We start from the raw sequence: 72,089 nt of genomic DNA, 5'->3' as shown, positions 1-72,089 counted from the left end.
GAGTATGAAGCATCTCCTTGAGGTTGGGGAGCTGACAAGATCCTATTCAGGCTGGGCAAGGGCTTTTGGGACCAAGTCTCAGCAGTCGCTACAGGAAGGGGGCTTCTTTCTTGTCCTTCAATGCTTATGTCAAATGTTACATCTTTTTAGAGGTTTTTCATGGCCCCTTATGTAAATTTTGAACCTCCTATTTTTCAGATCACTCATTGTAGTTCATAATTATTTATTCATTTTCATCTCTCTTTCAATCTCTCCCTTTCTCTGTGTACATGTTGCGTTGTCTGACTTTCCCACTAGATTGTAAGCTCCAGGAGGGCAGGAACCATGTCTCCCTTATTCGTGCTCTGTGTCAGCCTCTGGTGCATGCGAGGTGCTCACTAAACATTTTAGAATGAAGACAGGCTGACGCCTGAGGTCTGGGGAGCTAATACTGTGACTGCCTCCTGGCTGTCTTGGAGCAGGTGGCAAGTGCCACTGGTTTGACTGGGTCTGCTCCGCTGAGCTCCCACTGGCTGTCATGGAAGAAGGGACCCAAGCTGCAGAGAGGATGGTGGGGTGGAAGAACGGAGGCATCAGAAAGAAACTGACCAGGGAGAGCAGACACTCCACAGGTGGAACATGGCAGCAGGCTGAGTGTTCAATAACGTTTATGGGGCGCTTTGCGTGCTCAGACTTCTTGCTGGACACTCGTATATGATTTCACTTAATCCTCAGGATAACGTGGCAGGACAGGAATTGCCATTCTTAATGACAGCTGAGACTCGGCTTGGAGAAGTTAGTGACTTTTCTAGGGTCACAGTCAGTTACGTTGGAGCCAAGCTGAGAGTCACTCATCTAGTCTAGGTATATTTGTCTTTAAATCCCATGTGATTTATACCAAACCAGGGTGCCTGCTGAGTTGTCAATGTCCTTTTTTAAAATGTGGTGACTAAATTAGCCCTAACCTGGAAATAACCCAAATGTCATAACATGGAGCCCTGGTGGTATAGTGGTTAACCCTTCAGCTTCTAGCCAAAATGTCAGCAGTTCCAATCTACCAGCCGATCTTTGGAAACTCTATGGGACAGAGTTGGAAACTCTACTGTGTCCTATAAAAAAAAAAAATAGGATCACTAAATGAGTCAGAATGAACTCACAGCAATGGGTTTGGTTTTTTGTGTTTGTCATCAAGAGGTGAATGGATAGACAACCTGTGGTTATTCTTGTATTTTATTCGTGCATATTTTTCGCAAACAGTGAGTCCATATAAATAATATCCACACACATAACTGTCAGGAAAGACAGAATTATGTAAAAAAGTTCTGGCATAGCACAGCTATGCATACGTGGCACATGTCTCATGACATTTTCTGAAGTGAATTTTGGCCTCATTCACCCTCATTTAATTGTCTGAAAATGTTACTTTTGATCATATTTGTATAACAAAGGTATAACCCATAGAAGTCATGGATCCTGTTTTAGTATCCTGGTAACTGGAAAATAAACAATTGACTAAAGCATTTGCTCTGGAGCCTTCCAGGCAGGGCCTGGTAGCGGTGGTGTTCCTTGCAGCTGATTTGCGCCCAGGTACCAGGCGCCAGAGATGGGGGAGGGTCGGGTGAGGGCTGTGAGCTGGGCTGCCACAGGCCCAGGACCCTCAGGTCCCTGGGCGGGAGGGTGGGGAGGTTGCCACCGCGCCCGGCCGGAGGTGCTGGCCCCACGTGAAGCCAGAACTGTGTGGGTGCTGGCAACCACTGCCCTGGCCTGGCGTTCCCAGGGAAGCCAGTATTCTTTGTACAGGAAAGGCCAAAAAGATATTTTATTCTTTCCCTTTTTTACAAGTTTTCAAATAGAGGTGAATTCAGGCGGTCTCCTTGCATTTTCAAAGATAAGCAAGGTGACCTTTTGATTGATCTCATGACCAACCTCGTGATATCAACCTTGTAATGCCAAGCTTGCGCTATCAACCTCATGATCTCACCCAACGTCAGGGGAGAGTGGCTGGAGTTTGCATTACATAATGTTGTTGTCATGTGCTGTCGAGGGCCATGGAGGATGTGGGAGACCCTCGACGAGATGGATTGGCACAATAGCCACAACAGGGGACTCAAACAGGCTGGCGATTGTGAGGATGATGTAAGACTGGGCAACATTTCATTCTGTTGTACATAAGGTCATCATGAGTTTGGAGTCAAATGGACAAAAGTTAACAGCAACAATTAAAAAAAAATATATGAAGACTTCTTATACCACGAATGTTTATACTCTGGCATTTCTTCAATATTTTAATATCTATGTCAACTCAAAAAATAAAGGTGACCAGAGTTCTTTTGTTTTTATCTTTTTAATTATGGGTGTTATACACACACATACAGAAAAGTGCACAAATAGTAAGTATATTACTATACACACACATACAGAAAAGTGCACAAATAGTAAGTATATAGCTCAAAGAATTAACACAAACTTAACACCCATGTAACTACATCACAGATAGAGAAACAGTCTAGTACTAGCATCCCAGAATCCTGACCCCATGGCCCGCCAATCACTACTCTGTTCCTTCGACCCCAAAGCCACTAGTGCCCTAACCTAAAACTGTTTTTTTTTTGTATTTGATAAAACACAATCATAGAATATGTATTCTTTTGCAACTGGCTTCTTTCACTCAACATTTTGTTTGAGACATTAATCTATGTTGTTGTGTATAGCTGTAGCGTGGTATGAATTGTACAAATAAGATTTCTTTGTTCATTCTACCCTTCATGGACATTTGGTTGTTGCCAGTTTGGGTTTATTATGAGCAGAGCTGTTTTTCACATTATTGTACACATGTTTTGGTACACGTGTGCACACATTTCTGTTGAGTATATACCTGGGAGTGGAATTGCTGGGTCATAGGGCATGTGTACTTTTGCCTCAACAGATACTGTCAGACAGTTTCTAAAGTGGTTGTACTAATTTAATCACCCACCAACAGTATACAAGAATTCCTGTAATTCCATATTCTTGCCTACACTTGGATTTTTTAGTTATTTTCATTTTAGCCATTCTGATGGATGTCGTTTTAATCTGCATCTCCCTGATGACTACAGAGGTTGATCTCTATTTTATGTTTATTGGCCATTTGAGTCTCTTCCTTTATGAAGCGCCTGTCATTTTCTCTTGTCCATTTTTCTAACGGACTATTTGTATTTTTTCTTATTTACAGATTCAGTTTGTGGATGTTATTTATGTAATTTGCATGTGAGCCCTTTGTAGATTAGGGATTCCTGCCTGGTTCAAGGTAAGAGTTTGACACTGAAGCTGGGGATGGGAATGGAGAGAGGATGAATGGACATGCTGTGTCAGGATTACATATCGCTGTGCTCTGTGAGCTGCCTCCTAGGAATCTTCTCCTGTGCCCACCCCCCTCCACCTTGGTCAGATGGGCGAGTTTGGTGGAAGGAGATGGGAATGGGGATAAGGTGAATCCACATTCTTTCAGCCTTAAGGTTCATCAGAGAATCAAACTCTGGGTAAAATTTTGCCTCAATCAACAGGACAGTTTCCAAGCATTAGGAGCCTCAAATCCCCTCATCCCATGTAGACTTTTCTTCCCCAGTCTAGCCTTGGTTTTTCTGGACTGGTGACAAGGAAGGAGATTAGGAGAGGGAAGTGCTGAGCAATAATGTATTTTCCCAGTAAGGAGGCACCTGGGCTGATGGGTGGGTGCTGGTTGTGGGTGTTATACACCTGAGTAGGTTGTTGTTGGTTCCTGGAAAAAGCAGACTCACAGCTCAAAGAATTAACTCCATTCTTCTCCCCTCCATTTCTTATGAAGGACCCCTAGGCTTTCTTTTACCTCAGAGGAGCAGCGTTACTTGCCCTCATTTAAAAATGGCCTCTGGAGAAAGAATGAAGGTCAGGGAAAGTCCCTGATAGTTGAAGGAGGGCAGAGCCGAGGAAGCCAAATCTTTAGGGGAAGGAAACCTGACAACCAGTGAGAAAGTGAGCCCACCTGCACCTGGGACAGCACCAGGTCCGCAGGTATGTCTCAGCAAGCTTAAAAGTTTGTGTGTGGAAATAATATCAATGCAATTCAACTGTTCCCCTTCTGTTCCTGACACCACTGCCCACGCCACACTTCTTCCTCTGACACTAACCACCTGGAGCTAGGTCGGACCTCACAAGTTAAATGGCTCAGTCCTCCAGATGCCAACATGGAGTGAGCTTTCGTGTCCCAAAAAGTTGTTTCACCCTCTCCAATATCAATGTCTTTTGTCAACCAAGAAGCCCATGGAGATTCAGTGTCCACAGCTTTTATTGGGGCTCTCATACTTTGGACATGTTATCAGGAGGGATCAGTCCCTGGAGAAGGGCATCATGCTTGGTAAAGTAGAGGATCAGTGAAAGAGATGAAAACCCTCAATGAGATGGATTGACACATTAGCTGCGACAATGGGCTTAAGCATAGCAATGATTGTGAGAATGGCGCAGGACCTGGCAATGTTTTGTTGTATTGTAATAGGGTTGCTATGAGTCAGAACTGACTCAACAGCACCTGACAACAACATTATGTAATGCAAACTCCAGCCACTCTCCCCTGACGTTGGGTGAGATCATAAGGTTGATAGCACAAGCTTGATATCACAAGGTTGATATCAGGAGGCTGGTCATGAGATCAATCAAAGGGTCACCTTGATTATCTTTGAAAATGTAAAGAGACCACTTGAATTCACCTTTATTTGAAAACTTGTAAAAAAGGGAAAGAATAAAACATCTTTTAGGCCTTTCCTACACAACGTATACAATTGAATAACCAAATCATACAGCAATTTCACCTAATAAATAAGTGGAAAAGGAGTGGTAGAATTGGAATATCACCACTTTCAAACCCCTAATGAGTTAAAGAATTCAGGCATAGAGTGTCAATAACTGTTACCATCACACACAAATCTCCCCATAGATTAAAGCTCTACAGGCTCAGGAGACATGCCTGTCTTCTTCACCACTGTCTATCTACCTCCTAGTATATAGTGGTTGCTCACTGAATACAGGTTAAATGAATGATTGTTCAATCCCAAGAGTCCAGGGAACATACTGCTTGATGTCTGATTTTTTTTTTTTTAAGCAGACCCAATATGTGGCTGGTTTGCCTGGATCTTTCTCTCTAAAATCATACCGGTTCATCACAGGAGTTAGTGCTGGGCTGGGGAGGGGCATGGGTGGGAGGATGGAAAAGTCAAAAGGAAACAAATCTTGGATTAAACCTAATTAGAGCTGATCCACATAACCAACATCCCATCTACTTATGAGTCCTTTCTGTGTGCACATGGTCTACGAGGGTTCACGAGTCTTTATGACAATTCTGTGGAATAGTTATTATCATTTCTATTTGACAGCTGAGTATACTGAGGCTCAGGGAATTTACTAAATGTGTCTAATGTCATACAACTAATGAGTGTCTGTGCCACGATGGGACTCCCACCTAGGTATACCAGACTTCAAATCTTTTGGAATTATACTATGGTATGTTCTCTCCAAATTTTAAATTCATTTCTAAATGTGATCAGAAGTGAACACAATCTAAGGGCCCCTGACTCAGACTCAGGCAGAGCTCAGTGGAGCCTTTATGCCTCTTGGTTTAACAGTGTACATTACTTATGGGAGGTCCCTGGTGGTGCAAATGGTCTGTGCCTGACTACTAACCTAAAGGTTGGTGATTCGATCCCATCCAGCAGTACCACAGAAGATAGGTCTGGTGATTGCTTCTGTTAAGATTACAGCCAAGAAAACCCTATGGTGCAGTTCTACTTTGTAACAGAGGGAGTCAGCATGAGTTGGGAGCAACTAACAACAATGACATTGCCTATATATGGTGATAAATGTGAAAATCCTAAATGTAGCATGTGAATGGTGTAGCTCTCAATTTTGACAGCTACTTTTTCCCAGTCACTCTCATTGGTCTAGCAGACAGGGCAAACTATTAGATATTCTCAAAAAAAAGTAAGTTCTATAAATTCATATATTAACCATTCTGTCTTACCATGCCCATTTTTTTTTTTTTTTTTTTTTGACAAAAAGTGTTCCCTTCCAATTTGACCGGATTTAGTTTCATCTCATTAGTGGTTTATAAAATGCAGTCTTGAAATATCTCAAAATCTTGATTTTACCATCTGCTTTGAGTTCACTGTTCACTCACTGCTTTGAGTCACCTGACAGTATGATACCTTCTGTGCCTTATTTATGAGCATTCCCCAGGCAAGGAATGCCGACCACACTTATTAGGTGATGTGTTCTAAGAACTTCTGCATTACTGCCCCAGTTAACCATCATAAGGACCCAGTGGAATGGGTGCCATAATATCTATTTTGCAGATGAAGACACTGAGAGGTGCCCAAGACTTAGCCTGGTGGTCACAGAGAGACTGGCTGTGATCCAGGCCCCTGACTCTAGGTTCAGTGCCAGTTTTCCTTCATCGTGGCTTCCTTGTGTGATTTCACCAGTGCCCTCCTCCAGGGCAACCTGCTTCATTATCTACACATCTTTTTTATTTATTGTATTAGTGACAAACTTAATAACATGCTTTATCATGTAGATCATTTGATTTTATGAAGCTGCAGAGAGGGAATAATGATGGAACCTCCCTTTGAGTGTGTGTGTGTGTCTGTGTGTATGTGTACTGGCACTAGATTCCAACATTTTTAATCAGTACAGTCACCCCTCAGTAGCCTTGGGGGATTGGTTCCAGGAACACCCATGGATACCAAAATCCAAGGATCCTAAATTCCCTTGTATAAAATGGTGTAGTATTTGCATATAACCTACACACATCCTCCTGTATACTTTGAATCATCCCTAGATTACCTAATAGAATGCAAATAGTTGTTATGCTATTTTGTTTATGGAATAATGACAAGAAAAAAAAAAATCCTGTACAGGTTCAGTACAGATGCAACCATTGCAGGCCTAACTGCATAGTACATGTCAGCAACAATGTAACTTTTTTTTCTCAAATATTTTCCATCCGCGGCTGGTTGAATCTGCGGATTCAGAATAGTCACCCCTATTTTCTGCTAAGAGGCGCATGCTCCCCTTAATGCTATCATTTATCTTCCTTCTTCCTATTTCTGTTTAAGTACAAAAGTGGGGTGTTAGTTCACATTTCAAGTGTGAAGTTTTTGATATTTGGTGATCATCGATCAGAACCTGACCTATCAGGCCTCATTTTAATATCAGACCCTGGGCAGTTCTTACTCCTCATGTGATCACTTTACCATTACCTTTATGACACATGTGACGTGTGTAAAGGATGTTGCTGGTGATGAGTGACTTGGGATGGGAGGACAGAGGTCTGTGATCTATGGGCCGTTCAAAGTGTGTCTGTCACTGCAAAAAATGTTGGGCAACTTGGGTTAGATTCTAGTTCCAGTGAGGCCAAATTTATTGTTGATAATAATAAAATACCTGGGTGCTGCATAGTTAAGAAGGGAGGAACAGCTTGTTCTATCATTGCAAATGAGAACTTAGAACGTTGCAAATAAGAACTTAGAAATGAGCTGAAAAATAAAATAAGCAAATAGGCCAAAGAATAAAATGTCAAAATTTCTTTAAATTTGTTTTAATATAAAGGCAAACTTCCTACTTTCATCTCGTTGTTGTCAAGTCAATCGATTCTGACTCATAATGAACCTATAGGACAGAGTAGAACTGCCGTAAAGGGTTTCCAAGGCGTGCCTGGTGGATTTGAACTGCTGACCTTTTGGTTAGCAGCTGAGCTCTTAACAACTACACCACCAGGGTTTCCTCTTACTTTCATGTAGGTAAATAATTCAATTGTCACCTATAGATGCTGTGGAATGAGGAGAGAGAGGGAACCTGGCAGGGAACTGAAATGTGATTCACCCAAACTCCTCCCCTCTCCATGAGGACAGACCCAGGCTTAGGGGATGGACCAGGAGGTGGTCTGAGTTCTAAGAGTCACAAACTCTGAGCCTCAGGATCTTTTCGCATGCTGTTCATTCTTCTCCCTACTCCTTGGGCAAACTGTATTTATACTTTAGGCTCAATTCAAAGGTCACTTCCTCAGAAACTTGCCCAGCACTCTGCCCTTTTCCTTCAGGGTACCTACACTGCTTGAAACAATATCCTTATGGTTATTTGTTTCATGTCTCTTTTCCCTAAAACCAAAACCACACCAGTTGCCTCAAGTTGACTCTGATTCATGGTGACCCCACGTTTGTCAGAGTAGGACTGTGCTTCACAGGGTTTTCAATGGCTGATTTTTGGGAAGCAGATCACCAGGCCTTTCTTCTGAGGCAGTTCTGGGTGGACTTGAACCTCCAACTTTTAGGTTAGCAGTCAAGCATGTTAACTGCTTGCACCACTTCTCAGAGGGGGTAATATTTGAAATAGACTCCAAAATTTACAAATATTTTATTGAGCAACTACCTTGTGCCTGGAAACGGCTAGGTGCTTGAAATACAGAGATGAATGAGATGGAGTAGCCTCCCTCAAAGAGCTCACAGTCGAAAGGGGAGGCTAAATGAGTAAACCAACAATTACTATAGAGAGTAGAGATTGTAGCCTCACTGATTGGACACAGCTTTTGTTTGGTTTGTACATTAGTTGTAGTTTTAAATTTCAGCTAAGCCAGTCACTATCATTAAAAAGAGCTCTGGTGGCACAGTGGTTAACGTCAGCAGTTTGAATCCACCAGCTGCTCCTTTTTATTCTGTAGGGTCGCTATGAGTCAGAATTGACTTGAAGGCAACAGGTTTTTTTTTTTTTATAGGGTTGTTATAAGTTGGAATCGACTCCATGGTAATGGGGTTTCTTTTTTTTTTTTTGGTTTAACATTTAAAAGATAGAGATTTAAAATAAAAAAAATTGAGATGCAGTAGAATATCCTGTGCCCTACCCCACCCCTGAACTATCATCCTTGACAGGAGACCCCTTGGGGTTCCCTTAACTCTTGTACATTTTTCTTTTAGGTCAGGCAATGACTAGCACCTAGCACCATGATTTACAATTGTTGACATCTCTGTGTCTCTCCCAGATTATGGCCTTCTTGGTCAGGGTCTTATTTATGCTTTTACCCTCAGTGCTTAGCACAATGCTGGGCAGTGCCCAGCCCACAGTTTGTGCTGAATGAACACATGGTGAATAAATAAAGGCATGAACTAGTGAATGAATAAATGAGTGAGCACTGGGTCTGTTCACCTTTGTGCTGTGATTTTGCTCGGAGCCACTGACAGTGATGTTGCATAATTACATTATATATATTATTACATATAATCACATTATATATATTGTTACACATTATTGACTTTATCTGTAATGTGATTCTGGTGGAAAATAAAATGGGGGGAAGCGAAGAAAGGGAAGAAAGATCAAGGATTTGGCAGAGAAGAGATGAGCCAACAGCCAGGAATTCTGTATTTACTGTGGGAGGTCCACAGAGGGGTCCTCATCATGGAATCCTACTTTGTCAGTGGATCCCTCATCTCCAAGACCACAGAAGCCATATGACTATTCCAATCTCTGCAGAGCTGAGGAGCTTAAAGTCCCAACCCTTAGCTTGATCCACAAGAGTCCCCACCCTGCCTCCTTACTGTAACCAAGGCCAGCAGTTAGATTGAGGGGACATAGGGATAGGTTTCTGTCTTCAGGGGTCTTAGTGTTAATAAAGGAGCATGGAGACAACTGCCCTGTGTTGTCAGTCTGGGAGGTGGCCATTGCTGTTTCTTCAGATGGGTTATTTAATACCAAGCAAAACCAGAGGTTTTTACACACGCAGATCAAGCCAGCACCCCTTTTCCTATCCCCAGGACAGAGAGTGAGTCTGTGTCTCTTTTCTTCTCTCCATCCTGTGGATGCCTTTTGGAGATTTATGTAATCAATGGCCATTGCAACTTGGCTTCATTCCCCCAGTCACTGGGGTGTGGTAGAGTGCTGCTTCATCAGATACATAGAGTGACAATCCCCAAGTTCTCTTCATTTGGCTCTGCAGGATCAGAGCCAAGGGTCCTGGCTAAAAGTGTCCACTGGATCGTGGGGGCTTTGCCTGGCTTGCTCTGTGGCTTTGAGAAAGTCTTTCCTTTTCTAGGTTTTGATATTCTTTTAATTTTTTTTTTTTAAATGAGGGGTTTGGGCCATTTCAGATTATGTATTATCATGAGCCTCAAGGCTCCAGGGCCCTCTTCTGAATCCAGGTTTACCTGCTGCCCCACCAGCAGAAGAGGACAAACTTCCTTCTCCCTACACTGCTGTCCTATCTGTGTACTGTCACACCCCCTTCCCAGAGGGATCTGAGGTGGACCTTGAACCTAGCCTTTCAAGGATAGATTCCAACCCACTAGCCTCCTTATCCCCTCCCTCCATCCCAGCCCCCTTCCAAGGTGCTTCTTGTAACCCTAATATTATCTGGCACTATTGTTTGCAAACTTGCTGGCAGTTTCTAATGCATTCACTGTTCACCAACTTGCCCTGTGTCTCAGCGTTCTCCTCATGGCCAAAAGATAGACCACAGTTCTGCTTCTTTGTTCTCAGTCCAGACCAAGACTTGATCACCCCTTTTTATCCTTGTGGCTTTTGGTCTCTAGGCAGCTTCAGCACCCAGATTGAGAACACTTGCATTATCTTGGTTCCTAGTTCTTCAACCTTCCCAACTCCAAATGCTTTCCCCTTCCTCCATCTCAATTGTCCTTAGTCACAGCTCATTATCTCTGGAACTACATCACCTCCCAAACTGAGAACTCAGAGAATCTCCTCTATATTCCTTCTAACACTTTCACCTCTCTCACTAACTCATTCCAAAGCCGAGCACAACAGTTAAGCCACTGGATTATAAGCTAATAGCCCATTTAATAGCCTAAATTTCTCCCTTAATAGTCCTTTCCTGGCCTCCCCATGTAATCCCTTTTACTTATATATCACTTTACAGAGGAAACACTGGTGGCATAGTGGTTAAATGCTACAGCTGCTAACCAAATGGTCGGCAGTTCAAATCTACCAGAAGCCCCTTGGAAAGTCTACGGGGCAGTTCTTCTCTGTCCTATAGGGTCGCTATGAGTGGGAATCAACTTTACAGAAGTGATATCCATATTTCACCTCATCGTCATTAAATTACTGTGTCTGTGTCCACGTTACATTATCGACTCCTTAAAAGTGAGTTAATTCTTGTGTTATTTATCCTTGGATGAGCTTCACATAGAATAAACCCCGGATAATTGTGTTCAGAATAATTTAATGAACAAGATAATTTTGAAATGAGGAATGTAGAGAATGAGAAGGGTTGAAGCAGCTGTGAGATCTGAGAAATTTCTAGTGATGGAAGTGTGGACTCATGAAAGAATCTATACTGTCACCCCCTGGCCTAATCCAATCAGGATAGTCTATAGTTTTTTGGGATGATTCATCACCTGAAGACTTTATTCATATACTCCTTTTTCTTTCAAAATGTTTTTTTGTACTTTAGATGAAGATTTACAGAACAAACTCGCTTCTCATTAAATAGTTAGTACACATATTGTTTTATGACATTGTTTAACAACCCCACAGCATTCTCAAAATATTTTCATAGTGTGCTTTTCCAGACAAGGTGATAAGCCCTGTGATACAAAGTCAATGAGAAATTGGTGATCCTCATGGAGTTTAACATCTCCAATCTGGAAGACAGACATGAAGTAAACTACCAGAAAAATTATGAGATGATATACTTCTGTCCCTGGATGGTACAACTAGATAATATGCTCAGCTGTAACCCAATGGTTGGTGGTTTGAGTCCACCCAGAGGTGCTATGGAAGAAAGGGTTGGAGATCTACTTCTCAAACATCAGCCATCGAAATCCTACAGAGCACATTTCTACTCTGACACACATGTGGTGGCCATGATTTGGAATCTACTTGACGGCAACTTGGCTTTTTTTTTTTTTTTACTGGATATGATTATATTGGAAATACTTGGGAGGTCTCTCTAAGAGAGGTTTTAGCAGTGATTTTAGGGCGAGTAGAATTTGTCCAGGTGAAGAATGAAAAGTTCATAGATCAAAGAAAAGATCATGATGGAAATTAGAAAATATTTTGAACTGAATGATAATAAAAATATTCCATAAAAACCTTGTGGGATGCACCTGAAACAGTACTTATAGGAAATTATAGCTTTAAACTTAAGCAAATGTTGGAAAAGAGGAAGCTAAAATTAATAAGCTAAGCTTTCATCACAAGAAGTTAGAAAACACCAGTATAAATCCAAGGAAAGTGGAAGAAAGGAAAAAACAAAAATTGATGAATCAATGAAAGAGAAAGCAAAACCAAAAGTTGTTCTTCAAACAGATTGATTGATAAATCCCCAATGAGTCTAATGAGGAGAGAGAAAGGGTGAGGGAGAAGGAGAGAGAGAGACAGAGAGAAAAGACAAATGACAATTTACTAAGGTCAGAAATTAATGAGGAGAACATTACTGCAGATCATTAAAGAGATAGTAAGTGGATAATTTCAATAGCATTATCCAATAAATTAAAAAAAGTATATTAAGTAGACCAATTCCTAAAAAAATGCACCTTACCAAAGTTGACACAAGAAGTGAAAAATCTGAATAGTCCTATAACTATTAGAGAAATGGCATCTGTAATTAAAACCCTTCTTACAATAACAAAACAAAATAACAGTAACAGTAAAAGGCTTCAGGCAGAGGTAGCTTTAATAGTGAATTCTACAAAACATGAAGTTAGGAATGTCAACTCTAAACAATCTTTTTACATAGTAGGAAAAGAGGGAGTACAGCCCAACTTGTTTTATGAGGCAATATAATTAAAAAATAATACCCTTTCTATTATGGAAAATTTCAAATTTATAAGAACATAGAAACCAAACCAAACAAAACAAAAACCAAACTCACTGCCTTCGAGTCAATTCTGACTCATAGCAACCCTATAGGACAGAGTAGAACCACCCCATAGAGTTTCCAATGAGTGGCTGGTGGATTTGAACTGCTGACCTTTTGGTTAACAGCCGTAGCACTTAACCACTGCACCATAGAAAGACCAGTGTAATTAACTCATATATACCCATCACATATGTACCCATTGTTAGAATTAGCATCCAAATAAAGTCCGTATATATTGTAAGTGGTTGTTACAGCTTTTAAGACTAAAAATCTACAGGCTCTGGCCACTCTCTTTTATTCCTTGCAATTTATTTTTAGAAACTAAGTTTTGCTATAGCTTCCCACAACATGCATGTTGCTGGTTGCACACCTATGATGCATTTTAACACATTTATCCTCCTCAGTATTTCTTGTTTGGTAGATTTAGAGGCTAGATCAAATTTTGGTTCAACTTTTTTTGGGGGGTGGTAAGACTATTTTATAGATGGGGTTATGTACTTCCATCAAGAGGTACATGATGCCTGAATGCCTGCTTGACTATTTTGTTTAATGTTAGCAGCCACTGATAATCAAGTCCATTAATTCAACAGGGATGATAAAATGCTGATATCTGAATTCAATCATTCCAGCATCATTTATTAGGTGGAATACTTCTATAAAGAGAAACTTTCCCTCATCAACCATTTGGCGACCATGAGAGAGTTGATATAGGAAAACAAAACAAAACAAAAACAAACAGGGTAGAATTTTGATTCTTTAAAATAACAGATTTGCTTCCCAGCATAGCACAAAACTCAGCAAAATATAATAAGCTTTCATTCTCACACTCATGGGTGTGCAGGTCAAGTGTGAGTCAGCTTATTTAGGTTGGTTTGGGTAGTTCTGCTTTAAGCTGTGGCTCTGCCTGAGTTTGGCTCCTTGTTCCGGATTAGGCACAGTTCTGTACCACCTATTTTTATTCCAACTGCATCTGTGCATTAAAAACCTTTGCTTCTCACCTTTACACACACACACACATATATATGTTTACATATATGTATAGATATATACAGAGATATACATGAAGCCCTGGTGGTGCAGTGGTTAAGTGCTTGGCTGCTAACTGAAAGGTTGGCAGTTCGAATCCACCAGCTGCTCTGCAGGAGAAAGATGTAGCAGCCTATTTCTGTAAAGATTACAGGTTGGAAACTCTATGGGACAGTTCTTCTCTGTCCCATAGGGTCACTATGAGTTGGAATCGACTCGATGGCAATGGATTTTTTAGTGGTCTGCAGTAATGTTCTCCTCATTAATTTCTAACCGTAGGAAATTGTCATTTGTCTTCTCTCTGTCTCTCCTTCTCCCTCACCCTCTCTTTCTCTTGATTCGACTTATTGGGGTTTATCAATTAATCTTTTCTAAGAACAGCTTTTGGCTTCGCTTTCTATTTCATTGATTCATCTATTTTTGTTGTTTCCTTTCTTCCACTTTCCTTGGATTTGTACTGCTGTTTTCTAACTTCTTGTGATGAAAGTTTAGCTTGTTAGTTTTAGCTTCCTTTTTTCCAACATTTGCTTAAGTTTAAGGCTACAATTTCCTATAAGTACTGTTTTTGGTGCACCCTAGAAGCTTTTTGTGGAATGTTTTTATTATCATTAGTTCACAACAGTTTCTAATTTCCATCATGATCTTTTCTTTGATCCATGAACTTTTCACTCTTCACCTGGACAACTCCTACTTGTCCTAAAATCACGGCTAAAACATCACTTTCTTAGAGAGGCCTCCCAGGTATTTCCAATACAATCATATTCAGTGAATAAAAAATTAGCATCAGGAGTTTTGCTTCCAAGAGTGTAAAGTGTGCAAATAAATAACAAATTATTGTATCTCAGTGACTCTTATTACCTAATCACTGTGATTAAAAATTCAAAATGCCATTTTGTTAAATAATTCAATTTACATAATTTATAGAGTGACTTTGTGCTTATCATAATTGTTTTTATTGAGAAATAAACATATTAATTAATTAACATATTAACCAAAATTATTAACTTTGTAAGGAGCATCTTTTCTAATTCTCACTAAAATACCATGTGGGCTTGCAATGGCCCTGCATCAGCTAATCCTCAGGTGTCCTCTAGTCTCTAGTTAGGGACCACAGGGCTCTATCTATTTTTTTTTTTTTTCTTTTCTGGGCTTCCACTACTCCTTTTATTAATTGGATTTCCTCTCTCCAAAGTCTGGACTTCAGAGTGAGACACAGTCTTCTCAACTCTCCCTAAATTGCTCAAAAACCATTTTCATTTTAAGGGTTTACTACTAATCACAATGGGAAAATACCCAGAGTCATAAAAACAAAAATTTTACAGATAAGGAAATTACCAAGGTCTAGGAAAACCCATAAGGTTGTTTTTTGTCACTGTCACCAGCTATAGTTCCTGACCCCTGGCTAGATGCCTCGCTCTGAGGCCTTCACCCAGTATCTCCCACTCCCATGGAAGATGGTGTTCACAAAATATGTTTCCTTCAGATGACAATATCTCAGGCAACTTTGGCAGAAAATTACTGGAAAGTCTTAAATAAAAACCTCTTCAGAGAAGGTACAAGATTTCTAGGAGACCAGAGCTGAAGACTGGGCCACTGTCAGGAGCTGGTGAGGAGGTGGAGAGCTTTTGTTTGTAGAATGCTTAAGGCATTTGTTTCAGGGAAACACTTTGATGTTGAGGTGGAGTGGCTGACTAATGGACCGGATCCAAATAAGTTCTATTTATGATGCATCGTGAGCTGCCTCCTGGAAATTTGCCTTTCTATTTCTCTCTCTCCATTCTATTTCTGCTGGTGACCTAGGTGAAAGGGGGCTCAGAGATGCTGGTGAGTGATCTCAATCCACAGTCTTCAAACTCCTGAAAATACCCAGATGTCAGGAACACAACCCCTAGGTCCCACAGATATCCCCAGGTTGGCCTGGTTTATTGAGAGGTGGGATGAGGAAGGAGCTCCAGAATGTTGGGCAATCTCGCCCTTTCCCAGGTAGGCGGTGCCTGGGCTTATTCACAGGGTGGGTCAGCAGTGCTCTCAGCCAAGGTTGGTCTCACCTGAGTTCCTTTCGGTGCTCTGGAAGGAGCCGGCTCAGGGCTCTGCCCCCTCCACCTCTCTGTCTTTTACTTGGGGTCCTGGCTTTCCTCTTCTCTGGGAAACCAGAGCTTGAGTGCTCCCATTCCAGGAGGGAGTGCCCTCTAGTGTGAGGAGGACGAAGGTCTAAGGAGGCAGCAGTAAGGGAAGGAGGGCAGGGCCAAGAGGCTAAGTCTGAAAGGGAAGGAGCTGCCAGCCAATGAGGGGTAGGCGGCCTGCACCCTGACCTGCTGGGGCTGGGACAGCACAGGAGCCACAGGTATTTCTGAATGAGAATGAGAGCGTGTTTCTTCTTGAGAAGTCCTCTCCCATCTATAGGACTGGACTCTGTCTGGTTAGAATATTAACATGGTGGGGAAATCTCCCCTGATCTCCCTCCTGAACCCTTCTTCCAAATAAGAAAACTTTTTCTACTTTAAATTCTTCTCAAATAAGTTTGGTTCTGCTACTACTAGATATTTCTTAGCAAGGCTGTGTGGGTTCTGGGATTACCTCTACCCACTTTCTCCCATTCCTGCCTACCCTGAATTTCTTCCTATTATGTTTCGCTTGTCTCCTGTTCCTATGTTTTGTCTTTTGTTTTAAGTATATAGGCTGCACAGTGATGTGAACCAAGGTAGCAGAGCCTTGGCTCCAGCCCTATCCTTCCAGCTGTGTTCATGGTTGGGGATGAGGGTGGGAGACACTACCAGTCCCTTCCCTGGCATGATCGGAGTCTGAGCCCAAAAGCCTTGTAATTTCAACTGTATGACACGCCAAGCTTGGGGCAGGATTTGCCACATTAGCCTTCCTGGTGGGAGAAGCACCATGATCAGGTGATCAGGGTCCAAAACTTTGTAGTTGACCAAGATGGTTGCTGGTTTCCAGCTATCTTTGCAGGAGGACAGCTCCTTTTTTGGGAGGACAGCCTACAGGGTTTGAGCCTTGGACAAGTTAATCTTTACCTCTCATTTGGCCAACAAGTGACACAGAGCATTTTTCCCACATGTTTCTTAGGTGCCCACCCTCATTTGTGATTGGCTGATTTAGTTTTTAGTGCACAGTTGTCCTGAATGGATAGAATCTTGAGTGTTATTCAACAAGGCGTTGCTTGTCTTGATGCATGAAGATTGTATCTGCCCAAGGCTTAAGCTTGTGGTTCTAAACATTTTCCATTTGTGGGACAACTGCTTGTAACATAAACCCTCCTGGAAGTGTATGACTTACCCAATTTTATCTCTAGCCTTCCTCTATAGTTTCTTAGTAGGAGAGTTGAGGGGGAAATTTGATGCTTTGGTTGACAACTCAGTGATTTGATTTTTTATATTGATTAAGCATGAATGAGCAATTTATTTCTACCTGAAGAGCAGCAAAGATTCCTGAAGCTGAAAGAGATCTCTTGCAGATATCCTTGAGTTTAACCTCTTGGGTCCACATTGAGAAGCTCCATCATCAGACATTCAAGCAGGTTGTGAAGTAATTTTGGGCAGAGGCTCTGGAGTCAGATACACCTGGGTATGAATCTTGCTCCACTCCTCATTGGGTAACTTTGGGAAAATGACTTAAGTTCTATGAGACCTGTTTCCTGATGATAACTATGGACCTTGTAGATCATTGTGAAGACACTGAAATATCTGTGGTGTCCTCAGCAAATACCTGGAACATAGAAAGTGAACAATAAGTGGGAACTGTTGTAGCTATTATTACCCTTACTCAAGAAGAGGTTAGTTGAGCTCCCATCAGGCATCTCTGCAGGGGATTTCTACATAGGGTGGGCGATTGGACCAGATGACTCTACATACCTCTGACTCTCAGATAGTTCTGAGGATAAAGCTGCTTGATAAAAATGAGGTTAAGAATATTTATCTTATAAGAATTTTGTAAGGATTAAATATGAAGTTGCAGCACTAAACCAAAAAAACCAAACCCATTGCTGTTGAGTTGATTCCAACTCATAGAATACCTATAGAGCTGACCCGTATGGTTTCCAAGGAGTGGCTGGTAGATTTGAACTGCCAACGTTTCTGTTAGCAGCCAAACTCTTAACCACTGCACCACCAGAGAAAATATCTACACGGGGTTTGTTTACAATAGCTACTCAAAGATTTTAGAAAATGTTATCTACCCAGGAAGGCCTAAGAGTAGAAGCCAGGCTCCTCCGAGGGACCAGGAGCTCCCCTGGGTAGTAGGTATGCTGGTGGTGGGGTGCTCCAACTAGAGAGTGAGCACAGCCATGTTAATTGTCCACGTCTCTCCCAGGGCTGCAGTCCACACTCTTCTTGTCTGTGTCCCGGGGCCACATGAGGATGCTGCCATGGCTTCTTGTCTTCTCAGTTCTGGGCCTTGTGGCTGGGGGTGAGTTTTCTTGCATTACATCAGAAGTGCTTTTGGTGAGCAACAGGTGACTGTCCTCAAGTTATCCTCCCAGTGCCCTCCCTTGGCTAGAGGGTAGTATAACTTCTCAATTTGAAGTACTGTCCTGGAGTTTACACATCTGAGTTCAAGTTCTAGTCCTGCCATTTGCTATGATCCTCAATAAGTTATTCAATTTATTTAAGTCTCATTTGCTTGATATGGTGATAGTATTGCTCATTTCCTAGAGTTGTTCTTGAGGATTAAATTAGATAGTAAATGTGAGGAATTTTGCATGATGCCTGGATAGTAAGTGCTAGGTAAATTGTAGTTATTATTTAATTGTCATCATCATTATTAGTATAGCAATCATAGTTAAACCCAGTACTTGGGCCTGCATTTGTACATAAGAGCAAAATCCTTGAGAGCAGGATTGCCCTTTTTCTACATCATGTATATATGTTATGCAAAAAAAGTTCCATACATAGAATTAGGCAGGTACCAAATGCTCAATAAAGAATTGCTGCTGAATTGACTTTCTTTATATGAAAGTGGGTTTTGGGATTCTTAGATACTGGACATGTTTTCAAGCATCTCCCATGCATACATCTGTGCTGAGGTCATACTCTAATACAGCCTTCTCTCTGCCCTGTGGTTCTTAGCTAATTCCATGGGAATATAGAGTTGGTGTTGAAGTGAAGGTCCCTGGGTGGTACAAATGGTTTGCACTTGACTACCAACCTAAAGGTTGGCAGTTTGAACCTACCCAGCAGTACCATGGAAGAAAGTCCTGGCAATCTGCTTCTGTAAAGATTGTAGCCAGGAAAACCTTGTGGAGCTCAATTCTACTCAGTAACACATGGGATCGCCATGAGTTGGAATATACTTGATAACAAAGTGTTTGGTTTGGGTTTTTTTGGTTGATGTTGGAGAAACTCACAGACCAGGGAACATGTAATTCAGACTTTCATTTTATGAATGGGGAAACTGAGGCCTTTACAAGTGAAGTGATTTACCCAAGGCTGGCAGAGGGCTATTTTCTTGACCATCATGCTGGTCTCTTGGGTTCTGCCCTGCACCTGACCTCAGCCCATTCTGCGTTGTCTCTGGCCTGCCCCTCAGTCTGATGGCTGGTCTTTCACCCTGAGAGTCCCAGGGATTTCATTTGGAAATCACCCTCTCCAATCTCATCTCTCCTCCCTAGTCTTATTTGTCCCCTTCATAGCCTAGCTCAGAAGCTCCTTCCCCTGCTGAGATGGGATCCAGCCCTCAGCCCACTTTCTGGCCTACCCAGCACACCTCGGCCTCAATGTCATGGTCATGTATTTGTACCTGATTATTCCATGTGAAGGACAGTGGGGATCCTTAATGACCTTGTTTTATAGACAAAGAAACAGGCCACGTTGTGTCAGTGACTTGCCCAAGGTCATCTGACAACTTTTAGGAAGCCACAGAGAATAGTAGTTACGAGCACAGGCTCTAGGGTCATACAGTCTGGGTTGGAATCAAGCTCTGCTTCTTAAAACCTGTGATTCTCCTCTGGTCAGTTTAGTGTTGCACCCTAGAGGAAGTTAGGGGACTTGAGGAGGCAGAGAGCCTGTGGGCTGTGGGGTCGGATGTCTAGTGGTGCTTCTGATGATGTTGGTACAGGCACTCTCCAAGACCACCACTCAGACACTTGTCAGACAGGCTTCTGAACCTGTTTTCCAGCATCTCACAGCTCATTCAAAAGGGTTGCAATTGTGAGGAGGTTTAGTGATTAGCTGGGTTTCCATACCCATTGCCATGGAGTCAATTCTGATTCATAGTGACCCTATAGTAAAGAGTAGAACTGCCCCATAGTGTTTCCAAGGAGAGACTAGTCAATTTGAACTGCTGACCTTTTGGTTAGCAGCTGAGCTCTTAACTATAGGTTGCCAGAAATGCTTCTCAGGACTTCATTATGGTTGGGCTGTGAGTGATAGGGGTGGAATCCCCAGAGGTGCACCGGCCAACTACTCCCATGAGTTGTCCTGAGTTATTAGGTAAAGGTGGGCCCTAGGAAGGGAAAAAGAAAAAAATCTAGAAGGAAAATACATGTATCCTATTTCTCAGTTCCCAGTGTGAGGGTAGAGACATTCTCCCTCCCCTCAGGGAGTCTGTAGTGCTGTGTGGAATCTCACAGCCCTGCCTCTAGTGAGTTCCATCTGGAAGAGAGAAACTGTGTTCATGGAACTTCATGTGGGCTCTGGACCTTGGGACCCCCTAGATGAGGAGGGCCAAAGGGCTGCTTCCCTCAGAGAGTCACCATTCTGAGGGAAGGGCAAGACAAAGGACATGGTCAGAGATGCAGGAACAAATGCCAGTGAGGAACATGCATATGTGCTAAGGAGCTTCAAGAGAAGGCAACTCAGAACACCCTGGGATGGCTGCGGGTGTCAGCTGGGGATGCTTTCTGAAGGAGGGGAGCAGGAAGCAGGGCAGAGTGAGGCAGGGTGGGGTTTATCTTCCAGGGAAATGTAGAGAATTTGTTTGGAGAATAAGGCTACTTGACTCCTCTGGCTGAATGCAGAGTGCATGTGGGGAGTTGTTTAGCCAAAATGAGTATAAGGAGGTAGGAGGGGAAGAGGTGAACAGTGAAGGCCTCCTTGGGGTCTCTCCACCACAGTGGGACAGACAGTGCCCAGGAGAGAGAGGACTCAGGGCAGTGTGGGCAGTCTGTTGGGGAGGAAATGGTAGGACCTGTTGCATGCCATCCTGTGTTTTCCCCAGCAGATGCTCCTGCCATTGTCTCCCGCAATGAGTGGGGGTCGAGAATGTTTGCCTGCAGTGCCCCGTTGACCCATCCTGTGGCCTACGTCATCACAGATGAGCTCAGGGGGATGGAATGCCAGGAGCAGAACATTTGCAGCTGGAAGCTGCGGGGCCTGCAGTCCCATTCTGTCTACACCAAAGGCTGGTGCGACGTGCCATACAAGTAAGACTCTGGTCTGTCGAAGCACACATTCAAAGTCATCCATTTAGGGTGATTATCCATGAGCCTTCACTGATAATGCTCAGAGCAGATACTCAGACTCAACTATACCACGCAAGGCTCTCCGCCTTCCACTTTTCCTTCTCTGCTTCTACCATTTTTCTGGATTTTACTTATACTGCTTTTATAATGAATACAAAATATTATAAACAAGCAAATAAGTAAATAACAACAGAAAGAAAGAAAAGGAAGAAAGAGAGTGTAAGTCCTCCAGAGGTCATTCGGAAGGATGGCTCTGAACCATTTATTCAGATGTAGCCTTGGACCCTGGGAGCTCCCAAAAAGAAGGAAGGAAGCTCATGTAATAACTGCAGTCATCTCCTTGATTCTCTCAGCCCATCACAGTTCACAAAGATCTTCACAAACTCCCAGCTCCCCCGAGGAACTGGTAGAAGAAATGTCACTAGCCCTATTTCACAGGCGAGAAAGGCAAGGTCTAGGGAAGTTAATGAATTTGCTCAAAGTCACACAGCTAGGAAGCTGTGGGCCCAGAATGATGCCAAGACTGCCTGTTAGTCCAGCAATTATTATACTCTTGATAGAGACAGAGCTTTTACCCGGTGAAGCGGTTTCCCTCCTGTTAGCCGGAAGGGTCACCTGACAGTGAGACTAGGGATCACACGCAAGTGGACCCTGGGACGGGAGCGAGGAGAGCCCCATGTTTAACAGCATGAGGTCTGAGAAGGTCCTTTCATCCAGGTGGTGAGTTTGAGTATATAAGTACTCTGAGAATTACCAGTGGAGGCCCAGAGACATTTCCCTTTTTCCTTCAAGAACAAGGATATCTATCTGTTTGTGTCTATCTTTTTTTTTTTTTTATCTATCTATCTGTCTTTATCTATCTAGATACAATGATATATATCCATATATATATATATATGGATATCTATGGAACCCTGGTGGCATAGTGGTTAAAAGCCCAGCTGCTGATCAAAAAGTCTGCACTTTGAATCTTCCAGCCACTCCTTTGAAACCCAATAGGGCAGTTCTACTCTGTCCTATAGGGTTTCTATGAGTCAGAATTGATTTGATGGCATTTTTTTTTTTTTAAATATATATATACCAAAACTGAACGAGAGAGCGAGAGAATGGGGCTTTTCCCTCCTTAATTCTAAAGACAAATATGATTTCTGAATTATTCATTTTGGAGAGGATAATCTGTTTCTTTTTAAAAATTTGTTTATTTTTAAACACAGATAAATTAGAACAGCTGGAGCTTCTCATTGTAACCATCAGTACTCCTGGGTGTGTGTATATATGCTTCTGTGTCTTCCAGGTCCATCCTCTGTGTATTAACTGCCTCGGCTGCTGTCCCCGCCACCAATACCTCTGCCCACCACTGTTGTCACTACTGAGTTGCTTACTTCAGCCACAACATTTCTAAGGCATTTCAGCCACTTAGATGTATCTCTAAGTAAAGTTTCTGCAGTGATAGTTTAACGATCTCCAGTTTTCACAGTGTGGCTGACTGTAGCCATGAGGATCTATTCACACAGGACCAGCCAAAGGCTGCCCTAAATGTGACAGAGGAACCTGCTGAGACAGCTGGCAGCAGAGCCAGGGAAGTGGTAGACATACTGAAGCTCCCCTGTGGGCTGCTCAGGCCCATGTCAAGGAAGGGTGGAAAGTTGCACTCACTCAACTCAGGGCCTTGGCGTGACCTTAGCCAAGTGTCACTCTGTCTTCAATTTGCTGTGGAAACTCACCATTTATTTGCTATGGAAACTCACTGAATACGGCAAGAGTTGTAAAAATATCAGTTCTGAAGACTATGATCGGAAAGTGGAGGAAGAGAAAGTTATGAGGAGGCACAAATAAAGGGGGAGGTAAAATAAAAGAATAGATAAATTTGAATTGAAAGACAAACTGAAGAAAAGGAAGATTCTAAACAAATTTCTATGATAAAGGAGAGCTTAGTGAATTCCTAAGAAGTGAAGAAAAGTCAATACTAAAGGAATTTCAGAATTCTGGTTGATTGTTTTAAAGAATGTTCAAGCGTTTAGTCCTATAAGTGAAAAACATGATGAATTAATTTTAACGCCTTTGAAAAATTTTGAACTAATGGTCTTGGGGCCTTGAGAGTCACACATTCAAATTCTACTTTGAACCCAATGAATATTTTTAAAGTGAGGTGCTGAAAACATATCTAAGCTAAGCTGCAACCAGATTTAAAGTAAATTCCTACATCTCTTGAAGGCAGTGGTTTCAGTGGTAGAATCCTTTCATATCATGCGCAAGACCCAGGTTTGATTCTCAGCCAATGCACGTCATGTGCAGCCACCACCCGTCTGTCAGTTGTGGCTTGTGTGTTGCTATGATGCTGAAGAGGTTTCAGTGGAACTTCTAGACTAGGACAGACAAGGAAGAAAGGCCTGGTGATCTACTTCTGAAAATCAGCCAATGAAAACCCTATGAACCACAATGGTACAATCTGTAACCCATCCTGGCGATGGTGCAGTACTGGGCACTGTTTCATTCCATTGTGCATGGGGTCACCATGAGTCTGAGGCTAACTCAACAACAGCTAACAACAACACCTCTTAAAAAAAAAAAAAAACCTCTTAGAGGTCTAAAATTGGTTATTTTTTCTCTCATTGAAGTGTTATTGAAACATACTACTTACTTAAAAGCCTCTAGGACACTTCTCCCTTCTGAGGATTGTGAGAAGAATTAGCCATTAAGCCCACATTTTCTTGCTTGGCAGCTTCCTGGTTGGGGATGATGGCAGGGTGTATGAAGGTGTTGGCTGGAAAATCCAAGGCTTGCATACCCAAGGATACAACAACATCTCTCTGGGCCTCGCCTTTTTTGGCAATAAAATGGGTAATGGTCATCCCCCTGCTGGCCCTTTGCCAGAGAATTGTCTACATTCTCTTTCTCTGCTCTCTCACCTCAACACTCTTGCCTTTTAAGTCTATACCATACATGTCTCCTCCCTTGGCTTCTATTACATGCCATTCTTTCTATCCTTTTTCTCTTCTCTGGTCTGCACTCTTGTGATGTTGCTGAAACCACTCCTGATGCTGCTTGTGCTCACAGTTGTTGCCGTCACTTCTGGAGTTAACAGTTTTCTGATACTGTTGCTGCAGCAGTCAGAAGCAGGAAAGCATGGCTTCTCTTTTCCTCCAGAGTTTCCCTTCGGTAGAACCCAACCAGAAGCCAAGGGGCAAGGGAGTCTGAGAAATGTAGTTTTCAGGCTTCTACCAAAAAAAAAAAAAAAAATCCAAACCCACTGCCATGGAGTCGATTCCAACTCATAGTGACTCCATAGGACAGAGTAGAACTGCCCCATAGAGTTTCCAAGGAGTGTCTGATGGATTCAAACTGCCAACCTTTTGGTTAGCAGCCATAGCACTTAACCACTGTACTACAAGGGTTTCCAAACACCTTGCAAAACAGAGGAGAGCACAGAAGTAGGAATGGAGTTGAGAGATAACAGATAAATAACGGGTGCACTCAGTATCCTCATCTGCCAATTGGGGCTGGTAATAGCATTTACCACAGAGGTTTTCTATGAGAATGAAATGAGTCGATAGACATAAAGAACTTGCCTCATGCCTGATTATGAGAACTTCTTAGTAAATGCTAGTGGGTCTATCTGACTTGGTCTCGTGAGCCTCCCTCTGCATGTAGCTTTTACTGCTTCCCATCCCTTCCAGATGAAGTGGATAAAGACTTAGTTTGAGATGAAGTGGATAAATAAGGCCTTATTTTGGCACTTGGAAGATGGCACTTAGTTTGAGATGAAGTAAATAAATAAAGCCTTAGTTTGGCACTTGGGAGAGATCTCCAACCTTGGCTGCTGAGAGATCTGTCCAAGTAGTTCTTTGCCTCTTAGGCCCTCTGTCCTGGCTATTGGACCAGTTTCCTCTCTTCCCATCCATCAGCTATTCAGGGTCATGTGGTCATCTTATCCTACCTCCTGGTGTCTAGAACAGGCTGGAGTTTCTTACTGATAGTTCTGTGTTCCATGTCATCCTCTTTCAGGTAGCAGTCCCAGCCCTGCTGCCTTATCAGCTGCAGGGGGCCTGATCTCCTATGCCATCCAGAAGGGTTACCTGTCACCCAGGTACATTCAGCCACTTATCCTGCAAAGTGAGACCTGCCTGGTCCCTCAACAGCCAGCGAGGTCCAGGAAAGGTAGGACCCTCAATTCCACCTCACCCTCCTCCCCGTTACAACTCCAGCCATATTTGGAAGTACTCTTACCTATTGGCTTTCATTGGCTTCTTGGACTGAGAACATGTCTCATGTCTATCATAACTTTGAAGATCTGGAAAAATTTGAGGGGATACCTTCCTGGCCTATTCTCTATCCCACTAGAATAACACAGCCATGGAATTATTCTTAACATAAATATATATGTGCACATTTTCACTCAATCAATAAATATTTACTGAATACCAGACTTTATTCTAAGCACTGGGGATACAGCTGAGAACAAAACACACAAATTCTCTGCCTTCATGAAGCTTACATTTTGGTAAAGAGACAGGAAATGAACAAATCAGCAAGTAAAATATATATGATGTCAGATTGTATAAAAGCTATGGAGAAAAATAGAACACGAAAAAGGAGAAGGGTGCACATTTATACAGACTTAAGTACAATATGTGAGTAAATACAGACACATATTCAAACACACACACACACCCCTTTCTAATGCAAAAACTAGCCAACCTACAACATGGCCACGGTGCTGAGAAAAACTAGAGTTCACCTGTTACATTGATGTCAGAGTGAATATTCCAAGAAGTTGGGTAATAAAAATTATGCACTATTTTGGAGTGAACAAGCAGCAATTTAAAACCAGTAAAATTAATAAGCACTGCCAGTGACTTAACTCTCTGCTAGAATGAGCCTTTTCCTGCAGTCAATGATATATTTTTAAAGTTGTTGTTAGGTGCCATTGAGTCAATTCCTACTCGTCGTCACCTTATGTACTGCAGAATGAAACACCACCTGGTCATGCGCCATTCTCACAATCATTGTTATTCTTCAGGCCATTGTTGCAGCCACTGTGTCAATCCATCTCGTTGAGGGTTTTCCTCTTTTTTGCTGATCCTTTACTTTGCCAAGCATGGCATCCTTCTCCAGGGACTGATCCCTCCTGATAACATGTCCAAAGTATGTGAGATGTAGTCTCTCCATCCTTGCTTCTAAGGAGCATTCTTGCTGTATTTCTTCCAAGACAGATTTGTTCATTCATCTGGCAGTCCATGGTATACTCAATATTCTTCATCAACATCACAATTCAAAGGCTTCAATTCTTTGGTCCTCCTTATTTACTGCCCAAATTTTCCATGCATATGAGGTGATTGAAAACACCATGGCTTGGGTCAGGCGCACACTTTATTCTTCAAGGTGGCGTCTTTGCTTGTTAACACTTTAAGAAGGTCTTTTGTAGCAGATTTGCCCAAAGCAATGTATCTTTTGATTTCATGACTGCTGCTTCCATGGGTGTGGATTGTGGATCCAAGTAAAATGAAATCCGTAACGACTTCAATCTTTTCTCCATTTACCAAAATGTTGCTTATTGGTCCAGTTGTGAGGATTTTGTTTTCTTTATGTTCAGGTATAATCCATACTGAAGGCTGTGGTCTTTGATCTTAATCAGTAAGTGCTTCAAGTCCTCTTCACTTTCAGGAAGGAAGTTTGTGTGATCTGCGTATGGCAATTTGTTAATGAGTCTTCCTTCAATCCTGATGCCCCTTTCTTCTTCATATAGTCCAACTTCTCGGATTATTTGCTCAGCATACAGTTTGAATAAGTATGGTGAAAGGATACAACCCTGATACATACCTTTCCTGACTTCAAACCATGCAATATCCCCTTGTTCTTTTCAAACGACTGCCTCTTGATCTATGTACAGGTTCCTCATAAGCACAATTAAGTGTTCTGGAATTCCCATTGTTTGCAATGTTATCTGTAATTTGTTATGATCCATGCAGTTGAATACCTTTGCATAGTCAATAAAACACAAGTAAACATCTTTCTGGTATTCTCTGCTTTCAGCCAGGATCTACCTGACATCAGCAATGATATCCCTGGTTTCACAACCTCTTTTGAATCCAGCTTGAATTCCTGGCAGTTCTCTGTTAACATACTGCTGCAGCCACTTTTGAATGATCTTCAGTAAAATTTTACTTGTGTGTGATACTAATGATGTTGTTCAATAATTTCCAAATTCAGTTGGATCACCCTTCTTGGGAATAGACAAAAATATGATCTCTTCCAGTCAGTTGGCCAGGTAGCTGTCCTCCAAATTTCTTGGCATAGGCTAGTGAGCGCTTCCAGTGCTGCATTCGTTTGTTGAAACATCTCAATTGGTATTCTGTCAATCCCTGGAGCCTTGTTTTTTGCCAACACCTTGAGTGAAGCTTGGACTTCTTCTTTCGGTACCATCGGTTCCTGATCATATGCTACCTCCTGAAATGGTTGAACTTTGACCAATTCTTTTTGGTATAGTGACTCTGTGCATGCCTTCCATTTTCTTTTGATGCTTTCTGTGTTGTTTAATATTTTCCCTGTAGGATCCTTTACTATTGCAACTAGAGGCTTGAATTTTTTTTCCAGTTCTTTCAGCTTGAGAAATGCCAAGTGTGCTCTTCCCTTTTGGTTTTCTATTTCCAGGTCTTAGCACATGTCATTATACTTTACTTTGTCTTCTTGAGCTGCCCTTTGAAATCTTCTGTTCAGCTCTTTTACTTCAACATTTCTTCCTTTCACTTTAGCTATTTGATGTTAGAGAGCAAGTTTCAGAATCTCTTCTGCCATTCAGTTTGGTCTTTTCTGTCTTTCCTTTAAAGTAACTTTCTAAAAATGATAAATGGTAAGTAAAGTTTTTCTTGCTTTCAGATGGATACTGTCTTCCATAATGATAGTTCCTTAACATTTGAAGAGTTCTTTATGTATTGCAAATTGTTTTCACATACATGTCATCAGATCACAGAATCAGCTGATTTTTTATCCTGTTACATGAGTACATGCACCTGCATATATTTGCTATGAATATTCACATATGTAGATATGGTTTGTCCTTTGAATAAAATGAGCATGCCCCTGTATAACCGACAGTCCCTTCCCTTCTACTCACACGATGTTTTCTATAGTTGTTATCATAACTTGTAGAGTTTTGTCCTTGTCTGTTGCTTAGTTACCTGACTGAGACACACTCCCCATCTGGTTTTTCCCAGAATCCCACAGCTCATGTTGCGATATACCAGTGGCTGCTGGAGTTGGGGAGAGATCGAGGAGTAACTCAGCCTGTAGTTGTGAGATTGCCCACTTGCGGGCAAAGGCAATTTCCTGTTTTCTTTTTTTAAATTTATACTGTTGTTGTTGAGAATATACACAGCAAAAACACATCAATTCAACAGTTTCTACATGTACAATTCAGTGACATTGATTACATTCTCACTCTCCTTTACCAAGTTGTTCTTCCACCATTAACATAAATTCAACTGCCGCCTAAGATTCCTATCTAATCTTTCGAGTTGCTGTTGTCACTTTCATCCCATGTAGATAAAAAAGTTCTTAAAAAAGCATGATGCTCAAGGCAGACTTTTTTTTTTTTTTGCTAGTTTACCTATTATTGTTTGGCTTTAAGAAGACTTCGGGGGATTTTTTGGTGTGAGGCTTAAAGATTATCTCAGGGCAATAGTTTCAGGAGTTCATCCAGTCCCCTTGGCACTAGAAAGTCTGGAGTCCATGAGAATTTAAAATTGCATTTTGCATTTTTCCCCTTTTGATCAGGATTCTTCTATAGAATCTTTGATCAAAACGTTTGGGAAGGGTAGCCGGGCACCATCCAGTTCTGCTTCTGGCAAAGGAGGCAGTTGTTCATGGAGGCAATTAGCCACCCATAAAAAAAAATTCCATATCCCCCTCTTATTCTTGACTTTTCTCCTTCCTCTGTTGCTCCAGTGAATAGAGACCAGTTGTCACGCTTTGGATGGTTGCTTACAGGCTTTTAAGAGCCCAGGCACTATGCAACTAACTAGAAGGCAGAACAGGAGCACTAAAGACATTATTAAGCTAATTAACTGGGATGTCCCATGAAACCATGACCCTAAAACCTCCACACTAGGAAACCAAATTCCATGAGGTTTTTGGTTATACATATGCAGTCTCAGCAGCTACTGTTTTTTTTTTTTTTTTTGTCATTGTTATAAAATTCCCATTTTCTTCACTTTTTACCTTACCACAGCTTGCCCCAACGTCATCACACGGCCTGCTTGGGGAGCCAGAGAGACACTTTGCTCTAAAATGGACCTCCCAGTCAAGTATGTCATTATCATCCACACCGCTGAGACAAGCTGCAATGTGTCTGTCGACTGCCAGATTCGTGTCCGAGACATACAGTCTTTTCACATTGATGATAAGAACTTCTGTGACATTGGCTATCAGTAAGTGGGATTGGTGGAAACATGACCCTCTCGTTCTTCAGGGCAGACACCAGCCTGTAGAGAGGAAAGGTGAGGGTGGAAACTGATATTTACCAAGCTCTTCGTTTGTGCCAGGTGCTTTTCCTAAGGCCCCATGTTTTAGCCTCTGCAAGACTCTGGACTGAGTATCATTCAGAGCATAAAAGGGTTAATTATCTTTTCTGGACATTTTCTGCACAAGTGCTTGGGAGGACTCTCAAAAGAAGGCACTGGAAGTAGTAGTGATAAAGCAAGACTTGGAAACCCTTAGGGAAGGTAATCAAAAAGTTGTCCATTTTTAATGCAATCCTTTCCAACCAAAGATGCAGGCCCTGCCCAGCCCCTACCTTGGTCTGGCCCAAATCCAAACTTGCTTTCTTTGCTGTTAGAATCCTGTTTTCTCCTCTGGTTTTATTTACTCCCTTTTATAGATGGGAGGACTTTTAAACTTTCTGGGCCCCAATTGCCTGGTTTCTAAAATGGGGTCAACAATATCTTATCTGTTTGAAGGGAGGGAATGAGATAAGAATATCCTCTTTTGATCTCTTTAATACAAGGTCTGTAATAAAGATATGCATTGAACTAATAAAATAGTGGAAGCTACTTAGAAGATGCCTTTGAAATTTCATAAAAGGGATTCAGTGCTAGAGTGTGATAAATTTTATTTATTCATCTGTGACTTGATCTCACAAATTTTTGTTTCTGGTAGCTTTGCCTTTGCATGTATATCCTTCTGGATTGGCTGCCTCTCTCCTCTTTACACCTATTTTAAAGCTGTTTTTTGCAAACTGGAGAATATTGTTGCTGTACTTTGCTGGATTTTCCACATCACTGCTATAGTTATTTCGCATATATAATGGAGAATTAGCTGCAAATTTGGAAATTCCAAATGGAAATTCTAGAAGGTAAGGGATTGTTTATTGTCTTTTATCATTCAGTCTTCAGGGGCTCAATTCATATTCCTTGACCATTGAAACATGTGGTGGTATCCCCCTCTACTTCTAGCTCCATGATATGTCATCTCTAACCTTGCTATAGCCTGTAATGAGGACAAAACACCCTCTCACACATCAATTTTAAACCATTTAACCAATATATGATGTTGTTAGGTGCCATCGAGTAGGTTCCAATCCATAGTGATCCTATGTACAACAGAATGAAATGCTGCTCAGTCCCGTGCCATCCTCACAATCAGTTATGCTTGAGCCCGTTGTTGAAGCCACTGTGTCACACCATCTCATTGAGAGTCTTCCTCTTTTTCGTTGACCCTCTACTTTACCAAGCACAATGTCCTTCTCTAGGGACTGATCCCTCCTGATAACGTGTCCAAAGTATGTACGATGTATCCTCCCTTCTTTGCTTCTAAGGAGCATTCTTGTATTTCTCCCAAGACAGATTTGTTTATTCTTTTGGCAGCCCAAGGTATATTCATTATCCTTCTCCAGCACCACAATTCAAAGGCATCAATTCTTTGGTCTTCCATATTCACCATTCAGCTTTTCCATGCATATGAGGTGATTGAAAATGTCATGGCTTGGGCAGGCACACCTTATTCTTCAAGGTGACATCTTTGCTTTTCAACACTTTGAAAAAGGTCTTTTGTAGCAGATTTGCCCAATGCAATACATCTTTTGATTTCTGGACTACTGATTCCACGGGTGTTGATTGTTGACCCAAGTAAAATGAAATCCTTGACAATTTCAATCTTTTCTCCATTTATCATGATGCTGCTTATTGGTCCAGTTGTGAGGATTTTTTTTTGATTTTTTATTGTACTTCAGGTGAAGGTTTACAGAGCAAACTAGTTTCTCATTAAACAATTCATACATAGTTTTGTGACATTGGTTGCCAACTGCACAACAGGTCAACATTCTCCCCTTCTATTTTTTTTTTTTTTTCTTATGGCTATCCTTTATTTTTCTGGAGATATTTCCATTCCATTATTAATTTAACCAGACTCCTAAAGCAAATAATTAGATTGTTCCCACATTTTTGCCATAAACTTACTTGTCATACTTCTTCAAGAACAATTATACTATTGTTGTTATTTCACTAACTAAAAACTGAGTTTTTTTAATCTCTTCTCTTTTCCTCTCATCCCAACTTCTCCTGCCTGAAGGTAATCAATTTAACATTCTGAACATTATAATACCTGTCTTCCATGCCTTTTCTCTCCCCATGCTCATGCCATATCTATAATATATTCATCTAAATGGGCTTTTGTGGAGAATTTTTATCAATGATAAGATCATATGCATTTTCATGCAATTTCTTTTTCTTAACTGACAGTAAAACATGTAAATGAATGGAGCTGACTCATTTTTTTTAATAGCTGCAAAACATTCCAAACTGCAGTTTTGCTACTGTTTATTCATCGTTCAAGTTCTTTTCAGGGTTTTTGGTTTTTGATTGTTTTTTGACCCTACAGACAATATTATAATTACCATTCTTGTGTATCTGTCTTCTTATTGTGCCTTTGTTTCTACTGGATGCATTTCAAGGTGGATAAAAGGCTTTGCATATTTTAAATTGTAATAGATATTTCAGATATTGCCAAAAAAGCTGTAGTTTTCAATTATCATAGCCTTGTTAGGAACTGATGTTATCACTGTTCTCAATTTTTACCAACCTGAAAGATGAAATGTAGGTCTACTATTGGTATTTAAATTTGCATTTATTTGATGAGTCCAAAGGATGAACATCTTTTTATACATTTATTGAACCACTTGGAGTTCCTCTTTTGTAAATTGCCTGCTCACATTCTTTTTTTTAATTGTGGTAAATTTGTATGTAACAAAGCATTTGCCATTTCAACAATCTTTACATGTAGGTAGTTTAGTGGTATTCGTTTTGTTCACCGTGTTGTTCAACCATAACTGGACACTTACCCATATCCAAATTTTTCTATCACCCTTAATAGAATTTCAGAGTCACCTAAGTATTGAGTCCTCCCCCTCCCCAACCACAAATAAACTTCCATCTCTAAACACTTTTCTATTCTAGATATTTCATATAAGTGGGATCATACAATATATTCATCTTTTTGATGTAAACTGCCTGCTAGAATTCTTTGCCAGATTTTTAGAGGATTTGACTTTCTTTTTTTTTTTTTATTGTACTTTAAGTGAAAGTTTACAAACCAAATCAGTCTCTCATACAAAAACTTATACACACCTTGCTATATACTCCTAGTTCCTCTCCCACTAATGAGACAGCACACTCCTTCCTTCCACTCCCTGTTTTCGTGTCCATTCGGCCAGCTTCTGACCCCCTCTGCCCTCTCATCTCCCATCAAGACAGGAGCTTCCCACACGGTCTCATGTGTCTACTTGATCCCACATGCTCACTCTTCACCAGTATCGTTTTCTATCCAATAGTCCAGTCCAATCCCTATCTAAAGAGTTGGCTTTGGGAGTGCTTCCTGTCTTGGGCTAAAAGAAAGCCTGGGGACCATGACCTCTGGAGTCCTTCTAGTCTCAGTCAGACCATTAAGTCTGGTCTTTTTACGAGAATTTGAGGTCTGCATCCCACTGCCCTCCTGCTCCCTCAGGGGTTCTCTGTTGTGTTCCCTGTCAGGGCAGTCATCGTTTGTAGCCAGGAACCATCCAGTTCTTCTGGTCTCAGGCTGATGTAGCCTCTGGTTTATGTTGCCCTTTCTGTCTCTTGGGCTCATAATGACCTTGTGACTTTGGTGTTCTTCATTCTCCTTTGCTCCAGGTGGGTTTGAGATAAATTGATGCATCTTAGATGGCCGCTTGCTAGTGTTTAAGACCCCAGATGCCACTCTCCAAAGTGGGATGCAGAATGTTTTCTTAATAGATTTTATTATGCCAATTGACTTTGATGTTCCCTGAAACCATGGTCCCCAAAGCCCGCCCCTGCTATGCTGGTATTTGAAACATTCAGTTTATTCAGGCAACTCATTTGCTTTTGGTTTAGTCCAGTTGTGCTGACCTCTCCTATATTGTGTGTTGTTTTTCCTTCACCTAAAATAGTTCTTATCTACTATCTAATTACTGAAAACCCCTCTCCCTCCCTCCCTCACTGCTGTCGTAACCATCAAAGAATATTTTCGCCTCTGTTTAAACTATTTTTCGAGTTCTTGTAATAGTGGTCTCATACAATATTTGTTCTTTTGCAACTGACTAATTTCACTCAGCATATGCCTTCCAGATTCTTCCAGGTTATGAAATGTTTCAAGGATTCATCATTGTTATTTATCAATGTGTAGTATTCCATTCCCCCACATGTCTGTCAGTTTGTTGTATTGTGGGGGCTTGTGTGTTGCTGTGATTCTGGAAGCTATGCCACCGGTATTCAGATACCAGCAGGGCCACCCATGGAGGACAGGTTTCAGCTGAGCTTCCAGACTAAGGCAGACTAGGAAGAAGGAGCCTACAGTCTACTTCTGAAAAGCATTAGCCAGTGAAAACCTTATGAATAGCAGTGGAACATTGTCTGACATAGTGCTGGAAGATGAGCCCCCCAGGGTGGAAGGAACTCAAAAGATGACCGGGGAAGAGCTGCCTCCTCAAAGTAGAGTCAACCTTAATGACATGGATGGAGTAAAGCTTTCAGAACCTTCATTTGCTGATGTGGCACAACTCAAAATGAGGAGAAACAGTTTCAAACATCCATTAATAATTGGAACCTGGAATGCATGAAGTGTGAATATAGGAAAATTGGAAATCATCAAAAATGAAATGGAATGCATAAACATCAATGTCCTAGGCATTAGTGAGCTGAAATGGACTGGTATTGGCCATTTTGAACCAGACAATCATATAGTCTACTATGCTGGGAATGACAACTCGAAGAGGAATGGTGTTGCATTCATCGTCAAAAAGAAAGTTACAAGATCTATCCTGAAGTACAACGCTGTCAGTGATACAATAATACCCATACACCTGCAAGGAAGACCAGTTAATATGACTATTATTCAAATTTTCGCACCAACCACTAGGGCCAAAGATGAAGAAATAGAAGATTTTTATCAGCTGCTGCAGTCTGAAATTGATTGAACATGCAATCAAGATGCATTGATAATTACTGGCGGTTGTGATGTGAAAGTTCGAAACAAAGAAGAAGGATCAGTATAGTTGGAAAATATGTCCTTGGTGATAGAAACAATGCTGGAGATTGAATGATAGAATTTTGCAAGACCAACGACTTCACTGCACCTTCTTTTACCAACATAAACGGCGACTATTTTTTGTTTTTTATACACATGGATCTCGCCAGATGGAACACACAGAAATCAAATTGACTACATCTGTGCAAAGAGACGATGGAAAAGCTCAATATCATCAGTCAGAACAAGGCCAGTGGCCTACTGTGGAACAGACCATCATTTGCTCTATGCAAGTTCAAGCTGAAACTGAAGAAAATCAGAGCAAGACCATGAGAGCCAAAATATGATCTTGAGTATATCCCACCTGAATTTAGAGACCATCTGAAGAATAGATTTGACACATTGAACACTAGGGACCAAAGACCAGACGAGATGTGGAATGACATCAAGGACATCATCCATGAAGAAAGCAAGAGGTCACTGAAAAGACAGGAAAGAAAGAAAAGACCAAGATGGCTGTCAGAGGAGACTCTGAAACTTGCTCTTGAGCATCGAGCAGCTAAAGCAAAAGGAAGAATTGATGAAGTAAAAGAACTGAACAGAAGATTTCAAAGGGCCTCTCGAGAAGACTAAGTAAAGTATTATAATGCCATGTGCAAAGAGCTGGAGATGGAAAACCAAAAAGGAAGAACACGCTCGGCATTCCTCGAGCTGAAAGAACTGAAGAAAAAATTCAAGCCTCGAGTTGCAATAGTGAAGGATTCCATGGGGAAAAGCATCAAAAGAAGATGGAAGGAATACACAGAGTCATTATACCAAAAAGAATTAATCGATATTCAACCATTTCAAGAGTTGGCATATGATCAGGAACTGATGGTACTGAAGGAAAAATCCAAGCTGCTCTGAAGGCACTGGCGAAAAACAAGGCTCCAGGAATTGATGGAATATCAATTGAGATGTTTCAACAAACAGATGAAGCGCTGGAGGTGTTCACTCATCTATGCCAAGAAATATAGACGACAGTTTCCTGGCCAACTGACTGGAAGAGATCCATATTTATGCCTATTCCCAAGAAAGGTGATCCAACCAAATATGGAAATTATAGAACAATATCATTAATATCACACCCAAGCAAAATTTTGCTGAAGATCATTCAAAAATGGCTGCAGCAGTATGTCGACAGGGAACTGCCAGAAATTCAGGCCAGTCTAGAAGAGAACATGGAGCCAGGGATATCATTGCTGAAGTCAGACGGATCCTGGCTGAAAGCAGAGAATTCCAGAAGGATGTTTACCTGTGTTTTATTGACTATGCAAAGTCATTCAACTGTGTGGATCATAAACTATGGATAACACTGCAAAGAATGGGAATTCCAGAACACTTAATTGTGCTCATGAGGTACCTTTACATAGATCAAGAGGCAGTTGTTCAGACAGAAGAAGGGGATACTGATTGGTTTAAAGTCAGGAAAGGTGTGGGTCAGGGTTGTATTCTTTCACCATAACTATTTAATCTGTATGCTGAACAAATTATCCGAGAAGCTGGACTATATGAAGAAGAACGGGGCATCAGGATTGTAGGAAGACTCATTAACAACCTGCATTAGGCAAATGACACAACCTTGCTTGCTGAAAATGAAGAGGACTTGAAGCACTTACTAATGAAGATCAAAGACCATAGCCTTCAGTATGGATTATACCTCAGCATAAAGAAAACAAAAATCCTCACAACTGGACCAATGAGCAACATCATGATAGACAGAGAAAAGATTGAAGTTGTCAAGGATTTCATTTTACTTGGATCCACAATCAACAGCCATGAAAGCAGCAGTCATGAAATCAAAAGATGCATTGCACTGGGCAAATCTGCTGCAAAGGACCTCTTCAAAATGTTGAAGAGCAAAGATGTCACCCTGAAGACTAAGGTGCGCCTGACCAAGCCCTGGTATTTTCAATCACCTCATATGCATGTGAAAGCTGGACAATGAATAAGGAAGACCGAAGAAGAGTTGATGCCTTTGAATTGTGGTGTTGCCGAAGAATATTGAATATACCATGGACTGCCAAAAGAACGAACAAATCTGTCTTAAAAGAAGCGCGGCCAGAATGCCCCTTAGAGGCAAGGATGGTGAGACTGCATCTTACATACTGTTGACATGTTGTCAGGATGAATGAGTTCCTGGAGAAGGACATCATGCTTGTCAGAGTACAGGGTCAGCGAGGTGGACTGACACAGTGGCTGCAACAATGAGCTCAAGCATAACAACGATTGTAAGGATGGCGCAGGACCGGGCAGTGTTTCGTTCTGTGGTGCATAGGGTTGCTATGAGTTGGAACTGACTTGACGGCACCTAACAACAACAACGGTATTCCATTGTGTGAATACACCATAATTTATTTATCCATTCATCCATTGATGGGCACCTTGGTTGCTTCCATCTTTTTGTTATTGTAAACAGTACTGTAATGAACATGGGTATGCAAATATCTGTGTAAAGGCTCTTATTTCTCTATGATATATTCCAAGGAGTGGGATTGCTGGATCCTATGGTAGTTCTATTTCTAGCTTATTAAGGAAGCACCAAATAGATTTCCAAAGTGGTCGTACCATTTTACATTCCCACCAGCAGTGTATAAGTGCTCCAGTCTCTCCAAGGACTCTCCAATGTTTATTATTTTGTATTTTTTGCATTAATGGCAGCCTTGTTGGAGTGAGATGAAATCTCATTGTGGTTTTGATTTGCATTTCCCTAATGGCTAATGATCATGAGCATTTCCTCATGTATCTGTTAACTATCTGAATGTACTCTTTAGTGAAGTGCCTGTTCATATCCTTTGCTCATTTTTAAATTGGGTTATTTGTCTTTTTGTAGTTGAGTTTTTGCGCAGTATCTTATAGATTTTAGAGATCCGATGCTGATCAGAAATGTCATAGTGAAAACCTTTTTCCCAGTCTGTAGGTAATCTTTTTACTCTTTTGGTGAAGTCTTTGGATGAGCATAGATGTTTGATTTTTAGGAGCTCCCAGTTATCTAGTATCTTTTCTGCATTGTTAGTAATGTTTTTTATACTGCTTATGCCATGTATCAGGGCTCCTAACGTTGTCTCTATTTTTTCTTTCATGATCTTTATAGTTTTAGATTTTATATTTAGGCCTTTGATCCATTTTGAGTTAGTTATTGTGCATGGTGTGAGGTATGGGTCTTGTTTCATTTTTTTAACACATGGATATCCAGTTGTGTCAGCACTATTTGTTAAGGAGATTGTCTTTTCCCCATTTAACTGACTTTGGGCCTTTTTTTTTCATATTTGGATGGATTTATGTCTGGATTCTCAATTGTGTTCCATTGGTCTATGTATGCGATGTCGTACCAGTACCAGGCTGTTTTGACTACTGTGGCAGTATAATAGATTCTAAAATCAGGTAGAGTGAGGTCTTCCACTTTGTTCTTCTTTTTCAGTAATGCTTTACTTGTCTGTGGCTTCTTTTCCTTCCATATGAAGTTGGTGATTTTTTTCTCCATCTCATTAAAAAAGTCACTGGAATTTGGATCAGAATTGCATTGTATCTATAGATGGCTTTTGGTAGAATAGACATTTTTACCATGTTAAATCTTCCTATCCATGAGCAAGGTATGTTTTTCCACTTATGTAGGTCTCTTTCGGTTTCTTGCAGTAGTGTCTTGTAGTTTTCTTTGTATAAGTCTTTTATGCCTCTGGTAAGATTTATTCCTAAGTATTTTATATTCTTAGGGGCTACTGTAAATGGTATTGGTTTAGTGGTTTCCTCTACAATGCTCTTTTTGTTGGTGTAGAGGAATTCAACTGATTTTTGTATGTTTATCTTGTATCCCAATACTCTGCTGAACTCTTCTATTAGTTTCAGTAGTTTTCTTGAGGATTCTTTAGGGTTTTCTGTGTAGAAGATCATGTCATCTGCAAATAGAGATACTTTTACTTCTTCCTTACCAATCTGGATACCGTTTATTTCTTTATCTAGCCTAATTGCCCTGGGTAGGACTCCAGCACAATGTTGAATAAGAGTGGTGATAAAGGACATCCTTGTCCGGTTCCCGATCTTAAGGGGAACGCTTTCAGGCTCTCTCCATTTAGGATGACGTTGACTCTTGGCTTTGTATAAATGCCCTTTATTTTGTTGAGGAATTTTCCTTCAATTCCTATTTTGCTAAGAGTTTTTATCGTGAATGGGTGTTGAAATTTGTCAAATGACTTTTCTGCATCAAACAATAAAATCATGTGATTCTTGTCTTTTATTTATGTGATGGATTACATTAATTGTTTTTCTAATGTTGAACCATCCCGCAATCCCTGGTATGAATCCCACTTGGTCATGGTGAATTATTTTTTGATGTGTTGTTGAATTCAATTGGCTAGAATTTTGTTGAGGATTTTTGCATCTAAATTTATGAGGGATATAGGTCTGCAATTTTCTTTTTTTGTGGTGTCTTTACGTGGTTCTGGTATCTGGGTATGGTGGCCTCACAGAATGAGTTTGAGAGTATTCAATCCTTTTTTATGCTCTGAAATACCTTTAGTAATAGTGGTGTTAACTCTTCTCTGAAAGCTTGGTAGAACTCTGCGGTGAAGCTATCTGGGCCAGGGCTTTTTTGTTGTTGTTGTTGGGAGTTTTTAAATTACCCTTTCAATCTCTTCTTTTGTTATGGGTTTATTTAGTTGTCCTACCTCTGTTTGTGTTAGTTTAGGTAGATAGTGTGTTTCTAGAAGTTCTTCCATTTCTTCTAGGTTTTCAAACTCATTAGAGTACAATTTTTTGTAGTAATCTGATATGATTCTTTTACTTTCAGTTGGGTCTGTTGTAATATCACCCATCTCATTTCTTCTTCGGGTTATTTGCTTCCTCTCCTGTTTTTCTTTTGTCAGGTTGGGCAATGGTTTATCAATTTTGTTATTTTTTTCAAAGAACCAGCTTTTAGTCCTGTTAACTCTTTCAATTGTTTTTCTATTCTCTATCTCATTTAATTCTGCTCTATTTTTTATTATTTGCTTTCTTCTGGTGCCTGAGAGGTTCTTTTGTTGCTCTCTTTCTGTTTGTTCAAGTTGTAGGGATAGTTGTTTGATTTTGGCCCTTTCTTCTCTTTGTACGTGTGCATTTATTGATATAAATTGACCTCGGAGCACTGCTTTCACTGCATCCCAAAGCTTCTTTTAGGAAGTGTTTTTATTCTCATCGGATTCTATGAATTTCTTCATTCCTTCCTTGATGTCTTCTTTAATCCAGTTGTTTTTGCACAGGGTATTTTCCAGTTTTCAGGCGCCTGAATACTTTTCCCTGTTTTTTTCTGTGATTGACTTCTACTTTTATGGCCTTATGGTCAGAGAAGATTTTTTGTAATATTTCGATGTTTTGGATTCTGCTAAGGCTTGCTTTATGACCTAATATGTGGTCTATTCTAGAGAATGTTCCATTTGCACTAGAAAAGAAAGTATACTCGGCTGCTGTTGGGTTAAGTGTTCTGTATATATCTATGAGGTCAAGTTGGTTGATTGTGGCATTTAGATCTCCCATGTCTTTTTTGAGCTTCTTTCTGGATGTCCTGTCCTTCACCAAAAGTGGTGTGTTGAAGTCTCCTACTATTATCGTAGAGCTGACTATCTCACTTTTCAATGCTGATAGAGTTTGTTTTATGTATCTTGCAGCCCTGTTATTGGGTGCATAAATATTTAATATGGTTATATCTTCTTGGCGTATTATCCCTTTAATCATTATATAGTGTCCTTCCACTCCTTGGAAGCTCTATGGGGCAGTTCTACTCTGGCCTATAGGGTCGCTATGAGTCGGAATCGACTCAACGGCACTGGGTTGGGCTGGAGTGTCCTTCCTTATCCTTTCTGATGGATTTAACTTTAAAGTCTATTTTGTCAGAAATTAAAAGTGCCACTCCTACTCTTTTTTGATTGTTGTTTGCTTGATATATTTTTTCCATCCTTTGGGTTTTTGTTTGTTTGTGTCTCTAAGTCTAAAATGTGTCTCTTATAGGCAGCATAAAGAGAGATCATGTTTTTTTATCCATTCTGCCAGTCTCTGTATCTTTAGTGGTGCATTTAGTCTATTTACATTCAGTGTGATTATGGATAGGTATGAGTTTAGTGTTGTTATTTTGATGTCTTTTTTTGTGTGTTGCTGACAGTTTCTTTTTCCCACTTAATTTTTTGTGCTGAGTAGTTTATCTTTGCATATTGTCTTTTCCTCTTATTCATTGTATTTGATTTTGTTTCTGCTGAGTCTCTATTTTTTTCCCTGTATTTTATTTTGATCAGTAGGATTGGTATCTTAATATTTACTCCTATTTTTATAAGTTTAAACCTAACTTTTATTTCTTTATATCACCTTGTCTTCTTCTCCATATGAAAGATCTATGACTACATTTCTTAGTCCCTCTTTATCGTTTTAATGTTATCTTCTTTTACATAATGATATTGCTGTTTCCCTGTTTTGACCTTTTTTTTTTTTTAATCTTGATTTATTTTTGTGATTTCCCTATCTGGGTTGACATGTGATTGCCCTGTACAGTGTTCTAGTCTTGGGTTACTATCTGATATTATTGATTTTCTTACCAGAGAACTCCGGTTAGTATTTCTTGAAGTTTTGATTTGATTTTTATGAATTCCCTAAACTTCTGTTCATCTGGAAATGTCCTAATTTCACCTTCATATTTGAGAGATAGTTTTGCTGGATATATGATTCTTGGTTGGCAATTTTTTTCCTTCAATACTTTATATGTGTCATTCTACTGCCTTCTTGCCTACATGATTTCTGCTGAGTACCCTGAGCTTATTCTTATTGACCCTCCTTTTAGGTTACTTTTTGTTTATCCCTAGCTGCTCTTAAAATTCTCTATCTTTGGTTTTGGCAAGTTTGATTATAATATGTCTTGGTGACTGTCTTTTAACATCTACCTTATGTGGAGTTTGATGAGCATCTTAGATAGATATCTTCTCATCTTTCATGATATCAGGGAAGTTTTCTGCCAACAAATCTTCAACAATTCTCTATATATTTTCTGTTATCCTTCCCTGTTCTGGTACTCCAATCACTCGTAGGTTATTTCTCTTGATAGAGTCGTACATGATTCTTAGGGTTTCTTCATTTTTTTTTAATTCTTTCATCTGATTTTTATTCAAGTATATTGTTGCCAAGTGCTTTATCTTCAACCTCACCCATTCTGCCTTCCCCTTGCTCAATTCTGCTCCTCTTTCTACTGAGTTGTCTAATTCTGTAATTTTATTGTTAATCTTCTGAATTTCTGATTGCTGTCTATGGATTCTTGCAGCTTATTAAATTTTTAATTGTGTTCTTGAATAACCTTTTTAATTTCTTCAACTGCTTTATCTGTGTGTTCTTTGGCTTGTTCTGCATATTTCCTGATCTTATTTTTGATGTTTTGAAGAGTTCTGTATATTAGTTTTTTGTGTTCTGCATCTGGTAATTCCAGGAAAGTACCTTCATCCAGAAGATCCCTTGATTCTTTGTTTTGAGAGCTTGTTGAAGTTGTCATGGTCTTCTTCTTTAAGGGATTTGATATTTACTGTTGTCTCTGTACTGTCTATAAGTTATCATATTAGTTTTTTTTATGTTTGCTTTCTATATCCTAGCTTCTTGCTTTGTTTTGTTTTGTTATGTCCAGGTAGGTTTCTTGGGTGAGCTATCTTGATTTTTTTCACCTTTGAAGCTCTAAAGTCTTGTCGCCAGATGGCTAGAGTTGTTACCAAGCGTATGAGCCTAGGAGTACATTCATTTTTCTTGTACAGATTCAGCTGAGGTGTCCAGGTTGTTGGTCATCAAGTGTATGGTACAAGCTCTGTCCTACAGTCTTAGAGGGGCAGGGGTCATTGGTATAGGTATCAGCATCTGGTTGCAGCAGGGGGTCATGCGGACAACCTTCCCCAGAGTGTCTATGAGAAAGCATGTCTGTGTTCCCTAGAGCATACAGGTTGGTGGGTTCTGCAGACAGATCTTGGGCACCCAGTGCTTTTGGTTGTAAGGACTGGGAGGTACCAATTATTCTTGGACCCCTGTAGCAGGTGGCTGGGTGACCTAAGTGGAGCCACCAGTCCTTAGGCCCCTGGGTGGGTAGGTGAGGATCATGTTTAGTAGGCAAAGTGTTGTCAAGCATCAAACACCCACCTCTCCACTGCACAGCTGAAACAGTTCCAGTCTGCCAACAAGGGCCTGTTCCAGTCTGCCAACAAGGGCCTGTTCTCCTGAAATAGGCCTACACAGGTCCAAGCAGGGGGGAAAGTTATTCTAAGTCCATGGACCATTTATGCCTGGACAGGAGCTGCTTCTGTCCTGAGTTCCCCAGGTTTGTGGAGCTGGAAGATTATCTTTTCCCCAGTCGTGATTTTTTTCTCCTCCGAGGCCAGGAGAATGGCTCAGGACATGCAACAGAACCTATCTCAGGCCCAAGGAAATCGACAACCACCGAAGCCAGCTTCTGGGCTGGAGGTGTGGTAAAATATATGCAAGTACTTAGCTTTTGCGAGAGGGCTGTTCTTCTCTGGTTCTGGAGGTGTGAGTAGGCTGTGCAGCTGGCTGTTTCTCCCTGAGAAAACTGTTTGCCAAATGCTTCCACCAGCCCACCACAGCTGCTACCAGGAATGGTGCCTGAGGGAGTCTGGTGACTCAGGTCTGACAACTCTTCTCCTTTTCTCAACTGTTTCTCCCTCCCCCTGCCACTTAGTCCATTTTCTAACTTTGCTTTTGATGTTCAGGGCTTCTAGCTTGTCATAAATGTAATCGTTTCACTTGTTTTTTTGGGTCTTTTTTGTAAGAGGGTACACCGGAAGCATCTGACTGCTCCGCCATCTTTGCTCCACCCCAACAATCTCCCCTTCTTGACCTTGGGCTCCCCATTACCAGTGCTCCTGTCCCCTCCTGCCTCCTCATTCTTGCCCTGGGCTGGTGTGCCCTTTTAGTCTCATTTTGTTTTATGGGCCTGTCTAATCTTTGGCTGAAGGGTGAACCTCAGGAGTGACTTCATTACTGAGCTATAAGTGTGTCCAGGGGCCATACATTCGGAGTTTCTCCTGTCTCTGTCTGACCAGTAATTCTGGTCTTTTTGTATGTGTGTGTGAGTTAGAATTTTGTTCTACATTTTTCTCCAGCTCTGTTCAGGACCCTGTGTTGTGATTCCTGTCAGTGCAGTCAGTGTTGGTAGCCAGGCACCATCTAGTTGTGCTGGACTCAGTCTGGTGGAGGCTGTGGTAGATGTGGTCCATTAGTCCTTTGGACTAACCTTTCCCTTGTGTCTTTGATTTTCTTCATTCTCCCTTGCCAGTGGAGTATGGATGAGGCCAGTGGAGTATTTTAGATGGCTGCTCATAAGCTTTTAAGACCCCAGACACTACTTGCCAGATTAGGGTCTAGAACATTTTCTTTATAAACTATGTTCTGCCAATTGAGCTAGGTGTTCCCCAAGACAATGGTCCCCACAGCTCTCAGCCCAGCAATTCGGTTCCTCAGGAAGTTTGGATGTGCCTATGGAGCTTCCCTGACCTTGCCTTGTACAAGTTGTGCTGGCTTCCCCAGTATTGTGTACTGTCTTACGCTTCACTGAAGTTACCATTTATCTATTGCCTATTTAGTGTTTTTCTGCCCCACCCTTTCCCTCCCTCGTAACCATCAAAGATAGTTTCTTTTTGTGTGTAAACCTTTTCATGTGTTTTTATAGCAGTGGTCTTGTAAAATATTTGTCCTTTTGTGATTGGGAAACCCTGGTGGCATAGTGGTTAAGAGCTATGGCTGCTATTACTGAAAGGTCAGCAGTTTGAATATACCAGGTATTCCTTGGAAACTCAATGGGCAGTTCTAATCTGTCCTATAGGGTCACTAAGAGTCAGAATTGACTCGACGGCAGTGGGTTTGGTTTGGTTTTGGTTTTGTGATTGACTTATTTCACTCAGCATGATGACCTCCAGATTCATCCATGTTGTGAGATGCTTTGCAGATTCATCATCGTTCTTTATACTTTATCATAGTGTAGTATCCCATTGTGTGTATGTGCCATAGTTTATCCATTCATCTGTTGGTAGGCACCTAGGTTGTTTCTATTTTTTGCTATTGTGAACAATGCTGCCGTGAACATGGGTGTGCATGTATCTGTTCATGTGACAGCTCTTATTTCTCTAGGTTATATTCCTAGGAGTGGGATTGCTGGATCATGTGGCATTTCTATTGCCAGCTTTTTAAAGAAGCACCATATCATTTTCCAAAGTGGTTGTGGTGCACAGGGCTAGGTGGGCAAGAGAAAGGAAAAGAAAGAGCAGAATGAGAGAGAAGAAATCAACAATCAAACAAATAAAATAATGAAGAAAATAAAAACAACAACAACAAAAAAATGATGGAGGTGTCATCTGTGGGGGCTGGGGTGGAATTGGGCTGGGAGCAGACTGATGTCTCTCCCACCCAGTGGCACTGGATGGCCCATCAGGAAGAGGAAGATGCAGCACAGGGCCTAGGTGGGAGGGAGAAGGAAAAGGAAAGGGGGAAAGATAAATATAAAATATGGTGCTGAGGGAGCTGGCCTGTGCAGACAGTGCAGACCTGGGGAGGCAGTGTTCCACAGACTCTCCAGCTGAGCGGTACAGCACAGCACACCAAGAAGTTGGGGGCAGTGCACAGGGCCAGTTGGTTAGGAGAAAGGAAAGGAAGGAAGATAGAGAGAGGGAAGAAACAATTGCAAAACAAACAAACAAAACAGGAAAAAAAGACCCAAACAAAGAAACAAAAAATAAAGTGGTATTGAGGGAGCCAGTTGGTGATGGTGGCACAGACCCAGGGAAGCTGTGTGCAGTGACTCTCCAACTGACCTGTGCAGCCTGGCCCCTCCAGAAGGAGCAGAGGCAGTGCACAAGGCTAGGTGGGTGGGAGAAAGGAAAGCAAGGAAAGGAGAGAGAGAGAGAAAGGAAAAAGCAAAAAAAGAAGAAAACAAACAAACCAAAAAAATCACAGCCAGTCAAGAAGGGGAGGAGATGGCACACATGGCTAGCTGAGCAGGAGAAAGGAAAGTATGGAAGGGAAAGAGAGAGAAAAGCAACAAAAAAGCCAAAAACAAAAATATATGGACACACATACACACACACAACACCCCCTCCCCCCACACAAAAAGAACAAAGCAAACAAACCAAAAAATCACAGCCTTTCAAGAATGAAAGGGGTGGCACACGGAGCTAGCTGGGTGGGAGAAAGGAAAGGAAGGAAGGGCTAGGGAGAGAAGCAGCAGCAACAACAAAAAAGCTAAAAAGACATTAAAAAAAAAAAAAAACCCACCAAACAAACAAACAAAAAATGACACAGAAGGGGCTGGCCAGTGGGGGCAGGACAGACCTCAGTGGCAGTGAACTAGTGTTTCTTTGGCCGAGAAACCGTGGCCATAAATGGAAGAAGGGTGTGGAGTGGGAAAGCGTGTATCTCTGGTTACTGGGTGCTCTATCTCCTGTTGGAAGCTCCCTGAAGTTGCCTTCCCATACTTTCTGTCTGAGTTCTTTGGTGGCTGTAGCCCAAGATGGCAAATCTGGCCATGTTAGCTGGTATGGGGACTCCACATTGTAGCAATCCTCATCCTCCGTTCATTGTCAGTTTCTTATTCCATGCAGTGCTTGATCAAGTTCTTTATTCCTTCATTTGGTACTTGGAGTTTCAGGATTAATGTTTGTATCTGGTTTACTTAGTTTTTTAGGTCTTTGCTGCAGAGGGAGGGCATAGTACTTTTGTCTATAGCCATGTTGGCTCCACCTCTGGACTTTTGTTTTCTTCATGTTGAGGCGTAATCCATACTGAAGGCTGCAGTCTTTGATCTTCATCAGTAAGTGCTTCAAGTCCTCTTCACTTCCAGCAAGCAAGGTTGTGTCATATGCATAACACAGGTTGTTAATGAGCCTTCCTCCAGTCCTGATGTCCCATTCTTCTTCATATAGTCCAGCTTCTCAAATTATTTGGTCAACATACATATTGAATAAGTATGGTGAAAGGATACACCCCTGACACACAACTTCCCTGACTTTGAACCACACAGTATCCCTTTGTTCTGTTCAAATGACTGCCTCTTGATCCATGTACAATCTCTGTTGAGCACAATTAAGTGTCCTGGAATTTCCATTCTTCTTAATGTTAGCCATAACTTGTTATGATCCACATAGTTGAATGCCTTTGCATAGTCAATAAAACACAGGTAAACATCTTTCTGGTATTCTCTGCTTTCAGCCAGGATCCACTGACATGATGTGATGGTTAAGGTTGTGTGTCAACTTGGTTGAGCCATGATTCTCAGTGGTATGGCAATGGTATGATGTCATGATTATTTCCATGATGAGAAATCCACGATGGGATCTGCTGTAAGTAGCCAGTCAGTTGAAAGGGAGTTTCCTTGGGCGTATGGCCTGCATTGAATATAAGTGAACATTCTATCAAGGCTTGTGGGCTTTTGCCAGCTCTGAATCCTGCAGCTAATTGGCTCCTGTTCTTCTACCTCCGGTTCTCTGGACTTGAGCTGGCAGCTTACCTGTGGTCTTGCCTGCTGATTTTGGCATTTCAATCTTTGCAATCTGTAAGCAAGAACCCTGCTCTCTGACCTGCCGATATTCAGTTCCCAAACCCCTGTGGCTATGTGAATCCTTGGGACATTCCAGCCTCAATAACTACATGAGCCATTTCTTTGATGTAAATATCTCTGGTTTTGCTTCTCTAGAAAACCCAGCCTGAGACACATCAGCAATGATATCCTTTGTTCCACATCCTCTTCTGAATCTGGCTTGAATTTCTGGCCATTCCCTGTCTATATACTGCTACAACCACTTTTGAGTGATCTTCAGTAAAATTTTACTTGCATGTGATAGTAATGATGTTGTTGGATAATTTCCATTCAGATGAATCACCTGACTTTGGAATAGGCATAAATATGGATCTCTTCCAGTTGGTTGGCCAGGTAGCTGTCTTCCAAGATTCTTGGCATAGATGAGTGAGCACTTCAGCACTGCATCCATTTGTTGAAACATCTCAGTTGGTATTCTATCAGTTCCTGGAGCCCTGTTTTTCTCCTATGTCTTCAGTGCAGCTTCAACTTCTTTCAGTACCACTGGTTCTTGATCTTATGCTACCTCCTGAAATGGTTGAACTTTGACCAATTCTTTTTGGTACAATGACTTTGTGTGTTCCTTCCATCTTCTTTTGATGCTTCCTGCATTGGTCGTATTTTGCCCATAGAATCCTTCACTATTGCATTGAATTTTTTCTTCAGTTCTTTCAGCTTGAGAAATGCTGAATGTTTTCTTCCCTTTTGGTTTCCTATCTCCAGGTCTTTGCACACATCATTATAATACTTTACTTTGTCTTCTCAAGCTGCCCTTTGAAATCTTCAATTCAGCTCTTTTACTGCATCATTCCTTCCATTTGTTTTAGCTACTCAACATTCAAGAGCAAGTTTCAGAGTCCCTTCTGACATCCATTTTGGTCCTTTCTTTCCTGTGTTTTTTAATAACTTTTTGCTTTCTTCATGTATGATGTCTTTGATGTCATTCTACAACTTGTCTGGTTTTGGTCATTAGTGTTCAATGTGTCAAATCTATTTTTAAGATGTACAATCTTGAATATATCCCACCTGAATTTAGAGACCATCTCAAGAATAGATTTGGTGCATTGAACATTGAACCAGTATACATATTGAGTATGTACTATGTGCCTGGGGGAAGATATGGTTCTTGCCTTGTGGAGTTGAGAGAGAAGGATAATTAAACAGTAATTACAGTTCAGAGTGTTAGGCATTGTGACTGACAAAGTACAGCATACAAATAGCATGAGCCTCTAACTAAGGCTTTGGGGGAAAGTGATTGGTGTCAGGAAAGGGCTACTGCAGAGAGGGTTATCTAGGTTGGGGCATAAAGAATGAATAGGTGTTAGGCAAAAAAAAGGGGAAGAGCATTCTAGGTCAAGGGAACAGTATATGCAAAGCCTGGGGTCCAGATATGTCACATATCTTTGAGGAACTAAAAAAAGTTTAACTCATACCTAAAAATAGATTTCAAAGAGAGACGTGCTAAGAGGTAAGGCTTGAGAGGCAGACAGGAGTCACATCAAGAACGGTCTTATAATTGATCCTGATAGCTTGACTCTATTTGAAGGGCATGTGGAGGCTAATTGGGAAACCATTCAAGGTGACAGAATCTGTACTTTAAAAGAACACTTTGGCTGCTTGTATTAGTTGCCTGTTACTACTGTAGCAAATAGAACAACATAAATTCATTATATTACTGTTCTGGAGGTCAGGAGTCCAAAATGGGTCTCACTGGGCTGAAGTCAGGTCTGTAGGTGGAGGAAATGGTTTGTGTTTGGCTGGTAATTGAAAGGCTGGCAGCTCAGACCCACCCAGCAGTGCAGCAGAAAAAGGGCCTGGTACTCTGTTTCTATAAAAATTACAGCCAAGAAAACCCTATGGCATAGTTCTGCTCTGTAACATATGGGGGTTGCCAAGAGTTGGAATCAACTAGACAGCAACAGGTTTGATTTTTTGGGGGAGCTAAAGTCAGCAGAACTGCATTCCTTCTGGATACTCTAGGGGAGAATCTGTTTCCTTGCCTTTTCCAGCTTCCTTGGCTTATGGGCCCATTCCTCATCTTTGAAGAAGCGGCAGTGGGTCTAGCCCTTCTCATGCTGCCATCTCTTTGGTTTTTTCTATTCTGACTCCCTCTTCCACTGATAAGGACACTTGTGATTACATTGGACCCACATGGATAATCCAAAATAATCTCCTTGTCTTAAAACTGGTTGATTAACAACTTTAATTCCATCTGCAACTTTTATTTCCCCTTGCCATGAGCCCTGGTGGCACAGTGGTTAAGTGTTTAGCTGCTGATCGAAAGATTGCAGTTTGAACCCACCAGCTGCTCCTCAGGAGAAAGATGTGGCAGTCTGCTTCCATTCTACTCTGTCCTATGGGGTTGCTATGAGTTGGAATTGACTAGATGGCAATGAGTTTAGGTTTTGAGTTTGCTTTTACTGTGTAACCTACCATAGTCATAGGTTCCAGGGATTAAGACTTGAATGTCTTTTTTGGGGGGCAGGGTCGTTCTTTTATCTACTACACTATGATTTCAAGAATGGATTGAAAGGAGGCAAAGCTGTGGGCAGTTATTGCAGTAATTCAGACAACAGGTGTTGGTGACTTAGGCATTTGGCACAGAGAGAAGTGGAGGAATTTAAAAGGTATGCAGGAGGTACAATTGACAAACCATGACTAATGACTGGATGGGGCTGGGTGAGGTTGAGGGAGGCATTCAAGGCAATGCTCAATTTTATGGCTGGGAAGTTGGGGAAAAAGATAGGTTCAGTTTGAAGATGTTGACTTTTATAGATAGTAAATGAAGCTATAGGAGTGGATGGATTTTCCAGGGAGAATGTACCTAGTACGAAGAGAAAAGGGCCTAGACAAGAGTCCTGAGGAACACCACATTTGAAGAAAGACCAAGAAGGTGGGGTAGAAGAGAATACTGAGGAGAAGCAGCCAGAGAAGGGGAAAATCAGGAGAGCTTGGGCTTGTGGAAGCCAAGGGATGAAAACATTTCAAGAAAAGAGTGGTAATCCTGAGAGTATGGCCCTTGGATATCCTTTTAACTCAGTACTGAAGTCACTCCTGGGGTTCGCCCTTTGGCCAAAGATTAGACAGTCTCATAAAAGAAGACTAAATGGGCACACCAAGGCAGGAGGGGACAGGAAAGCTGATAACGGGGAACCCAAGGTTGAGAAAGGGAGACTGTTGACACATCATGGGGTTGGCAAACAATGTCACAAAGCAATATGTGTATTAATTGTTTAATAAGAGACTAATTTCCTCTGTAAACCTTCATCTAAAGCACAATTAAAAGAAAAGAAAGAAAAAAAAAAAAGAACAGAGTGATCAACCAGTTTAGTGTAACTCAGAAGTAGTGTCCATTGTACTTAGTGTCAGGGAGGTCACTGGTCACCTTGAAGGAGTCTGATTCAGTGGAGTAGAGTGGACAAAGACCATGTTGTAGTGAACCAAAATTGCTGTTATTATTGCCCACCCATCTTCACTTCTTCGGTTCAGGAGTTGTGGGTTTATTTTTATTTTTTTGACTCTGTACATACTGGCACATAAACAAGAACCCAAACCCATTGCCATCAAGTCGATTCAGGCTCATAGTGGCCCTATGGGACAGAGTACAACTGCCTCATAGTGTTCCCAAGGAACAGTTGGTAGATTTGAACTATCATTTGGTTAGCAGCTGTAGGTATTAGCCTCTGCGCCACATTGGCACATAGCCCACCCACAGCCCACTGCCGAGTCCTACTAAGAGATGTTAAATCAATATCTGATGAATGGATGAAAGAATGAATAATTGAGGTAATGAATGGAACAAACTTTGCTTCTCAGAGTGACTTTCTCCTATCCTGAACTCCATTTTCCTTTGTCCAATTCTAGGTTCCTGGTGGGCCAGGATGGTGTCGTATATGAAGGGGTTGGCTGGCATACCCAGGGTGCTCACACCTATGGGTACAACGATATTGCCGTAGGAATTGCCTTCATTGGCAACTTTGTAGGTAAGACACGAGCATGGGGCAGAGGGGTTCTGGGTGAGGAAGTATCATGTGGAATGTGTGGGAACCATGAAGGAAAAGGCAGCATTGCGGGACCTGCCAGTGTCTGGGGGAACATTCTAAGACGTGTCTGTGGAACATTTTAGTTTTAAACTGAACTCTCAATACATGATAAGTGTCTCTAGGAGTCCCTCCCAGACAGAACATTCATCCCATATCTACCCACCATCATACCCAGCATCATCTTTCTTTCTGTTCACACCAAAGGCTAGCACGGAGCAAGAGAGAAACACAAAAATCTTTGCAAGCCTTGGTGCTTTTTGGCCGTGTCTGAAAATGCAGCCTTCTGGCAACTGACTTAGTTATCTTGTGCTGCTATAACAGAAATACCACAAGTGGATGGCTTTAACAAACAGAAATTTATCCTTTCACAGTTTAGGAGGCTAGAAATCCACATTCAGGGCACCAGCTCCAGGGGAAGGTTTTCTGTCTCTATTGTCTCTGGGGGAAAGTCTTTGTCATCAATCTTCCCCTGGTATACGAGCTTCTTGGTGTAGGGACCCAGGATTCAAAGAACATTCTCTGCTCCTGGCTCTTCTTACTTGATGGTGATGAAGTCCTCTTCCTCTCCGTTCACTTCTCTCTTCTACACCTCAAAAGAGATTGACTCAAGGTACAACCTAATTCTGTATATTGTGCCCTGCCTCATTAACATAACTGTCTTTCATCCTGCCTCATTAACATTATAAAGGTTAGGATTTACAATACAGTATAATTGCATCAAATCACAAATGGAGGACAACCACACAATACTGGGAATCGTGGCCTAGCCAAGTATCCCAAATTTTGGGGGACACAATTCAGTCCTTAAGAATAACCATGGCAACTATGCTAGGGAGCAGCACTGCCTGTTGGCAAAACAGTGAGCAATATAGTGATGCTGGATTGGCTTTAGGAGTGCGTGCTGAGGCCCTCACATTTACTGATACAATGATAATCGCATTACCTGCAGCTTTCTTCAAGAGCAGTTTTTAACTTTCTGGAAGAAACTTTGGCAGGGAGGAATCAGGGAACACAGTGACCCTGTTTTCTCTTTGTGCCTCGTTGTCAAAATTGATGTAAATTTGCTAGCTATGGTGGTGGTGGGAGGGGGGCAGGAGGAGAAGACAAGAATCTAGGCACTGTTTTTGCCCGAAGCAAAGAACCTCGAGATCCTAACGATTTGATGGGTAAATCTGTTCCACAGAAAAGCCACCGAATGACGCAGCACTGGAGGCTGCCCAGAACCTGATCCAGTGTGCTGTAGACAAGGGCTACCTGATTCCCAACTACCTCCTGGTTGGGCACAGTGATGTGGTTAACACCCTGTCTCCCGGGAAGGCTTTGTACAACATCATTAAGACCTGGCCTCATTTCAAGCACTGAGGGAGGCCCTGCTCCTTCTGACGCTGCTCCTCTCGATGACTGGGGCTCCCTGTCTTCTCTCCCACCCTGCTGTGTGCCCTCTCCCCACCATTCCCATCCTGTCCTCCTTTCTGAGGTTCATATGATCACGTCCTTCCTGCTCATTTTCTCCGCTGGCCCCTAAACCCCACAGCTGAGCAGCCCTTTGAGTTTGCACCCAGACGTCCTCTCTCTCGTCTTCCTCTCCCCTGGATACCCACCTCCTCAGCCAGGTGAGATGAGGGTCCAGTCTCTGCTTTACTTCTCCTTCCCACTTTACTTGTTCCTCTGTCTGGTGTCTGCCTGCAGCTCCCACCTCTCGCACAGGACCCAGATCCATGTCACCAGCCCCCTCCCCTCTGCTCATGGATTGACTTGTACATATTTGGATGCAGCCTTATTTAAATTGTTCTGTGATTGTTTATAAGCGTGTCTCCTCTGCTGGGTGGTGAGTGTCTAGAGGGTAGGCACTATGTCGTCTCTGTACACTCAGTGCCTCAGCAGTGTCTGGAATTTAATACAGATGTTTGTAGAAGAAATGAATGAATAAATGAATGAGTGGATCTTAATCCCTGCTCACCTTCCTCATTGGCTCCATCATCCCCTCTGGGGGGCAGCCTTCCTGGACAGCCCCCACGTCTGGCAATGCTCTCTCTGATCCATTCCCTCTCAGTGTGATACTCAAGACTCAGGCTGTCCCTGGCATCCTGTCTGTAATGGTAGCTGTGACTGCCTGGTTCAGTCACCTCACCTCCCAGAACTCCCTGAAAGCAGGGGTGTGAGCACCCTCTATGGCCCAGGTCAGGGCTGTTGTCCACACAAGCTGCTCAGGGCTGTCCCCCTGCCCCTCTTGGCCCCCTGGGCGCTGGGTTGGGAGGGACCGAGAACCTTGGAGCTCTGTAGCTGTTGTTGCCTGGGCTCCGCCTGCTCAGAAGGCAGTTCCACCCTCTTAGACAGGGGCTGACAATGTGCTGCTGTTTACTAGAAGCACAGGGGCTGTTTCTTGTTTTCGCAGCTCAACCAATAACCACAAAGTTGGCAGTTTAAACCACTCAGAGGCACCTCAGAAGAAAGGCAAGGTGATCTGCTTCTGAAAGGTCAGCCTTGAAGCCCTATAGAGTACAGATCTACTCTGAAACACATGGGATTGCCATGAGATGGACTTGGTGACAACTGGTTTTGGTTTGGATCTGAAACAAGGGAAGGAGGGAAGGAAGAGGAAAGAGAAGATAAATAGAAAGAGCCAGAAACTTGGACTTTTTTTTCCTAAAAATTTCTTTGGTATTCACAGTGTTCACACTGTTAGAATGTTTCCACATCTCTTACAACAAGCCTTACATTTGTATGATGCTTTGTGCTTTAGAAAGACTGTCCTCCTGAGCTCATTGATTCACTCTGTCCATTTGTCATTTGTCCTCAGGCCACCTGGGCATGTAAGCAGAGGAAGAAATGGTTCTTCCTGTTGTCCAGAGGGTCACTAGGCTCAGGGAGACTCAGTGCCCTTTCCTGATTTATGCAGCCAGGCGGTGGTGGCTCCAGACAGAGAATATTCTGGGGCCTCATTCTATGGGAGACTCTGGCCAACCCAGTCCTTCCTCTGGGTTGGGGGCTGGGTGCAGTCTTCCCACAAAAACCTTCCTAACTCACTGCAGCATGTTCCCACCTCTCTTACAACAGGAAGGGTGACTATAACAGCCCCTTATGCAGGAGGTAGCCTAATGGACAGAAGTGAGATGCTGAGAAACGATCTCTTGAAAAAGATTGCCTCAGATTTCTTTGCCTCCCTTAAAGCCTGCCCAAAGCAGAGAGCCTCCTTCCTCTGACTCAAGCCCCAGTTCCCAGGCATCAGGGACTGCTTGGTCTCTTCTACTCCAGAGAGGCTGAGAGAGGGGCTGTAGACTCCCCCCATCTCCATGAGCAACCCCATCAAGGCCTCCCTCAAAAAATAATACTGCATGCACAGCCAATAGCTTCTACAAAGCCACAGCCTCATCTATCCTGAGACCAGAAGATCCAGATAGTGGCCAGCTACCACTACTGACCATTTTGTTTGGGGCCACAATAGATGGACTTGGATAGCAAGGGAGAAAAATGCGGAATAGAACTGAAATTCTTAGAAAGTCCAGACTTACTGGACCAGTTGAGACTGGAGGACTCCCTGAGACGATCACTCTGAGACACTTCTTAAATTTTGAAATGAAACTATCCCCTGAGGTCAATTTTTAGTGAAATAACATGTTGGCACACAAAATAAAGGATATTACCTGAGTATGGGGCTCCATCTAAACGAGACCAAAAGATCAATAATTACTCTAAAGCAAAGATGAGAAGACAAAAAAAAAAAAAGGGGCTGGGAAACTAGATTACTGGAAATGGAACAACCAGAACACAATAAGAATGTTGACACATTGTGAAAAAAGTGACTAATATCACTGAACAACTTGTGTAGAAATTGTCAAGTGGGAACCTAATTTACTGTGTAAACTTTCACCTAAAACACATTATTGAAAAAAATAATATTGCGTGGTCTGCATTATTTTCTTAAAATATCTACTTTTATTGATACAATCTAAGTAAAACTGGTACATCAGCTGGCAAATCCCAAGGCAGTTGGGATTCCATGAAACTTGCCTCTTCCAAGTTCTTAATATAGGGACATTTTCCAGCTTGCCCAAGTGTTCTTCCTTAACCATTTAAAGTAAGGATTATAGTAACACCCACCTCACAGCATCGTTGTGAAGATTAAATGAATGAAAATGCATAAGGTTCTCAGAACTCATGCCTGACATGTATTAATTGTTCCATTAAAGTTGTGGTATCATCATTATTGCTGCTGTTGTTAGTTGTGATTGTTACTATTACTCCTGTTGGACTGTGGCAAGGAGGTTGTGACTCACCAATCTCAGCTGCCTGGGGCGGTTTGGTGCAGACTGTGATGAGCAGGAATAAGCCAGACAAGGCGCTCCTGGTGAGGGAGGGGATGCACCTCTTCCATGGCGCCCTGGACTGTCAGGGAAGGAGGGGCTCTAGAACTCATCTTGTAGTCATTTTCCACAAGTGTAAGCTGAAAAAAAAAAAAAAATCACTCCAAATGAGGCTTTCTTTGGATCCAGAGTAGGGACCGCCGTTGTTAGGTGCTGTCGAATTGGCTCTGACTCACAGGGACCCCATGTATAACAGACTGAAACATTGCCCAGTCCTGCACAATCCTTATAATAGTATGTTTAAGCCCATTGTTGTCGTCCCTGTGTCAAAATATTTTGTTGAGGATCTTCCTCTACTTTACCAAGCATGACATCCTTCTCCAGGGATTGGGTCACTATGGGTTGTTATGAGTCAGAATTGACTCGATGGCAATGGGTTGTTGTTAGGTGCCATAATGAGTTCCAGAGTACTAATCTGGGAAGAAGCCCCTATTTTATAGAAAACTGAACCCAAAGAAGGTAGATGACCTGCTCAAGGTCACCCAGTGAGTTAAACAAAGTAAGAAGTGCTCAGATTCCAAGGCGTGGCACTGTTCTGATCACTCCTCTGGTCACACACATCTCACATCTCCTCTCCCTGACAGTAGAGTAAACACATCTTAACATGGCCTTTAGGGCTTTTCACAATCCATCTCCCAACTACTCCTTCTAGAGAGTGGGCCCAAGTGGGCAACTTACAGTTTCTTCTCACATTATGAGAGTCTTTGCCCTTCTCCTCTTCTCCAATTTCACCTGGATTCTCAGCCCTTTTCATAAGCTAGCTCTTCCAGAAGGCTTCCTGCTTCTCCAGACCAGAAAGAACATCTCCCTCTCTTCAATGCCCATGGACTTCTCATGCCTCCCTGTGGCTTTGTCATTGCCCCTTTACCTCTCCTGCTACTGGCCCTGGGCTCCTCGAGGGCTAAGCCTTGGCCTCGTTCCCCTCTGTATGTCCAGTGCCCAGCACTGAGCTGGTTGGCACAGTACGGGGGCCATGTAAATGTCTGTGGAATGAAGGGATAAAATTCAAGCCCAGGACAGAGCAGGGTGAGCAAAGAGGCAGGGTTCCTAGCCTAGGAGAATGTTGGCTTTTCTTTGGGCGCTCCTGGGACGTTTGCTTGCAGGGTGGAAAATTCCAGTGTCTTCATGCTGTGCTGAAACCCAGCCCACTACTGCAAACCAAACCATATCAAACCTGTTGATTCCAACTCATAGCGACCCTATAGGACAGAGTCGAACTGGTCCATAGGGTTTCCAAGGAGCGGATAGTGGATTTGAACAGCTGACCTTTTGGTTAGCAGCTAAGCTCTTAACCACTGAGCCACTAGGGCTAGGATATGCTGAATTCCAGGCCCTCCACTGTCCCCACTCTCCAGAGGCCCTCCCTATTAGTGTGTCATTTGGGAGGAGACATATTCTCCAGCACCAATGTGTTTCCCTCACCATCCTGGAGGCTTCTGTGACTTTTGCACTGTGTGGTCGCAGCCTGGGGAAACATAGCCAGCTGGCCGTGCTGTTTCAGGGGGCTGCTTCCTCCCCAGTGGCCATTCAGGACACTTTTTCTTCCTGAGAGTCCTGCCCACTCCTTCCTCACGCTCCCAAGCTCTACCTCCTTGTCTCTTTCAGCAGTTCTCTTTCCATCTGCTGTCTCTATTTCTCTCTCCCTCTCCATCTTTCTGCCTGTCTCTGTCTTTTTCATTCTTTGTTTCATGCTGCCTTTCTCTCTACCTCTCAATGCTTCTCATTGCTGTCTCTGACTCTCATCTGCTTCTGCGTCTGCCCCGTCTTTGCCCTTTCTTTTTTGTGCTCATCAGCATCTAGAATGTGGTAGTGTGGAAGAAGTACTGGGGAAGGGGGGCTGAGTCTTAGAATGGTAGGCTCTCACAAATCACCTCCATGGTGCCCCCTGAACCACCTGGTACCCTGCCCCAGGCTGCTAGGAGAGCAGAGGAATGAGAAGAGAGGTGTGGTAGGCCAAGGGTGGGGCAGCTCTGGGGAAGGTGTAAGTTTTCCAGAAACTCAGAGCCAGATAGAAGTGGGGCCAGGTGTGCTTCTTGCCCAGCAGGTTTCATCAAGCAGGGCTGGCTGAGGGCAGGGCCTTAATTAGAGCAGAGCTCTGACAGAGAGAAGGTGTTATTAGCTGGGAGGAGTGTGTGTGTGTGTGGGCAGGGTGGGGGTTGCTCCTGGGAGGTGTGGCAGGGTCGTCTTGGGAACTTTCCATAGTTGGCTGGGGTAGAAGTGTCTCCCTATGGGTAGGAGCTGAGGGCTTCCTCTCAGTGTGGCTGGGAAGCTTCCAGTACCCAAGGGTGATGCAGCTGCTTTCATGGAAGGGGAGCTGGGGAATTTCTTACTCATTCTCCAAGGCTCAGCTCACATGTCACTTCTAAGAGTCCTACTCTTGAGGTCTCCCACATTATTTTGTTCTTCTTTAGTACTTTGTTCATTTGTTCTTTCTCTCCCTTTCTCTGTGTATGTGTTGTGTTGTCTGACTTTCCCACTAGACTGTAAGCTCTATGAGGGCAGGGATCATGTCTACTCCATTCTTGCTCTGTGCCAGCCCCTGGTGCACAGGTGGTGCTCACTAAACATTTTAGAATGAAGACATGCTGAAGCCTGAGGTCTGGGGAACTCACACTATGACTGCCTCCTGGCTGGTCTTGGAGCAGGTGGCGAGTGCAGCTAGTTTGGGTAGGTCTGCCTGGCTGAGCTCCCACTGGGCATCATGAAGGGAGACCTAGGTTGCAGAGAGGATGGTGGGATGGGGAGGTTGGAGAGGGATCTGAAGGAAACTGACCTGGGATCAAGGCAAATTACAGAGCAGACACTTATAAGTGGATAATTGATAGGGCTGAGTACTTAATAATAGTTGATGGGCCTTTCTGTGTGCAGGCTCTGTACTGGGCATGTGATACATGTGATTTCATTTAATCTTCAAGACAGATTGGTAGGGCAGGCATCACCACTCCTATCTGATGGCTGAGGAAATGGAAGCTCAGCTTGAAGACATTAAGTGAATCTCTTCAGGTCACATAGTGCATGTCAGCTGGGTTTCTATTCCATTACCATATCAGCCCGTCCTCCAGGTTGTTGATGTTCCTTTTATGATTGGTGCCCAGAAGTGGACAAAATATGCAGGGGTCCCTTGACTCAGATGGAGTTCACTGGAGCAATTACTTCTCTTGGTCTAACAATATTCTCCAACTAATAAGATCATACATGTAAGAACCTATGTACACAGTGTAGCTCTGAATTCACATATGTAATAATAATGATGATGGCAAGGCCTTCCAAGATGGCTTTACTTGTTTCGCCACCACATCATGGCATCAGCCCCCACTGACCTGGTGGGTCTGTTCATTACAGCTGCTTTAACCCACACCTCACCCCAGCATACCCTCCCTGGGCCCGTTTTTCAACCTCAGCACAAGACTCAAGCTTATCTTGACATAGTGTCATGTTAGTGGTGTTTCCCCATAGTTCAGATCTGTTGAAATCTTTTTGAGTCTTGATTTTGTCATCCCCTATGAGCCACTGCTCACTTTTTTGTCATCAGCATTTTTATTCAAATCCTTCATCATCATCCCCCAAACATCATATTTAGTGCATACCAAATGCTAGGCACTTCTACATATATTACTCCGTTTAACCCTCACCAGAACCCTGTGAGGTGGGCACTGTTATCTGCATTTTATAGATGAGGAACTGAGGAGATATGCCCAAGAACATATGCTGAGTCCTGATTCCCCGCACCACCATTGCCTTGTGTTGTTTTTCAAGCAATCAATCTCCAGGTTGACCGGAATCCTTTAACCACAAGTCTCCGCTCTTGTTCCTTGCACCAACTACAAAAGTCCTGACAGGTACTGTCATCTGATCCTTGTAGTGCTAGGACTGCTCTAGGGAGAGAGGAATCATGGCCAGAATGTGTGTGTGGTATGCATGTGTGCTGTATTTCTACAAGTGTGCATTACTGCCCATCAGTCCATCTTTATTCTTGAGCACCCTCAATCATCATTTCATTTATTACAATACTCTTATCATTCCCAAATCCAGAATTTTTATCATCATTTTTCACCAAGAGGCGAGAGTGTCCCTTAACCCCATTCTCAATTACCATCCCTCTCTTAGTTTTTTAGCATACATGTAATGACAGTCACTTCTCCAAAAGTGTGCATCCTTTGCTATTGTGGCCAACTGACTCTGGAATGGCCACTTAGCCCTTCAGGTTATCTTTGGGCACGCTGGCCAGTTACTGAACCAAACATGTAGGGAATAATATTGTATTTATTTAGTAAGCCAATTATGACATATATAAGGACATTTCCAATTGATGAGTGGCTTGGGGAGGGTAGACAGCTTCATGCCCACGGACTTCTTTTGGTGTTCAGGGAAGTTAAAGTTGTGTTGTTGCTTAAAATCATGGGAATCTTGGTTTGGATTCTAGTTCCAGTGAAGTCAGGGATATTGTTCAACCCTCTTGGTTTGTTATTCTGTCAAATTTAGGAAATATTAAATACCCTTAAAGGAGAAAGAGAGGAAGAATGGAAAATATTACGAATAAGTTGAAGGATAAAATACCCATATGTCCTCAACTGAATGAACTAAAGACAACTAATATTGCCTTCCTTTGGGGAGGGTTTCATGGTGAGATGGCATGGGAATGAGGTGAGAGAAATGCAATGTGCTTTATTGGCTCCTGTTTTCCCTGGAGTTGACAGGGCTGTAATGATCATGAGCTGTGGGCCTCAGGGCCTTCTCCTACACTGTTTCCTTTGCCTGGAAAATTCCCCCCTCCTCTCTATTTCTTGCTTGGTCAATTTCTTTTGGTCCTTCAGTTCCTAGACTAAATGTCCTGTCTTCAGAGAAGACACCCCCCACCCCAACCCAGCCATATACCCACTCGAAACTTGTCCCTTTCCAACATGGCACCATTTGGAACTGTATCTTTAATTTTATGGCCATTTATTTATTTATTTTATCTGTATTACCCACTTGACTGCTAGCTTCATGGTGGCAGGGACCTTCCAGAGCATTCCCAGCTCCTTACCTGGTGTCTGGTACACTAGCACATAATAGTAGCTCAATAAATATCTGTGGAATGAGTGAATGTCCTTAGTATCTCCTCCTGTAAAACAGTAAGGTTCAGACAGGTGATCTGGGTGTTTTCCAGGTCTGAGATGCTTTGGGGTCTAAGGGTCTGAGTGTGGGCCCAGCCTCCCAGCTGCTAGTGGGGTAGAAAGTGGTTTAGGGAACAGCAGTAGAAGGCAGCCTTGGAGCAGGAGTCTTACTCCATCTTGGTCTGTAGGTGGTGCAGGTGATCCGGTTCCAAGGCCGCGGCCAGGAGCTGGCTACCCTCAAGTGGGTGGAGTTGGAGCACCCTTGCCAGGGGCAACTGCCTGGACCTGCTAGTTGTGGAGGCGGGTTGCTCAACTGGTGGATGTGCAGGGAAGAAGGAAGAACAGCTGGAGGATGCAAACCTGTTGGGGCAGTTGCTGCAGAGGTTGGTAGGGTGTTGGTCTCCTGGTACTTCCGACCATAAAACTGCTCTTGGAACATCAGCAACCAGAGTGGCCAGGCAGCCTGTCCTGAGACTTGGAGGCCAGAGAGCAGCCAAGATGTGCCAGATGGGTCCCCAGTGCTTGTTAGGACAAGTCTTGCACTTGCTCTTGGTCAGCTCCTGCTCCTACTGTCTTCACAAATATTCCTTCATTTTGCCATGCTCAACCTCCTTACTCTCAGCAGAGAAATAAGGCCATCTAACAGGATCTCTCTCAGCTTCCTGTGACCTTACAAATGTCCCTAAAATCACATTTCTAAAGATTTCTTCGTATCATTTTTAGGAGCCACAGTCCTTTCTTTTGTTAAGGCCCAGGTTCCTAATCCCTCTCCTTTTTTTTTTTTTAACTTTTATTGTGTTTTAAGTGAAAGTTTACAAATCAAGTCGGACTCTCAAGCAAAAATTTATAAACACCTTGCTATATACTCTTAATTGCTTCCCCCTAATGAGATAGCACACTCCTTCCCTCTACTCTCTTTTTTCGTGTCCATTCGGTCAGCTTCTGACTCCCTCTACCCTCTCATCTCCCCTTCAGGCGGGAGATGCCAACATAGTCTCATGTGTCTACTTGATCCTAGAAGCTCATCCTTCACCAGTATCATCTTTGCCTATCCCATAGTCCAGTCCAATCCCTGTCTGAAGAGTTGGTTTGGGAAAGGTTCCTGTTTTGGGCTAAGAGAAGGTCTGGGGACCATGACCACCAGGGTCATTCTAGTCTCAGTCAGACCATTAAGTCTGGTCTTTTTATGAGAATTTGGAGTCTGCGTCCCACTGCTCTCCTGCTCCCTCAGGGGTTCTCTCTTGTGTTCCCTCTCAGGGCAGTCATCGGTTGTAGCTGGGCACCATCTAGTTCTTCTGGTCTCAGACTAATGTAGTCTCTGCTTCATGTGGCCCTTTCTGCCTCTTGGGCTCATAATTGCTTTGTGTATTTGGTGTTCTTCATTCCCCTTTGCTCCAGGTAGGTTGAGACCAATTGATGCATCTTAGAAGGCCGCTTGCTAGCATTTAATACCCCAGACGCCACTCTCCAAAGTGGGATGCAGAAGGTTTTCTTAATAGGTTTTATTATGCCAATTAACTTAGATGTCCCCTGAAACCATGGCTCCCAAAGCCCCGTCCCTGCTACGCTGGCCTTCGAAGTGTTCAGTTTATTCAGTAAACTTCTTTGCTTTTGGTTTAGTCCAGTTGTGCATACCTCTTCTATATTGTGTGTTGTCTTTCCCTTCACCTAAAATAGTTCTTATCTATTATCTAATTAGTGAATACCCCTCTCCATCCCTCCCTCCCTCCCCCCTCTAGTAACCATCAAAGAATATTCTCTTCTTTGTTTAATCTATTTATCGAGTTCTTATAATAGTGGTCTTATGCAATGTTTGTCCTTTTGCAACTGACTAATTTCACTCAGCATAATGCCTTCCAGATTCCTCCACGTTATGAAATGTTTCATGGATTCATCATTGTTCTTTATTGATGTGTAACATTCCATTGTGTGAGTATACCATAGTTTATTTATGCATTCATCCAACGATGGGTACCTTGGTTGCTTCCATCTTTTTGCTACTGTAAACAGTGCTGCAATGAACATGGGTATGCATATATCTGTTAGTGTAAAGGCTCTTAATTCTCTACCATACCTCACACCATGCACAAAAACAAACTCAAAATGGATCAAAGACTGAAATATAAAATCTAAAATGATAAAGATCATGGAAGAAAAAATAGGGACAATTCTAGGAGCCCTAATACATGGCATAAACAGTATACAAAACATTACTAACAATGCAGAGGAGAAACCAGATAACTGGGAGCTCCTAAAAATCAAACACCTATGCTTATCCAAAGACTTCACCAAAAAAGTAAGAAGATTATCTACAGACTGGGAAAAAATTTTTAGCTGTGACATTTCCGATCAGCTTCTGATTTCTAAAATCTACATGATACTGCAAAAAGTCAACTACAAAAAGACAAATAACCCAATTAAAAAAATGGGCAAAGGATATGAACAGACACTTCACTAAAGAAGACATTCAGATACATGAGGAAATGCTCACGATCATTAGCCATTAGAGAAATGCAGATCAAAACTACAATGAGATTTCATCTCACTCCAACGAGGCTGGCATTAATCCAAAAAACACAGAATAATAAATGTTGGAGAGGTTGTGGAGAGACTGGAACACTTATACACTGCTGGTGGGAATGTAAAATGGTACAACCACTTTGGAAATCATTTTCGCGCTTCCTTAAAAAAACTAGAAGTAGAATTACCATATGATCCAGCAACCCCACTCCTTGGAATATATCCTACTCCTTCTCTTGATCCTGTTCTGTTTAGACTCCTTCGGAGTCCCTTTCTTCCACTCATCATTTTTACCTTCAAAACATATTTATAGCCAAACATCTTTCCTAAATTTCAGGCTCAGATTCTGTGTACTTATCACTCCAAGGAGCCCTGGCAGCACAGTGGTTAAGTCACTCTGTGGGAGGAAGATGTGGCAGTCTGCTTCTTTAATCTTTACAGAAGCAGACTGCCAGATCTTGGGAACCCTATGGGGCAGTTCTACTCTGTCCTACATAGTTGCTGTGAGTCAGAAGTGACTCAATGGCAACACTTACCATTCCACGTGGACATATAGTAGGCAGCTGACACTTAACACGTCTACAGCAGAGCACCTGATCTTCCTTCTAAGATGGCTCCTACCAGTCTCCCCAGGTCAGCCAATGGCAATTCCATTTTGCTAGTTGAGCAGGCCGAAAACCTTGGGGCCCTCATTGCCTCCTTTATTTCTCTCATTTACCTCATCCGGCTGGCTCTACCTGCAAAATATATTCAGAATCCAGCCACTTCTCAGCACCTCCACTGCTACCACTCTGGCTTAAGTTGCCATCCTCTGTCACTGATGTGCTGTGACAGTCTCCTCATTGGTCTCTCTGTTGTCCCACAGCCCTGAGTCTGTTCTCAACATCAGAAGCTAGAGAGATTCTGTTAAAATCCAAATCAGATCATGTCCCTCCCCTGATCAAACTCTTTGATGGTTTCCCATGTCACTCAGAGTAAGAACAAAAATCTGGCAGTGGTGTTGTAATAGAGGAGACTGTAACATTCCGTTTATATTTCATCTGTGTACTTCCCTAGGCCCCTGTCTCTATATGTGTGCCCTGAAGCATGAGGGGTCATGGAAGGTGACATTTTTGAGAGTTTGAGGAGTGTCAGGGGAGATGGGTATAGGAATTTTCATACTTAGACATGTCATTTAATGAATATTTCTTGAGTGCCTTCTATGTACAAGTCCCTGTTCCAGAAATTTGGGTGGAGATGAATAAGTAAGGCCTCTGTACTGGTGGAGCCCAGTCTAGTGTGGCGGGGGGAAGATATGGAAACATCCACCTCACTAACGTGTGACGCGTGTGGAATGCAAAAGAGAATGAAGTTGAGGACAACGCAAATACGGCTGTGAATTTTCTTAAGGACAACTGTCTTCTGTGGCAGCTTGGTGCCTGGATTTTCTTGGAGACGGGAGGAACAATGTAAACATGGCAATACACTATTAATCTTGACCTATTCTCTCTAATACTGTAGCCATGAGCCACATGTGGTTTTTGAGCACTTGAGATGTGGCTAATATTTATTGAGATGTGCTATAGTATAAATTACACACTGGATTTTGAGGAGTTGGTATGAAAACGAGAATGTAAAATATTTCATTAATAATTTTTATATTGGTTACATGACGAAATAATATTTTAGATATATTGGGTGAAATAAAATATTATTAAAATTAATTATACTCATTTTTAAAATTCATTAAAACACGAAAATAAAATGTATTTTTCCAACAGTTTTAGACTTACAGAAAAGTTGCAAGAATAGTACAGAGAGTTTCCATATACCTTGCACCCAGTTTTCCCATTATTAACATCTTGCCTTAGTGTGATACATTTGCTACAATTAATGAACTAATACTGGTACATTATTATTAACTAAAGTCCATACTTTAGTCAGATTTCCTTAGTTTTTTAACCTGGTGTCCTATGTCTGTTCCAGAGTCCCATCCAGGACACCACACTACCTTTAGTTATCATGTCTCCATAGGGTCCTCTTGGCTATGACAGTTTCTCAGACCTTTCTTGTTATTGATGACCTTGACGGTTTTGAGGAATACTAGTCAGGCATTTTGTAAAAATCAGTCTTGGAGGAAGTACAGCCGGAATGCTCCTTAGAAGTGAGGATGGCAAGACTTCGTCTTTTTTACTTTGGACATATCATTGAGAAAGACCAATCCCTAGAAAAGGACATCACTTTGGGTAGAGGACCAGCAAAAATGAGGAAACCCTCCATGAGACGGATTGAAACAATAGCTGCAACAATGAGCTTGAACATAGCAAGGATCGTGAGAATGGTGTAGGACTGAGCAATGTTTTGTTCTGTTATATATAAGGTTGCCCTGAGTCAGAGTTGACTCGATGGCAACTAACAATAATGATATTTTGTAAAATGTCTCTTAAATGGGACTTGTCTGATGTTTTTCTCGTAATTAGGCTGGGGTTATGGATTTTTGGGGGGATTACAGAGGTAAAATGCCTTTTTCAGCACATCATGTCAAGGGTACTGTAAAAATGCATTGCGGAGTTATCTGACTCCTCCAGCTTCATGAGGGGGAGAGAGAATCACCATCAGCATCAGCCCAAAGCTCATTCCTATTAAGTGAAGGTCAGACATACCTCCTCTCGCCAAACTTTTTACCAATTCTGACACCAACCATCCTTCCCATTGCACTATGTACTTCTCTGCTGGGTTGGATAATTCATTGCAACAGCCATGCAGAACTCACAGACAATACTCATGACTATGGAAGTAGAATGGATTAAGGAAGTAACAGGTTACAATTCAGGATCAGGAACGACTCAGAATGCAGTTCTTTAATCAGGACAGCTTCTCAGCTGTGCCCACATGCTGGCCCTTGGCTCCTTGGCCCCTCAAGCCTCTTGGGCTGGCCTGGCCTCTGCCCTGCTCTGGCAAGTGTTACACAGTTCTTTAGCTTCACTGATAAGTGCCAAGAGGAATCCCACTCCTCCAGTAAGCCTCAGCCTGAAGGCATTCAGCTCTCTAGCTTCATGGGTTGGCAAGCCTAGCTCTGCGAACAAGTATCCAAAGGCACCCCACTCCACCAGCAAGCCTCCTGCCCAAAGGTGCTCAGGTTTCTCACTCTGTGGGCAGGGAAGCCTACTGTGCCATCTCCTGCTGGTCTCCTGGTTCTGCTGCCTCTGCTGCCACCATTTCTCTGCTACTGCTTCTCGCCATCTCTCGCTGTCTCCAGTGTTACAGCTCTCTCTTTGTCTGTCTTCTGGGTCTAGGTGGTTCTCAGTGCAGCGATCCCAGGTCTAAAGGGTGTGCTCCACTCCTAGCTCTTCTTTTTTGGTGGTAGTGAGTTTTCCCCTTCCCACCTCTGGAATGGCTCATTTTAAGCTAATGGGATGGCAAAACTGACTAATTCCCTCATTAGGGTTCTACATGTCTTATTTGCATTGTCCCACCCCCACAAGGGTGCCATGAACATTATTTGCTTTATTAGCAAGCTGTCCAGTCCCCTTAGTGGGCTACAGGCACCTTATTTGCATAGTCTCGCTCAATCATTTGGTGAGAGTTACCTCATCATTGTATATATACTAGATGGCAACTGGTTATAAATATTTCTGTATGTGACCATCTGTTTCTCTATTAAGCTAAACATGAGTTCATATAGATGTTTCCAATTCTAATCCATTACCACAGGGATTGTGTTACCTCCTCCGTTTGCTTATCTGTAAACTCCCACTCCAACAGTGGGAAACCTGGCTCCTACCATCCTCCATGCATTTCCAGTGGACATGTATAATAGTAGCAGAATTGTTAACCTCACACCCCTGTGTTAAACTATCAAGTAGAGTGCAGTGCTTATGTACGGTTTCTTTTGCCTTTAGTTTTACAGACTTTAACCATTTCCAGTTGCTCAGGTTAGCATTTCATTCCCCCAGCCCCTTCAGTGAAGTTGTTCCATACATTTGTAATATAGTTAGATTGTTTTGTCACATTCTGCATTCCATCCTGGAATCCCCAACTTCCTAAATGATTCTTAAACATTTGCATATGTTACGGTATAAAGTTCAAACATTTTGATAAATGCAGTGTTATGTATCCACAAGCACAGCATCAAACAGGATTGTTTCACTGCCCTAAAAAAACCTGTGCTTTACCTATTCAACTCCCATCCTGCATCTCAAATTCTTGGTAACCACTGATCTTTTTACTGTCTCTATAGTTTTTCGTTTCCCAGAATGTCATATATTTGCAATCATATAGTGTGTAGCCTTTTCAGACTGGCTTCTTTCACTTATGAATTTAAATTTTCATCCATGTCTTTCCATAGCTTGATAGCTCACATGTTTTTTTTTATCATAGAGTAATATTCAATTGTACAGATGTTTACCACAGTGTGTTTATCCATTCATCTATTGAAGGAGATCTTGGTTGTTTCCAGTTTTAGCAATTATGAATGAAGCTGTCATATACATTCACATGTAGGTTTTTGTGTGGAAAGAAATTTGCAAATCAATTGGGTAAATCCACAGGAGCATGATTGCTGAGTTGCATGGTAAGACTATATTTAGATTTATAAGAAACTGCCAAACGATCTAACAAAGTGGCTGTACCATTTTGAATTTCTACCAGCAATGACTGAGAGCTCCTCCTGTTGCTCCACATCTTCACCAGCAATTAATATTACCAGTTTTTTTTTTTTTTTTGGATTGTAGCTATTCTAGTAAGTGTGTAGCAGTATCTCATTGTTTTAATTTGCAGTTCCTCAATAACAAATGATGTTGAGCATATTTTCACACGCTTATTTGCTATCCGTTTATCTTATCTGATGAGGTGTTTGTTCAGGTCTTTCACCATATTTTTAATTGGGTTGTTTGTTTTCTTACTGTTGAGTGTTTAAGAGTTCTTCGTATATTTTGGATATAAATCCTGTATCAGAAATGTGTTTTGCAAGTATTTTCTCCCACTCTGAGATTCATGTTTTCATTCTCTTAACAGTGTCTTTCACAGAGCAGCTTTTAATTTTAACAAAGTCCAACTTAGTTTTTTTTTCCTTTTGTAGAAGTGCTTTTGGTATTGAATCTAAAAACTTCACTCCAAAACCAAGGTTACCTAAATTTTCTCCTATATTTTCTTCCAGAAGTTTTATAGCTTTGCATTTAGGTCTATGATCCATTTCGATTTAAAATTTATGAAAGTTATAAATTCTGTGTCTGTGTTTATTTATTTGCATACCCATTATATTCATTGCCTTCCAGTTGATCCTGACTCATAGTGACCCTACAGGACAGAGTGGAACTTCCCCATAGGGTTTCCAGGGAGTGGCTGGTGGATTTGAACTGCCGACCTTTTGGTCAGCAGCTGAGTTCTTAACCACTGTACCACCAGGGCTCCTTTTTTTGCATATGGATGCCTAATTGTTCCAGCACTATGTTTTCTGTGTTGAATTGTCTTTGCTCTTTGTTAAATATAAGTTGACTATTTGTGTAAGTCTGTTTTTGGACTCTCTCTTCTGTTTCATGGAAATGCTGGCTGCGTAGTGGTTAAGTGCTACAGGTGTTAACCAAAAGGCTGGCAATTCGAATCCCCGAGGTACTCCTTGGAAACTCTATGGGACAGTTCCACTCTGTCCTAGAGGGTCTCTGTGAGTCGGAATCTACTCGATGGCTACAGGTTTGGTTTTTTGGTTTATTCTGTTTCATTGATATTTGCATCTATTCTTCCACCAATACCCCACTGTCTTGATTACTGTAGCTTTATAATGTCTTGAAATAGAGTAGTGTTAGTCTTCCAACTTTGTTTTTCTTCAGTATTGTGTTGGCTATTCTAGGTCTTTTGCTTTTCCATATAAACTTTAGAATCAGCTTTTCAGTACCTGCAAAATAGCTTGCTGGGATTTTGACTGGTGTTGCATTGAATTTATAGATAGAGTTGGGAAGAATGAACATCTTTACAATATCGAGTCTTCCAACCCATGGCCATGGAATATCTCTCCATTTATTTAGATCTTTTAGAATTTCTTTCATCAAAGTTTTGTAGTTTTCTGCATATAGATCCTGTACATCTCTTGCTAGATTACACCTAAGTATTTCATTGTTTTTGTTGCTATTATAAATGGTATTAATTTTTTTTTCAAATTCCAATTGTCCATTGCTGGTATATAGGAAAACAACTTATTTTTTGTATAATAACCTTGTCTCCTGTGAACTTGCTATAATCTCTTATTAGTTTCAGAGGATTTTTCTTGGGAGAGGTAGTTTTTACACAGGCAATCGTGTCACTTGTGAAGAAAGACGATTTTATTCCTTCCTTTCCAATCTGTATACCTTTTATTACTTTCTCTCTTTCTTTCTTTCTTTTTTTAATGTGGCTACTAGAAAATTTTAAATTACATAAGTGTCTCGCACTTGTGGCTAACATTTATTTTCACTGGACTTGGCTGATCTAGACCACCCCATAGCTGAGATATGTGATTGGTGATTGGCAAGACTGGCGGAGCAGAATGGTGTCTGTGAGGTGAAATGAGCCTGTCTCTTCTACCAGACCACCCTGAAGGGGGTAAATATGACCTGTTTGGACTTTGAAACACATTTTGACAGTGTTCCACACCAGTGGTTCAATATGGAGAGGGAGATTGTTTTGTCATTTGTCGTCTGACCTAAGTACAGAATGAAAAGAAAGTTCCTCTGTAAGGAGAAGTGTGAAATGTGGCATTTCTGAGAGACCAACCTTCAACTGGTATAATTTCAATGTTGTCATTGAAATTTTATCCCATTGGTAGCAGGGAACCAGTTTTGATTTTATCCTGTGGGTAGCAGGCAAGCAAGGGCCTGACAAGACAGATGTTTTTTTCTGTTTGTTCAATTGATAGTTGGAGTTGTATTCTGAAATTCAGGTTTGCAGATTATACAGAGCTTTCCTTGGCAGGGAAACCCAAACTGACAGGAAGCACTGGAGAGAGAACACACTGCTTCTGGTTTTCCTCTCACCGCTTTGTCTACTTCTTATCACTTTCCTCCATCGGCTCTTTTCCTACACCTGCCTTGGAATATTAAAGTCCCTTGGAGCTCTGTCCTTGTTTTTCTTCTCTTTTCATGAACTACCTCATCCATTGTCATAGTTTTAACGTCCTGTATATTGATGATGCTTAACTCTATGAGTCCAACCAAGACTATACTCTGAGCTTTAGACCCATAAGTGCAATGGGCTGTACAACGGCCATCCCAGTTCTCACATGTCCAATGGTGAATGCACCTTCTTTCTCCAAAAGCCTTTTTCAAACTGGAAAACTCCAAGTCACAATTTCCTCCTCTTCTTCATTCATATCTAGTGTGGGAGGCTAATAGTTACTGGAGCAGACCTTATACTTCGGAGCCATACAGACCTGGGTATAAACCTAAGCCTCTATTTCCACATATCCAAGTGGAATATAAAAGTATTCCATTATGTGGTTACACAACCAATTTATGTAATTGATATCATTAAGTTGTATACCTGAAAAATGTTGAAATGGCAAATGTTTTGCTATGTATTTTACCAAAACAAACAAAAAACAGCTGTTAAGGCTGTTTATGCACCACTAAACACTTTGTGGGATTTGTTTTCTTGATTTGAAGGTTTAATGTCATAGCTTTGAGGGACATTCCAATCAATTCGCCTAATATTTTTTCTCAGTATTTCTGTTCTACCTCCAAGTTCATTGCATAGTGATTGGGATCTTAAAGTTAGCAAGTGACTATACAAAGTATAAAAAATTGTCTCCATTCACCTGAAGCACAGAGGAAGGAGAGTCAGAAATCAGAGAAGGAAATCAAATGTGCATCTGGTTGCCTTCGTGAACAACTGCCTCCTTTGCCATGAGACCAGAAGAGCTGAATGGTACTTGGCTAGCATTGCTGAATGTTTTGATCAAAGATTTTATAGAAGAATCCTGATCAAAAAGGGGAAAAATGCAGAAAAGTTTCCAAATTCTCAATGGAATCCAGACTTTCTGGAGTCATTGAGGCTGGATGAACCCCCAAAACTACTGTCCTGAGATAATTTTTAAGCTTTAAACCTTAAACCCAAACTATCCTCTGAAATCTTCTTTGAGCCAAGAAAAATTGCTTATCTTAATCAGTAAAATATGTCTGCGCTTAGCATTTTGTTTTGAGGATTGTGCTCTTTTAAGTATCTATGTGGGACCAAACTGACAAACAGCAACTCAAAACGTTGGGTGGAAAGCTTAGGGGCAGTGAGTTTCAGGAAATGGTGGTGGAATAATTTGGAAAAAAGGTGGTGAGAATGGTAGCATAACTTGAAGAATGTAATCAGTGTCACTGAATTGTACACGTAGAAATTGTTGGAATAGTGTATCTTTGGTTGCATTAGCAAAAAAAAAAAAAAAATCCATTAGAATATAGTCTTACAAAGCTTTGTGAGAACTAAATGGGATAATAAGCATGAATTACCTAATATCAACTAAGAAGATCATAATAGGTCTCAATTAATTATTATTTACAACCAATTAGTGGCAAGTGTTGTGATTTTCAGCTCAGAAATATCTCCTGACCTTAATCTCTTCCTTCCTTTCCCATGCCATGGCCTGAGTTAATGTTCTCATCATTTCTTTCCTGAGTACTTCATTAGTCATATTATTAGCTCTCCATTTTTCATAC

The 72,089-nt window shown here is 41.9% G+C and overlaps 1 protein-coding gene across 1 annotated transcript; it reads left to right on the top strand.

Moving 5' to 3' along the window:
* The first annotated feature begins 18,240 nt into the window (after nucleotides 1-18,240).
* Nucleotides 18,241-52,817, top strand: LOC126073623 (peptidoglycan recognition protein 3-like). Its single transcript, XM_049880512.1, has 7 exons — nucleotides 18,241-18,295; nucleotides 21,047-21,248; nucleotides 24,010-24,128; nucleotides 25,293-25,445; nucleotides 29,515-29,713; nucleotides 51,277-51,395; nucleotides 52,639-52,817. Exons 1-7 carry the CDS (start codon nucleotides 18,241-18,243, stop codon nucleotides 52,815-52,817), a joined length of 1,026 nt encoding a protein of 341 aa, XP_049736469.1.
* The last annotated feature ends 19,272 nt before the right edge of the window (nucleotides 52,818-72,089 follow it).

Source organism: Elephas maximus, chromosome 3 (assembly GCF_024166365.1).
Source record: "Elephas maximus indicus isolate mEleMax1 chromosome 3, mEleMax1 primary haplotype, whole genome shotgun sequence".
NCBI lineage: Eukaryota > Metazoa > Chordata > Mammalia > Proboscidea > Elephantidae > Elephas > Elephas maximus.
This window is presented reverse-complemented; position numbering and strand designations above follow the sequence as displayed.

Bases quoted from the DNA above. Each gene is read 5' to 3' on its own strand.
- LOC126073623 (XM_049880512.1), top strand. From the start codon at position 18,241: ATGAGGATGCTGCCATGGCTTCTTGTCTTCTCAGTTCTGGGCCTTGTG. The intron at 25,446-29,514 runs GTAGGACCCTCA...ACCTTACCACAG, and splicing joins GCCAGCGAGGTCCAGGAAAG to CTTGCCCCAACGTCATCACA. The intron at 29,714-51,276 runs GTAAGTGGGATT...GTCCAATTCTAG, and splicing joins TTCTGTGACATTGGCTATCA to GTTCCTGGTGGGCCAGGATG.